This window comes from Furipterus horrens, unplaced genomic scaffold (assembly GCF_987537825.1).
Source record: "Furipterus horrens unplaced genomic scaffold, mFurHor1.1.pri manual_scaffold_5, whole genome shotgun sequence".
In the NCBI taxonomy this organism is placed as follows: Eukaryota; Metazoa; Chordata; class Mammalia; order Chiroptera; family Furipteridae; genus Furipterus; species Furipterus horrens.
Genome location: NW_028327175.1, coordinates 119,009,659 through 119,080,613, shown reverse-complemented (window position 1 = coordinate 119,080,613; position 70,955 = coordinate 119,009,659). Strand labels below are relative to the sequence as shown.

Sequence of the window (70,955 nt, the reverse complement as noted above, 5' to 3'; positions counted from 1 at the left end):
CACCTACTGCCAACTCTGGGGACATGAGAAGGGGAATACTAAAGCGATATGTCTCAGTGGGTGAGCTGTCTCGAGGCCTCCAGAGCTGCTGCCTCCGCTTGGAGGTCCTCCAGGCTTTGCTACTATTTCTGCCCCAGCTCTCCAGGACAATAGAGGGGAGCCCTGCCTTGGTAACTGTATCCCACCAGCCAAGACCCTGTGACACCAGCAAATGTGGAGTGAGGCAGTGAGCTGCATGCAGTGCGGGCCTTGGGCGCCTGCCTGGGCTCATTGCTGCCACAGCTCCTCTGGGTGGGCCAGTCAGTGAAGACCCAGACAGGGTAAGGGCTCTTGCAGGACCTTCCACAGTTGTGAGCAGGGGATGTGGGACCCTGAAGCCAGATGGTGTCCTCCTGGTGCCATCTTGGCTCTAGAGAGGGGCTGGTGGACACAGTGCTGCCAAGCGTCCTTGGGGAGGATGCAGGGACAGGTCAGGAAGACTGTGGGTGTAGGTGCCAGATGGCTGAGGGCGCCCCCACCTCTGGAATGCCCAGCTATCCTTGGAAGATGCATTTGAACCTGGAGAGTGATTTTTGTCCCCAGACTTTTTGCAGCCATGCAGTCTGGGGAGGATTTAATGAAGTCCTTTCTCTAGACCTGCCCTTGGTTGGTGGTTCTGGGAGCAGAATCCTGCTGGCTCTGAGCACAGGACCTGGGCAGGGAGAAACTGGGGGCCTGGGGCCCTCCCCCTTCCCAAGTAGAGGCTGATCCCTGGGGTCTCCACAGTGTCTATCCTCCTCCAGGGACTTACATCGGTAGTCCATGTGTATTGAGAACAATATGCCCCTGGGCAGACACCAGACTCAGGTTCTCGTTGGGTGTAATGGGCTTGGAGGGGACCACGACTCTCAGGGTGAGGTGAGCACCAAGGGTCCAGACAGTGCTTGGGGGTTCTGTGCGGGCTATGGGGATCCTGCTGCCTTGCACCCAGCCCGGGTCAGTGAGGAGGGCAGTGGTGGGCCGTACGTTCTGCACGACTGGGAACACAAGGCTTTCCTGAGCCCAGAGTCGCTGCCCCCACTGCTGTGTGGTGAGCGGGTCAGGCGGCCGCAGTAGCGCAGGACCACCTCCCAGGTGCTGGGAACAGCGGGAATGCATCCCCTCCCTCTCTGGAGGCTGGAGGACTGAGAGCAAGGTGTCTCAGGGTCTTGATTGCTCCATTCGAGGCTCCAGGGGGAGGGTCCTTTCTGTCTCTTCCAGCTACTGGAGGCTCTGTATCTCTAGGGTTGTAGCTGTATCACCCGTCTCTGCCTGTTGCCCCACAACATTTCCTGGTGTCTCTGTGTCTCCTCTTATATTAAGGATACCAGACATTGAGTTTAGGGCTGACCCTTATGCAGCATAACCTCTTCTTAACTAATTATTGCCGCAAAACTCTATTTCCAAAGGTTACATTCTGAGGTTTGAGTGGACGTGAATTTGGGGGGACACTACTCAACCCTCTACGACTGACCCACAGCCCCTTCCGGTGGAGCTGCTGCCTCCCTGAGGGGACCGAGACAGCAGGAAGCAGCAGGCTGCAGTGACACCCACCGGGAGAAGGAGAAGCGCAGTGGAGGGACGCCACGGGGTGGCTGGGGAAGGCCTCTAGGATGGACCAGTGAGCTGAGATCCAACTGGTGGGAGGAGCCGCCCTGCCAGGGGTTTTGGTCAGCGAGGCACGGGGCGCGCGCGGGGGGGGGGGGGGCCTGTCTGCATCACTCCTCGTTCCCAGTAGCTGGCCTGTGACAGGTTTGGGGAGGACTGAGACCCCTGCGGCCTGTGCAGCCAACCAGGAGGGACAGCAGTGGTGGGGCCTGTGACTCCCCGAGTGGGGGTGCGGTGGGGACGTTGGCTGGGGCCTGTCCCCTCTGGCCTGTGCATGAGCTCTGTACGAGGTGTCCACGTCCGTCTGACGGCGCAGTGAAAGGGCACGGTGGACGCGGCGCCCGAGGACGGCGGACGGACGCCAGGGTGGAGCCCAGCCCGGCGGCTTGCCCAGCGCCAGCCCCGCAGCTGCACGGGGCTACAATGGACTGAGGGGCATTGATGGGGACACAGTTGGTCCCTGAGAACTTGCTAATGGCGCTTCATATTTTTTTCATCTAGAAGAATTGTGTGAGTGTGAAAACCGAGTGGGGAGATGAGGCCACTTGATGAAGAGCCCGGAGCCCACCCCTTAAAGGAACAAGGCGTGATTTTTCCCCATTTTTTTCCATGTGGCTCAGACAGCTGGCTCCTTAAATATTAATCAGGGGTTATTGAGATGCAAATGCATGCCCACCATGAAAGGCCTGCAGCTGCAGGCTGGCGCTGATGCCCTCGAGGCCCAGGTGCATCTCCCAGCCAGAGCCAGCGCAAGGAGGTGACTTGTGGACGGCTCTCCCTGAGGACCAATGGAGTCGGTTTACCCCTTGACAAGAGAGAAGGAGAGAGGAGAGGCATCATCTTGTCTTGTTGATTTTGTCCACACAGCTTTCATGATTTTTAGCCTAGGAATATAAGGTGCGGGCGGCCTCCAGCTCTTCTCCATTGAGGGGGCTTTGTGAAGCTTGCTCATGTTGCTGGGTTCGAATGACTTTGGGAAATTACACTCACAGGAGAAACAAACGCCAGCCTGACAAGATGTCCTGGGAAGGGGCATCTGGGGCTTTCCAAGTCCCCTCCTGAGTCCCCACCTGGGCCACAGCAGGTTGGATTATGGCTTAAAAACTTAGGGAACAGAAAATATTTCTAAAGAATGAAAAAGGGAAGGTGGGGAGAGGTGGCAAAGCAAAGGAAAAATGCAGTCAGTCAGAACACAAAATAAGGTGGGTAAAATTAGGGTCACATCAAGGGTCACAATGGACACAGACCTTTTTGCTTACACTTTCTTAACACATGCCTGTAAAAGACAAATATCCAGCTCAATGCTCTATAATAAACACATAGGAAACTAAGTAGTATCTAACACTCCATAATGAAAACAGATTTTTGTTTTAAAATATTTTCATTGTGAATTAAAACACAGACAAAAAAGTCCACAAAATCTGTGAGCTCAGAAAATGTTCAGAAACTGAATATCAGTGTAACCACCACCAGGTGAAGAACTCAAGTCTTGTGGTCCCTTGTGTGTCCCCAACAGAACAATGACCTTGGTCTGTAATCCCATTGTCTGATCCTGCATGTCTGTGTTAGGTGATGAATGACATCATGTAACATGCACTTACATGAGTCTGAGTCTTGCCTTTTGCTCAGCAGCACACCTGGGATGTGCACCCCATTTTCCACAGGGTTGTAGATTGTTGATTCTCTTGGCTATAAGGTATTCCATTAAGTAAGCACACGAACATCATTTGTCTATCCTACTCTTATTTTTTTATCCTCACCTGAGGACATTTTTGCATTGCTTTTTAGAGAGAGAGGGAGAGAGGAAGGGAGAGAGACACTGATGCGCGGGAGAAGCATCAATTTGTTGCCTCCTGTATGCACCCGGACTGGGAATTGAACCTGCAACTAAAGTATGTGCCCTGACCGGGAATCGAACCCTCAACCTTTCAGCTACAGGAGGACACTCCAGCTGAGCCACACTGGCTGGGGATGTCTACCCTACTCTTGATGGACTTTGAGTTGTTTGCTGTTTTTGTCTCTTAGGAACAGGCTGCTGTGAAATTTAGCACATGCCTCCTGGGAACATCTGTCCCTGCTTGTATTGTGCACATACCAAGGGATGAGCTGCTGGGTCCTGGGCATTTACAGTTTCACTAGATGCTGCCAACTTAGACTTTGGCCAGCACTTCTACTGCCCTTTGCATAGTCAATACTGGCATTGCCAGTCTTACTTATTTAGCCTGGAGTAGTGGTAGTTCAGCGTTTTCCTTTTGTTTTCAAAATCAACTTGATTATGGTGCAAGTGGTGGGGGGCTGGTGTTGGTTTGTACCACTGCACAAGGCCCAATCATGCACATAATCTTCCTTCTCTGCTGAGTGATGACACTCTGGTAGCTTGCAATCAGACTCAGTGGGAGTGAGTACTCCCATCACAGAAACTATAAAAACACACTACAAATCAGGGCTTTATCCAGAGTCAGCTGAATTTACATAAAATAAAATGTACCTGTTTTAAGTGTACAGCTTGGTGGTTTTTGACAAATGTGCACGCCAAGGTACCTACCATGAGCTGGAGATACAGGGCATTTCTAGCTGCCCTCCTCAACTAGTTCCTTATTCTATGTCCCAGTCAGTTTCTCCCTAACCTGGCCTCAGGTAACCACTGACCTGTTTTCTGTCACCATAGTTGAGATGTTTCCCTCACTAGAGTTCTGTATAAATGGAATCACACGGTGTGTAGTCTTGTCTCTGGATTCATTAGCTAAGCATGTTTTTGAGGTTCAAGCATGTTGTTGTGTATGTGTCAATAATTTGATCTCTTTATGGCTAAAGATTAGTAACACAATGGGATCATCCACTCTCCTGCTGATGGACTTTTGGACTGTTCTGTTTTCTGGCTCTTATGAATAAATCTGCTAACATTACTTATAGGTTTCTGTGCTTTCATTTCTCTTGAGTAGATACTGAGGAGTGGAATGGGTAGGTCAAATAGTATTACATGTTTAATGTTTTTGAAACACCAAACTGTTTTCTAGCGTTTTATCTTTCTCTATTCTGACCAGTAGTGTATGAGGTTTCATCCTCCATTTTCTGAAAGTTTATATAGGATAATTTCTCCATTAAATCTTGGTTAGAATTCACCAATCAAGCTATGTTGGCCTGAAGCTTTCTTTGTGAAGTTTCAAATGAATTAAATTTACTTAATTGTTATGGAGCTATTTGGGTTTTCTCTTTCTTCATGAGTCAGTTTTGGTAACTTGTGTCTTTCATGAATTTTTTTTTTCCACTTCAACTAGGATGTCAAATCTATTAGAAGAGTTGTTTACAACAGCCTTTCAGTGTTGACAGGATCTGTAGTGATGTCCCCTCTTTCCTTCTTGATACTGGTAATTCATGTTTTCTCTCCTTTTTGCTGGATCATTGTAGCCAAAGGTTTACCCATTTTATTGATATATTCAAAGAACCAGATTGAGTTTCATTGACTTGATTTTCTAATGTGTTGGCCCTGAAAGGGTTCTAATTTTATGCAAAGGTCTTCATTGGGAGTCCCCATGTCATCAGGACAAGGTGCCTCTTCCCTTCAGCCTGGGGTGCACCATTCTGGCTTTCAGCTTCTTTTCTTTTCTTGCACTAGATTATTCCTTCTTTTGTGTTATTATCCCCTTTCTTTTTCTGAAATTGACCCTACCATTAAATTAACCATTTAAAAGTGAATAATCGTTGGCATTTAGTACATTACAGTGTTGTACAATCATCACCTCTCTCTAGTTTCAAAATCCTTCATTACCTCCAAAGAAGACCCTGTGCCCGTTAGCAGTCACTCCCCATTCTCCCCTCCCACCGGTCTCTGGCAACCACTAATCTTTCCATCTCTATGGATTTACCTATTCTAGATATTTCATGTAAATTGAATCACATAATTGGCGACATTTCAAGTCTAGCTTCTTCTATGGAGCATAATGTTTTCAAGGTATACCCATGTTGTAGCATGTGTCAGTACTTTATTCCTTTTTGCAGCTGAATAATATTCCATTGTATAGATAGATCACACTGTGTTTATCCATTTATCTGTTGGTGGACATCTGGATTGTTTTAAACTTTTGGTTATTATGAATAATGTTGCAGTGAACTAGTATCTGCCTGTGTACATTTTCCATTTTTTTATGTATACCTTGAAGTGGAATTGCTGGATCATATGGTAATTCTATGTTTAACTTCCTGAGGAACTGTTTTCCACAGTGGCTACACCATTTTGCATTCTCACCAAAGGTTCTAATTTCTCCATGTCCTTTCCAGAACTTGTTACTCTCTATTTAAAAAATTATAGCCATCCTGGTAGGTGTGAAGTGGTATCTCATTGTGGTTTTCATATGCATCTCCCTAAGGATACTGAGCATCTTTTCTTGTGCTTGTTGGCCATTTGTGTGTCTTCCTCAGAGAAATGTCTATTCAAGTCCTTTCGAACAGGAGTGTTTGTCTATTTGTTGCTTAGTTGTAAGAGTGCTTTATATATTGTGAACACCAGACTCTTATCAGATACAAAATTTGCAAATATTTTTTCCATTCTTTTGGTTGTCTTTTCACTTTATATGTTCTTGGGTGCACAAAGCTTTTAAGTTTTGATGAAGTCCAATTTTTCTTTTGTTGCTTCTGCCTTTGGTGTCATATCTAAGAATACATTGCTAAATCCAGGTCATGAGGATTACCTATGTTTTCTTCTATTAGCTTTTCTTTTAATAGTGTTAGCTCTTATGTTTAGGTCTTTCATCCATTTTGAATAAATTTGTTTTCTTTTTCTTTTATTGATTCTAGAAAGAGGGGAAGGGAGGGAGAAAAACATTGATGTGAGAAATATCTATCTGTTGCCTCTTTTAGAAAAAATAATTTATTTATTTATTTGTTTCTTTATTTTATTTTATTTTATTAGAGAGAGAGGAAAGGAGAAAGAGAGAGAAACATCAATGTGTGGTTGCCTCTCACTTGTGCCCCCAACTGGGGACCTGACGTGAAACCTAGTAATGTGTCCTGATTGGGAATCAAACCAGCGACACTTGGCTCGCAGGCCGACGCTCAATCCACTGAGCCACAGCAGCCAGGGCTATCTGTTGCCTCTTGCATGCACACTGACTGGGGACTGAACCTGCAACCCAGGCATGTGTCCTGACTGGGAATCAAACTCGTGACTTTTCAGTTTTGTGAGATGATGCCCAACTGAGTCACACTGGCTGGGGCTTGAACTATTTTTTTAAAGTATATATTTACTGATTAAGCTGTTACAGTTGTCCCAATTTCTTTTCCCTTGGCTCCACTCTCTCCAGTACCCCACTTCTCTCCAGCAATCCCATACCTGCTTCATTCATGTCCATGGGTTGTGCATATAAGTTCTTTTCCTGTATTATTCTTAACTTCTCCCTGTCTATTTTGTACCTACCAATCATGCCTCTTAACCCTTTGGGTGCCAACATTGCTGTGAGTGACACTGACAAATTTTCCCAGAAGTGCCAGCGTCGCTCCCAGCGACTCTTTTTCCAATGGCTATAAATGTAAATAATGATGGAATAACTTGCATTTTATGTTTTGTTCTCTTTTTTTGTACCTCACGTTATATATTGATATAATTTTTTCTCATGTTGATCCACATTTCAATTTATGCATGGCACTATACCATTTACCCCTCTTCCCCTCCCAGAGGATAATCCTCCAAATGATCCCCAGACCTATGATTCTGTTCCTATTCTGGCTGTTTGTTTAGTTCTTTTTTTTTTTTGATTCAGATGTTGATAGTTGCGAGTTTGTTGTCATTTTAATGTTCATAGCTCTGATCGTCTTTTTCTTAAATAAATTCCTTTAACATTTCATATAGTAAGGGCTTGGTGAGGATGAGCTCCTTTAGCTTCACCTTGTCTGGGAAGGACTGTATCTGCCCTTCCATTCTAAATGACAGCTTTGCTGGATAGAGTAATCTTGGTTGTAAGTCCTTGCTTTTCATCACTTTGAATACTTCTTTCCAGTCCCGTCTTGCCTGCAAAGTTTCTTTTGAGAAATCAGTTGATAGTCTTATAGGCATCGCTTTGTAGGTAACTCTTCTTTTCTCTTGCTGCTTTTAAGATTCTCTCTTTATCTTTAACCTTCAGCATTTTAATTGTGAAGTGTCTTAGTGTGGTCTTCTTTGGGTCTAGCTTGTTTGGGACTCTGTGCTTCCTGGACTTGTATGTCTATTTCCTTGATCAAATTTGGGAAGTTTTCCTTCATTATTTTCTCATGTAAGTTTTCAATTTTTTGCTCTTTCTCTTCTCCTCTGGCACCCCTATGGTTTGGATGTTGGTACAGTTAAAGTTGTCCCAGAGGTTCATAAGCCTCTCCTCATTTTTTCCAATTCTTGTTTCTTTGTGTATTGGTTGACTGTTTATTCTTTCCTTATGTTCCAAATCATTGATTTGGACCCTGGTTTCATTCCCTTTACTATTAATTTTGTGTGGATGTTCCTTCATTTCACTTAGCATAGCCTTCACTTCTTCCCTTCTGCATTTGCCGTACTCAAGCATATCTGTCAAGTCTGTGAGCATCTTTATCACCAGCTTTTTGAACTCTGCACCTGTTACGTGGCTATCTCCTTGTTGCTTAGTTCTTTCACTGGAAAACTGATCTGTTCTCTCTTTTGGGCCATACTTCTCTGTCTCCTCAACTTGACAGGTTCCTGTGTTTGCCTCTGTGTTTTAGGTAGAACTGTCGCACCTGTTACATTGTAAGGGGCGGAGCCTTAGGTATCTTGTTAGTATGGATGATCTGTTTCACCACGTTGTGGTGCTGTATGTGGGGGAGGGGTGTGAGAGGGAACAATGCTGCTTGCTCAGCAATTGTCCCTTTTTCAGGCAACTTCTCCCACTTCCCATATGGGACTGGTGTTCCTCTAGCTGTTGCTCTGGCCATGGTTCCAAGAGTGGGTGGGTTCATTTACATTCTAGGACTGTGGGGACCCTCTAAACAAGTGGACTATTCCTCTGCCCCAACCCCCACTGGTTTTCACAGTCAGACCAATGAGGATTTATTTTTCCTGGTGCTGGAACCGTGAGCCGTGCAGGCTGGTCTGGTGCTGGGAGCGCTCCCCAGGGGTCCCTCCCTACTTTTTAAAACGTGTGACTGTGCTTTCTGCTGGTCTGCCACTGCTGCTGCCGCCACCACCACAGCTCTTCCTCTCCACCCCTTCTACCTGTCTGGATGAGTATTTCTTCTTTATATCTTTGTTTGTTGGACTTCCATGCAGCTCCATTTTCTGGAACTTCTGGTTGTCTCCAGTTTTAAGGTAGTTGTATTCCTTCTTAGTTGTAGTGGGAGATGCAGTGTGCCTACCTATGCCTCCACCTTGGCTGGATTTTGAACTAATTTTTTAAATGTGGTGTGAGGTAAGGGCTCAACTGCATTCTTTAGTGTTTAGATCCATTTTCCCCAGGACCATTTATTAAAAAGACTCCTTTCCCCATTGACTCGTCTTGGCACTCTTGTCAAAAATCATTTGACCATATGTGTGAGAGTTTATTTCCAAGTGCTCTATTCTGTTCCATTGGTCTATATGTATCCTTATACCAGTACCACACTGTTTTGGTCACTGTAGATTTTGCTGTTTTTAAATCAGGAAGCGTGGGCCCTTTAACCTTTTATTCAAGATTGTTTTCATTATTTGGGGCCCTTGCAGATCCATATCAATTTGAAGACTGGCTCTTCCATATCTACAAAAAAAAGGCCATTGGAATTTTGATAAAGATTTTATTTACTTTGTAGATCATTTTGGGTAGTAGTGTCATCTTAATAGTATTAAGTTGTCCAACCCATGAACACAGGTGCCTTTCCATTTATTTAGGTCATCTTTAATTTCTTTTTGCAATGTTTTATAGTTTTTAGTGTATAAGTCTTTTGCTTCTTTGGTTAAGATTTATTCCTGGGTATTCTATTCTTTTGGATGCTATTGTGAATGGAATCGTTTCATTAGTTTCTTTTTCTGATTGTTCATGGTTAGTGTGTAGAAATACATCTGATTTTTGTGTGTTGATCTTGTACCCTGCAACTTTGCTGAATTAGTTTATTAACTACAGCAGTATTTTTGTGGATCACTGGAATTTTCTATACAGTCATGCATGACATAATGTTTCAGTCAACAACAGACCACATATACAACAGTGGTCTCAAAACTTTATAATGGGACTGAAAAATTCCTATCATCTAGTGATGTCATAGCACAATGCAGTCCTCAGTGGCGATGCCAGTGTAAACAAACCTAGGATGGCAGGCATATAGAAGTGTAGAATATACAATTATGTCAAGTACATAATAATAATGACTATGTTACTGATTATGTATTTGTTATACTATATATTTTATCATTATTTTAGTGCATTTTTTCAACTTAGAAAAGAAGTTGGCTGGAGAACAGTATGTTGTGTCACACAGTAGCAGCAGCCTCATACATCTTGTTTGCTGGTCTCTTGATTACATCATTTTCTCTTGAGCTGGATTTAATCTCTGGTTGTTTTGTATAGAAACATGCCGTACATCTTTGTAACCCAGGAGCAGTAGTTCTTGCTATGGAGTCTAGATGTGTAGTCAGCTATGCCATCTAGGTTTGTGTTCATGTAACAACAAAATTGCCTAATGACTCATTTCTCAGAAAGTATCCCCACTATTAAGCAGTACATGCCTGTATATAAGAGTCATCTGTGAACAGAGATATGTAGTTTTACTTCTGGTGGATAGCAGTGGTAAAAACAGGTATCCTTGTCTTGGTTTTGAGTATATGTTAGCTGTGGGTTTTTCATAATGCCTTTTGTTGTGTGAAAGGCTGTTGGATTTTGTCAAATGCTTTTTCCATGTCAATTGAGGTGGTCATGTCCCCTGCCCGCCTCTGCCCCCCACATTCTGTTAATGTGGTGTATTGCATCAATTGATTTTCCTATGTTGAACTGCTCTGACATTCCTAGGAAATTTCCACTTGGTCATGGTGTATGATCCTTCCAGTATGTTTAGATTTGTCTTGCTAGTCCTTTTGTTGAGGATTTTTTGTATCATCTGTATTCATAAAGGATGTTGGTGTGTTTGTCTGGATTTAACAGGATAATACAGGCCTCATAAGGATGTGCTAGGGAGTGTTTTTGGAAGAGTTTGAGAATGATTGGTGTTAATCCTTTAAATTCTTGGTAAAATTCAGTAATGAAGCCTTCTGGTCCAGTATTCTTCCCTGTTGGGAGATTACTGATTCAATCTCTTTATTTTTTACAGAAACTTTCAATTTTTTTTTTACTTCTTCCTTTTAGTAGTTTGTGTCTCTCTAGGAAGTTGCCCATTTCATCTCAGTTCTCTAATCTGTTTGCATATAACTGTTGATACTAATGTCCTTACTTTTTAAAATTTTGGTTATTTGCCCTTACTGGTGTGGCTCAGTTGGTTGGGCATCGTAACACAAAGCTAAAGGTTACCAGTTCGATTCCTGGTCAGGGCACATGCCCAGGTTACGGTCCTGGTCCCCCGTTAAGGTGCGTGTGAGAGGCAACTGATCAATGTTTCTCTCACACAATGATATTTCTGTCTCCCTTCCTCCCCCTTTCTCTAAAAGTAAATAAAATCTTTAAAAATTGTTATTTATATCTTCTCTGTTAGTTAAGCTAAAGGTCTGCCAATTTCATTGATTATCTTAGGAGTTTTAAAGGTTGATTTGCAAGTTCCACTTTACCTAGTGGCTTTGGAACTGAATTCCTGAGGATGAATGTCTCATCTGAGTGGGGCTGAGAGGAGCATGTGGTTGGCCCTAGCAAGTGCCAAAAATGCACTTAATCATCTTTGAGTGGAAAACCATCTCAGCAAATAAGACACCACAAGCCCCTTTGGACTGATGAAGGCTCACACACACCCTGCCTCATGTGCAATGTGAGCTGTGCCCCTTGCCCCTCACCTGGTTGCCAGGGCAAGAGGGGAGGCAGGCTGTGAGTCCTCCCTGCACCAGCCCTGGCTAAGCCTGCTGCTCTGGACGGGGCCAACAGCCAGGCCCAGTGGGTCATCCAAGCACAGCCACTGTCTGGTGGGTGGTGCCTTGGTGTCTGGAGTCCCGAGTCTCACATTCCTGGGACAAAGCAGTGGCACAGGTGGTTGAATACTGTCATATTCACCTGAGTTTGATGTACATTCAATTTCCAGCAGACGTGGTGCTTCCTGTCAGGTAGGGCAGAGAGATCTCCACTACAGGCACCTGTATCCCAGGTGGATGATTCGGGAGGAGAGAGGGAGGAAGAATGTGCCCCCATTCTCTCAGACTCAGCTGTCTGGAGGGAAGAGGAGCTAATGCCCCCTGCCTCATGTCCCAAAATACACCCTCCTTTCTAGAAGTTTCTTTAGGGCTGACAAAGAAACAACAGATTCTCATGAGGCTGGAGAGAGGGCAATGTCAGGCGGAGCAGATGAACAGTGTTTGGGCCTTTTTCTGTCAGGCAGATGGTTTATCCAGCAAACCTAATTGGGTGCCCCTTGGCACTGGGGGGCCAGGCCAAGACCCTGACCAGCCTAGAGCACAATCAGGAGCAGCCTGGAGTCCTGCAAGGGCAGGGTGAGGCAGCCCTGAGGGGTGTGGGCCCCCAAGGCCTGATCCACTGGTGGGTGTGAGGAATGGAGAGGACGCAGGGTGTGGCTGAGGTAAAGGGCAGTGACCCCAGGTTCACACCCAGGGAAGTGGGGCCGTGGGCAGGTCCTGAGTGGAGGAAGGATTCAGTCTGAATCCCTTCAATGGGAGGGAGTGGCCTCAGGAAAGGCTCCAGAGGCTGCTGACAGATTGCTGGGTGTGGGGAACACCTGGGCCTCTGGGAGAAGAAGAGGCTGTGGGAGAAATAGGTCTGATGGGTCCTTGTGTCAGAGGGGAGAGCCTCACTCCGGCCACTGTGCCCTCACAACCTGGACCTGGAGTGGCCTGTGATGCCCAGGTGAGTGGATGTTTGTCCTGTCCCAGGACGTGGGCTGTTTGGTTCCTGAGGGCTCCTGAGCTAAGGGACTTGCTATGACACTGTCACTGGCTCCAGCCCTGTCCCCCAGCCTAAACATCACCTGCTGTGCATGTCTTAGGGTGTCCTGGAGACTCTGGGGTGGAGATCCAGAGAGGAGTTCACAGTCAGTGATGCTGGGTCACAGGGGCCTTACCTGTCCAGCCCAGGGCGGCAGTGAGCCCAGAGTCAGGGTGAGAGGTTGGGGGAGCCATCATAGCTCCTGGTGGGGAGGCCACCTGAGGTTCTGGGCAGGGGGTGTGGAGTCCCCCCTGGAGCCAAGGTGCAGGGTCTCTTCAGGCCCTCTGGTGCTCCCACCCACTGGCAGAGCTCCCAAGACGGCCCCCCAGGAAGGGCTGCCCAGGCAGTGGCTGGTGGTTGGCTGCCGTGGGCAGACTTGCTGGCTCCAGGCTCCCTGTCTGAGGCCCTGTCTGTCCTGCTGCAGACACAGGGCGCCTGTTTCCCTGTGAGCAGGAACACGGCCTCTCTGTTGGCACCTGGGCCGTGCCACCCCCCCCCCCCAGGCGGGTGGGGAGGTCTGTTCCACACAGACTTGCACTTGTACCCACCTCATCACAGCCTCTTGGCCTGCACCTCTCTGGGGCCCTCACAGTATGGCCAGGTTCCCTGGATAGTCTGGGGTGGGGCGGGGGGAAGCTGTGTGTGGCACTTGCCAGGCTGCAGGAGAAGGGAGAGCTGCTGGCATACTCTGGCTGGCTGTCCCTGGTTGGGGCTGGATCCAACCCCCTCAGGATCCCTCTGCCTGGCCGACCAGGGTTAGGGCAGTGCCGTCGGGCGCTTGGCTGTCTGGCAGGACACTACCCCATTCACTTAAACTCATGTTAGGCAGTGAAGATTCTGGGCTGCGCCCAGTTCTCATTGCAGTGGGGCCCCAGGATTGCCAAGCAAAAAATAATTAATGCAGTTTAACTTCTGACAAGTGTGCCTCAGAATTACCACCATGGGGACCCCTGCCACCCCAGCATCCAGGCTGGGGCTGAGCACTCTGCTTTCCCCTCACCCAGCAGGTCAGGGAGCAGGAAGCTCCATGATTTGTGACGGGGAGACCTGGTCACAAAGGAGCACGAGGAGGCACTTTTCTCAGGGTCCAGTGGGGGCGGCCCACGCAAGGGGGGACAAATGGCTTTGTACTCTGGTCACTGGGGAGGAAAGCAGGGCCCAGGCCAGCCTGGAGGGGTGTGTGTGGGGTTTGCGGGGGTTCTGAAGAGGGGGTGTTGCATGAGGGGGTATTGAGAGCCTTGGGCCCTTGCGGTCTTTGTCCCTACCCCGGACATGGTGGGTGTGCTGCCACCCCAGCACACAGCGGGGGTGGGGTGGGGGGGGTGGGGAGCTGCCCAGGGCCAAGGGCCTGGCTGTGGACCCCAAGGGGACCCCTCGTCGCCAGCCAGGCTGTACTAATGGGAGGAACTGAGGCTTTGTATAATGGGTGCTGTGCTGGTGGTCCCAGGTCAACCAGAGCTCTCTCGGGACACCCTGGTCCCATCTGGGGTGCCTGGTGACAAGCGAGATGACCAGGGGTGTGGTGGGGCAGGGGGCTTTCTGAATTGCCTGGGGACCAATTGTGAGAGATGAGAAAACACAGATGGCCACCCAGGCTCCCGGTTTGCTTTTCTGGATGTTGGAGTACAGGCGCTGGCGCTGGGGTGCCAATGTCTTCCCACTTTATTACTCGGAGCACAGGGCCTGGGCCCCTCTATTCCAGTTCTGGGTATGGCCACTCCCGTGATCTAAAGTAGCTCTTCAGGTCCTGGAGGCGGAGTGGAGGGAAGTAGGAGCCGATCCTCTTCCGGATCCACCACTTGCCATCTGCAGCGTGCAGGCCCCCCGGGCGGCTGAACTTGTACCTGTAGTGCTCTCCTCTCACCCACCTGCAGGGAGGGCCGTGTCAGCCCGCAGCCCCGCCCACAGCTGCAGCCTCTGCCTGCTGAGACTCAGCTTCTCAGGGGGCCCCGGGGCTCAGGGCCCCAGGTTTACACTCCAGGAGGGCTGTGTGTCTGTGCAGGCACTTCTTGGTGGAGAGGGGGTAGTTGGGGAGAGGCTGCTCAGGGAAGCCAGAGGGGCCATGAGGCACCCCATCATAATCAGGCCCTGAATCAGGTGACGCGGGGGCAGGCAAGGCTCCAGAAAAGGAGACCCCATGGTGTCTAGCCTCAAGGAAGGCTGAGTGCTCAGTGGCCGGCTTCCAGAGCCCACCAGGATGGAAGGACAGGATTTGCTGCAGGAGGCCCAACCCATCTGCCTGTGTCCTTTCAGGTGAGTGGTGCTGGTGACGGGGGGTACCTGAGGACCTGGCCCCCAGAGCACAGTCTGCATTGGTGGGAATAGCCCTGAGAGGCAGCTGTGGCCATAGTTGGTGGGGGTCCCGTGGGGGAGAAGAACCTTACCTGGGGGGAGCCCTGTCCGCAAAGGGGTTCAGAGCCAGCAGGGACAGAGCCTCGGCGTCGTTGGCCAGGAGCTTGCCCGCCAGGTGGATGACCCACTCGTGCTGCTCGTAGGTCTGGGGGCAAGAAGAGGAGCAGTGTCTGGGTCTCTGCCCTGGGCTGGTGCTGGGTGCCTGCAGGTCGAGGCCACAAGCCAAGCCCTGCTGTGGGCAGGAACTGTGGGGAGGGTGTGGCCCCCAAGGCCCTCAGGAGAGGGTGGGCTCTCTGCTTGCTCCCTCCGGAGGGCCCTGCCTTGTCATTCCCCACCTCAGTCTGCTGTCCTGTGCGTGTCTGACTGCAGTGTGGTCAGAGGGCTGCCCTGGGTGGCCATGCCCCACTGCTTTGGTTTAGTTTCCCCTCCAGAGGGGCTGACCACTTCCACTCCCATCTCTCGGCTGGATGGATCGTTCATTCACATGCTGTGGCTCCCGCTCCACTCTCTGTCCTTGGGTAACTCGGATGCAGCAGGCACAGGCCCCAGCCATGCCAGCTCACCTCTTGGCTTTGTCACCTGGCAGCCCTGGGCTCTCAGGCAAGTGATGGCGCCTTCCTGAGGCTGTCACAATGGGCGAGATGGGTCAGCGGGAGATGCGGCACCTCCAGGCTCTCTCTGGCCCAAGCTAATGCTCCATGAATGTTGGCTGCCCTGGCATCGGCCGTGCCTGCCTTGTCATTTCTGGTAGAGGCACTTTGTGAGAGGCTGACTATATGCCTGGTCCTCATGCTCGGGTATCTGAGGGAGGCCACTGGGGAACCATGCCTGAGGGGAACCGCTGTTGTTCAGAGGCAGGGCCTGTGTGCAGTGGAGCGCAGGGAAAGACGTGGAAGAAAGCCTGGCCTTGGAACCCCCCACCCCCTCGCCATAGTGAGATGTCTGCCTGGGTCTAGGCTGCTCAAGGAGCAAGACCCAGCCCCTGGGAGAGTGGGAACCTGGGAGAGTGTTGCCTGTGTTACTGCCTGGCCCTGGATCTCAGGTGGCATGTCCTGGTTTGTTCCTCAGTAGCTGAGCAGTAAAGTGAGTTCTGTCTCAAGGGCTAGGGCCAGGAGCTGCTTCGCAATTGATGCCCCATTAGCCTGACCTTCTAGCCTCAAGGGCCCAGGTGTGTTGTGTGAGGCTGGTCAGAGCGAGGGCTGAATGAGCACCCATGGCTGAGCGTTGTGTAGGCTATAATGTTTCCAGAGTGCTCTGATCTCACCCCCCACCTGCCTCTCCCACCAGCCCTGTAGCAGGTATTTCTGGGGCCCCAGGTGTCCCTACTGAGGATGCCACAGCCTTGGAGGCGCTGGAGTGATTGGAGCCTGTGTCCACCATGAGCACCTGGATGTGTGCGTTTGGGGGGAATGGTGGGCAGGAGAAGGGGAGGGTCCTTACCTGGAACGCCGCAAACCACATGAGCCAGTCAAGACGGTGGTGGTAGGGGGAGATGAGGCATGGCCGTCTCCTCAGGTCACCTGGCTTGCACTTGAACTCATAGTCCTCCCACACGGTGTCCAGTGCGCTGGCGTTGGGGCTGGCGGTGCCCTGCAAGATGACCTCTGTTCGCTCCCTGGTGATGCTGTTGAGGAGATGAAGTCAGGGTGGGCTGGGCTCTGGGCAATCGCAGGCAGCAGCTGTGCCTCTCCACCTGGCTCCCCACCCTGATCAGACCAGGGCAAGACTGGAGCTATGGCTGTGGGTGGAGCAGGAGTGGGTGGGGGCTGGCTCCGGGGATGGGACCCAACCTGGACCAAGATTGCCCACCTGGCTGGTCAGGGCTGGGTCTCCCACGTGGTGAACAAGGAGAGACCACACCTGGGCCAGAGTCAGCCAAGATGGGAACCCCGGGAAATGTATACTACCTTCCAAACGCTCCGTATGTGTTGACGATTCTGAAGGGGTTGAAGGAGCTGTTCATGACCTGCTTGGGGCTCAGCAAGTTGAGGACCACAGGGATGCTGAGCCAGGCGACCAGGATGCCCAGTGCCAGGTAGGCCGCCTGTCGCACCATGCGGCCTGGGCCCAGAGGGAGCGAGACAGTTGCTAAGCTTCTGTCCTCCAGGCCCCGACCCTAACCACCACAGGGAGGAGCTGAGGCCACCCCCACCCCTCAGCTGGCCCCCAGACCCTGGTCTCCATCTGGCCCTCTGGGCTCACAGAAGCTGAGGACAGTGCCACTGGACCCCTGCCTGGGATTCTGGGAAGGGGCCTCTGCATACAACCTCCATTTTCCCCCAGCCAAGGACACCTTCTGAGGCTGATGTGGAAACTGAGTCATGACAACTGCCCTCATGGGGTGGGCCTGGTGGTCACTAAATAAGAATGGGCCAGCACCTCTAGGGACCAGCTATCCTGGGTCTGGGAATAAAGGCCTTGTGCTCATGTCCCCAGATGTCTACCCACCGTATGTCAGCATAGGCCGGGCCTCCCGGGCTTCCTCCTTCTGCATCTTTAGGACTTGGTCCTTGAGGCTGCCAGGCCCAGAGGGAAATAAGAACCCTATGGTGGCATCATCAAAGCAGGTGATGCTGGGAACAATGGTCAGCCAGTTCAGGAAGCTCAGGTTCCCGCTGACAATGAGGACCACCTGAGGGACAGAGCAGTTTCTCAGCCCTAGGCTGAGTGGAGACTGAGGACGGCGGCCCTGCCCGAAACTCGGGGCTTGGGGTGCTCGCACTGGTGCACCCTGGCTGCCCCCTCCAGCTGCCTGTGCTGCCCCTATTCTACCAGGACACAGCAACTCAGCAGCGACTCAGATGCCACATGCAGAAGTGCTGGGGCTGAGTGTTTCCTTTTCCTCCCCAGAAGCAAATGTGCTGTTTCCTGAGGGATCAGGGTGGCAGCTCCCCACCCCAGGCTGCATACCTGTCCTTCCTAGATGTCTGCCCCAAGGATGTGCCCTGAATGATCTTGAAGGCAGATTCTTCCCAAAGCTTCCCCACCTGCTGACCCCTTGATTCCAGCCAAGGCCACCCTGACCCGTGAGATAACAAATTTGTGTTGTTTGATGCTGTGGTGTGTTTGTGGCAGTTGTTATGGTGACTATTAATCAATATGGGCCCAGGTAGGACCCTGCAGCGTGTGCCCCCCGCCCCCCAGCAGAAGTGATAGGGTTCCGCTGCTCCCCCTACCATGGTCCGGGAAGATGGTGGTGTACTTGCCTGTTTGTCTGCTGTCCTGCCCTCCACACCCTAGTGACCATGTGTGTGGCTGTCCCCTAGGTCTGGACATCCACCAGGATGGGCACGGCAGGTCCCTGGCAGCCTGTGCGTACTGAGCTGCCCTTGGACGTGGCTTGGATGGAGCCCATCTTCTTGTACTTTCACAGCAGCCACAAGCACAGGGCCAGTCCAGGGCCATCTGCTGGGCAGCTGTCTGGGAGGCCGGTCACTGCCCCTCCTCAGAAGCCTTGAGCCGCCCCAGCTGCATCTGGTGTAGGGCCCGGGGTGTGGCTGGATGACATGAGGTCCAGGGGGCTCAAATGTGCCTGGTGAGTAACTGGCATCTCCCCTAAAATCCCACTGAAAATGGTGACCAGGGAGGTAAAGCTGCCCTTGTCTGGTGCTAACTTAGTAACCTGCAGAGGCTTTGCAATCAGAATTTCCCCCAAAGGGACTGAGGTGCTTGGCCATTAGAACTAAGATCACAAATGGCGGAGGTGCTAACAGCACAGGGCTCCCGCACACCTGGCCTGTCTCAGAGGACTGCATCCTGGAGCTGCCTCCCAGCCAGGACTTCTGGGAAGTTCCTTCTGGCAGGGCACATTTTGTAAATTGCCTTAGAGACTTGAGAATAACACCTGTGGCCTGATTATGAGCTGTCGGTGGGTGGCGGGAAACAGAGTTAATGGTCCTCACTTGAAGGGAGGGGAGACTTCTGGGTCATGGCCCATCCACGTGCCCCAGACAGAGGTCTCTAGTCTCCAAGCCCCCAGGGACCCACGGGGCCTGCCGAGCACAGAGCTTCCTCGGGGAGGACTCTGAACGACCACAGCGAATGACAGGCTGGGAGGTGGGGAGCCGTAGGCCCCACTGGCCTTTGTGTTAGGGTACAGCCTGGGACACCCCCCCCCCCCAAACCTCTGGAAAGCCCAGACTGCAAGGGCGGTGGCTCCTGTAAAAGCAGGTCTGGCTGGTGGCAGGAGGTCCTGGCCCACCAGGGACACCCCAGACCAGGCTGATGCCCCTGGAATATGAACTCACTGGGAACCAAAGAGTGCCCTGGAAATGCAGGGTAAGAGGACAGACAGCAGCGGCTGAAGGCAGAGGAGGAGTGACATGGCCAAAGTAAACATCCTCACAGTGGAAACAGTGCTGCAGGTGCCACAGGAACAGGAGGCAGAGGAATCAACATGATGTGGATATGGATGTCTTCACTCTTACTTTTTAAGTCAATTTTATCGATACAAGTGACAAAATGCACCCATTTTTAGCATAAACAGTTTAATGGCTTTTGACATGTTTACTTCTGTGTAAATCACCACAAAATCCAGAACTTCTACCTCCAGAAAGGTTCCTGGTGCCTGTGTGTGCCAACCCCTTGTCCCCCCACCCTAAAATCTCTGAACTGACTTCTGTCATGTTCCGTTATTCTGTCTGTTCCAGAACTTGGTTCCCCTGACTCAGCTTCAGGTTCTGAGACCTGCACTCCTGGCCTCAGGGCATCCCACACCCCACAGGGGGACATATGCGGGCATCCACCCTTCCTGTGGTGAGTGTCAGGTGCACCCAGGCCTTGACTACCATGAGTCAAGTTTACATGAATATTTATGCAGAGGTGTTGGCTATTTTGGGTCATGTGGCAGTCAGGACGCCCCCAGCCCTCCATCTGGGACTGTGAGCAGAAGCTTGCTGATCTTACTTGGTGTTCCCTCTCAGCAGTGACCTTGAGGGGTCTCTTCTTGTGCTTGCTGAACTTCCCATTTCTCTGAGAAGCACTTGTTGGAGTTTCTTCCCATTAAAAAACAAACAAACAACTGGCCGATCCCTTGGGTTGTAAGAGTCCTTTGTCTGGTATGCACATATTATGATTATTTTCTGTCAGCTGGTGGCCTGCCTCTTCATTTTTGTTATGGCATCTTTGAAAAGGTGAAATTCACTTTTTTGTGAGGCCCAAGTTATCAGTTTTTTTAAATCTAAGAACTCTTTGCCTATCCAAGGTCATAAAGATCTTTTTCTGAAAGGTTTATAGGCGGAGGTCTGATCCATTTGAGTTAGTTTTCCATGTGTCGTGTGAGGTGAGGTTCAGAATTCTTCTCTCCTTATGGAGACTCAGTATGAAGTCAGTCAGGCCGGCTCCCTCGCAGGCCCAGAAGCCAGCCCAGGAGGAGGGAAAGCTCTGAGGGTGAGTGGGGCTGAGCCTACAGGAGTCCCAAGTTCTGGGAAGAGCAGAAAGGTGGCCATGCCTTCCAGGAGTAGTACAGGAGCTGGAACAACTGGGAAGGATCCGGAGTCTGGGATGACTGGGCTATTGAAGGAATGGAGTCCAGGTGCTGCGAGGTGAGGGCGAGTGGGTCCGCAGTGACCATAGTTAAAGTGTTTACAGGGAAATGAGCTGCCTCAAGTCTAGGCCTCTGAAAAGAGGAAACAAGAGCCTGGAGCCAGAGGAGGAGATGAGTAGGCCAGAGACCCACACAAAGAATGAAGGAAAGACAGGCAGGAGCAGAACCAGAGAACCAGAGCACGGGCACCTGCCACGTGAGAAGAGTGGTCAGATGGACACACTTCAGAAGGGGCTTTGAGACAAAGATGGAACAAGAGCAAATAAACAGAACCCACAATGAAAATGGTAAAAATCACCACAGACATAAGAGGAATAAAAAAGAGAATTTCATGAAGTCCAACATGTAAACACATCTGCACAACTAACCAAGTGGACACGTTTCTGCAAGAAACGAGACTGTGACAAGCCCACAGTCGTTAAGCAGGCAGGGCCATTATCTCCCCATCCAGGTGACTGGACAGGTGTGCCTACGAGTCCCGGAGAGCAGACGGCAGGTCTGGTGCTGTTATGGCAGAAACATGTGGAGAGAGGGAGCAGCCAAGGAAGGAGGTGAGATGGCAGATGCAGGGATGAGGGGCTGCCCTACCTTCACCCAGAGCACGTCCTCCTTGGATGGCGGGCAGGGATATGTCGTCCCCATGTGGCCCATCCCCAGTCACCTCAGCTCTTCTCCAGGGCTGAGCAAAACTCAGCTGATGCCCCAGACCCTTACTTTCTGAATTTTAATTAAAACCGGTCTTGATGCAGCAGTCGGCAGGTCACAGACGCTGGCCTAATGAGGGTCTGCAAGAAGAGCCGGCCTTTTGATGGGTCATGTCAGTTTTATGGGTCACAACCGAGTTTTATGATGTGTGACATTAGAGATTGTGGATTCACGGCTCTCACTGGATTAATTTGGAAAACTAGTTTTCTTGGCCCTGAGCCCAAAAATAATTATCTCTTATTCTTCTCTATGATGTTAACAAATCCATGACAAAAATGGCCCAGCCTGTACCCGCTCTGGGCTGACAGTCTCTCTTGCCAGCTCCTCTTTGCCTGTTAGGGTCCCCACGCCTCAGGTCTCAGCCCTCAGGGCTGCTTTGGGCAGATGGGTTTCTTCCTGAAGTCTCTGGACCACCACTGGCTCCTGACAGCCTGGGCAAGGGATGCCTCTGCTGTGTGACTACTGCAGGATCTGCGGCGCTGACAGGCAGGGCGGTCAGGGCCCTATACCGCAGCTCCTCTTCCACCACGTGGGAGGGTGTGTGTCTGGTGACAGAGCCTTTTGGGCTGCCGTGGTGGGATGCCCAGCGTCCTGTGGCCACTCCAGCTCCAGCCTCTTTCACATTTCCTTTGTGGTTGGTCTGGGCTGAACTCGCCAAGGATGGGCAGGAGCATCCCTCTTACTTCTCCTCCTGCGGGTCCGACCTCTGGCTTTCATCTCCACAGACTTCTGTGCCCACTCAGCTCCTCAGTCTCTCAGCTGTGACCATGACTTGCAGGGACGATGTCATAGAAGCTCAGCTGCTCTGCTGTGCTCCTCCCTCTGGGATCTCGGCTGCTCACATTCTGGCTGCCCAGCAGCTCTGCACCTTCCGGTAAATGCCTCGCACTCTGTCTGGCTCAGCACTCTGTGCGGGGCTGCTGCATCCGGCGTTCCTCTCTCAGCGGCTTCGCCACGCAGCTAAGGCCTGCTGTGCGGTGGGGATCAGGACGAGGACAAGCCGCTGCCCTGCGGGGCTGCTGGCTGGGGCCGCAGGTGAGAAAGCACTGCTGATGCTTCACCACCCAGTTCACAGCTGAGACGGCTGCCGAAGCCAAGGAGACCCAGAGCACAGCAGCCCTCCCACTAAAAATGCTCCACTGTTGCCCCTCAGGGCTCCAGTGAAGATGCAGCAAGAGTGGGATGGAGGGAGGACAACCAGCTCCGGCCCACAGTCCCTGCAGACCTCAGAGAGGCATGTCCAGAAGTTCCCCACTGGCTTGGCCAGGACACTCTCCTCGTGCGCTGGGAGGGTGAACAGGGTGCAGGGTGTATGGGGAGCAACTCACCCCACTCAGCCTCACACCTGCCCCTCAGAGCAGGCCCTGCAGGAGGCTGATGGATACCGGGCAGCTGCCCTCTCCTCACCATTCTCCACCTGAAGAGCTCTCTTGCCCTGTAACACCCTGTCCTCTGCAGCTGCTGGCCTTTGGGAGAAGCACCAGCACCCACCTGTACCCCTGCAAGATTTGTCTGGGCCACACATTCATCCATCAATGCTCGTATCACCACCAGCAGACATGGTGGCCATGACCTGTGAGACTGAGCAGGTGGCCTGGTGGCTTACTGGGGATGCTGACCTGCTCAGAGCGCCCGCCTACATTGGCCTGCCTGCCCGACCTCTCCAGATCAGGCCAACCTGCACATGCACAGGGGCCCAGTCCCACCTTCTGGCCACTCATGGCTCCTCTGAGACCCCAGAAGGCCTGCTGCAGGGAGAGGTGTCCAGAGAAACCCAGGCCAAAGTGCCACTAATTTGAAAGAACCCTGATCAATAAATAGCATTTATTCATTTACACCCTCATGTAACAGGGAGCACAATATGAAAGAATGTAACAAGTGAAAAGCAGAATAGAAACTGCAGAAATACGAATTAGTGGTTTAGAAAATTGACTTGAGAAACACTGCCTGATTGTGGTGCAGAAATGGGAGAACGGAGGAGAGAAATGATGCAGATTCAGCGAAGTCAATGGCTTCATGATCAACCTCCCAGGAAAAGAATGCCAGAACTGAAATTCCTGAAGTGAAAGCAGCCCTGGGCCTCAGGGATCAAGGACGGATCCCAGCAGTGAGACGCAACCCACACGTGTTCCGGCAGTTTCTTGCTTCCAAGGATGAATTAGAAGTAAAAACAACATAAACATTTAGACTGAAAATATAAAAAGTGAGTAAAAAAGTAAAGGAGGAAAACAAGGGAAAAGGAGTCCAAGAAGTGTCAAGATAATCAGAATACAAGGTGCAGGGAGCAATGTGGCCAAGCTCTGGGAGAAGGACTCTCAGCCTGTTCTACATCTGCGCAGACGCGGGTTTCTGGTGAGGGCAAAGAAAGGGTTTTCACACATGACTGCCCACTCACCTCTTGTGACAGTCAGGCTAGGCATAGTGGGGGCGGGGGAGGGGCAGGGCACACATCTGGGCAGTCACGGGATTGCTTGGCAGCCATGGGAATGCTTAAAAGGACAACCAGGACACAGCCACTGAGTCTGGCTCCCAGCTGAGAACTGACCTGGACAGTGTGGCTCAGTGTCTGCCCCATTCCATCTTTAAGCACTCACTGCTGGGGACAAGGACTGACAGTCCCAGAGATATACCTGCTCCCAGCACCTCCATCCTGCCTGCTTCCCTGAAACCACTTGGGATTATGCTCCCAGGCATGCACTTCCTTCCACTGTGTGGAACAGAGCCGATCAGAAAAGGCCTCAGGGTGTCCCATAACTGCACAGAGGAGTGGCAGCTGTGCCACCAGCGCCACGCTCCTTGACCCCCAGAAGCAGGGCCCAAGTCCATGCCATCCTATTCTGTTTCCTCACTGTGACTTCACATTCCAGGGATGACAGTTTTGAAGGTTAAAACTCCACCAGAGATTTCTGCTTCAGGCCAAGAGGAAGGAAGTAGTACTGGAGCCTCTATTGCCAACACAAACAACTGGATACTGAACAAAACAGATGAAGCAACTGTTGTGTGACACATGGCTATGGGCCCGCAGGACTCTTGAGTCAAGAAAGAAGGGAAACAAACAGATCTGTGACGGCCTCCGCGCTGTGTGTGTGGAGGCATTTAGTGGACTCACAGGGAGGGAGCCCTGGGAGGGCAGACTTTAAGTTGGGCAGGTCAAGGGACTGGTGCTCGCCACACGGAAGGCAGCTGCAGGAATCTGTGTGAGTCCCCATGAGTCTCTGCCAACCACTGTGCTCACAGGCACACAGGAGGAGCCTCCTAAGACCGGGTAGGGAGCACTACAAGGAGGCCTGGCAGTAACTCCAACTCACACTGGTTGGGGAGACTTTCAAGCCCTGACAAAGCTGCGTGCAGACCCCTCATGGAAAGCCAGGCATGCAGCAGAGATCCCAGGGCCATCGTGGGCCTGAATGAGCCTGTATGAAGGCTATTTTAGATCCACTCAAGAGGATCTGAAGACAAGTGTTGAGATGATGAAGCATTTGTCCTGCTTGTAATTTCTTAGGCTTATTTGATCTGTGCATTTATAGTTTTCATCAAATTAGGAGGATTTTTGGACAGGACTTCTTAATTATTGTTTCTGCCGGCCTTCCCTTTCTGGGACATAAACCACATGTGCTTCAGACCAGAGCACATTGTCCCCAGGTCCCTGAGGGGCCGCTCAGCTCTGGCGCACTCTGCGCTTCACTCAGAGAGTTCTTACTCGGCCACTCATTTTTCTTTTTCTGTGTCAGTTTTGTCCAAAGCCTCTCCAGTAAATTCTTCCTTTCATATATTACCTTTTAAAATCTCGAATTACCTCTTGGTTCTTTACCGTTTTCCTGTTTCTCTTAGTTATGACCACGTTTGCTTTTAAATTCTTTACTTTATTGACAGTAGCTGTTGTGACATTCTCATCTACTTGCTCCAGATCACCTCCCGTTTCTGATCCTGTCTCTATGAGCCTATCGTTTTGTCCTAGCTATGGCTTGCGTGCTGCTCCTCACTGGCCCTTAACTGTTGATTGGATACTGGCCATTGTGTTGTGGTGTTGAATTCTCTTCTGACAAGTAATTGATATATATATAAAATGGAATATTACTCAGTCATAGAAAAGGATGAAATCTTACCATTGCATCAACATGGGTGGACCTAGAGGATATAAGTGATGTAAGTTAGACAGAGAAAGACAAACATTGTATGGTTTCACTACATGTGGAATCTAAAAAAAAAAAAAAAAAGAAAAAACAAAAGAGAAAAACAGACTCATAGATACAGAAAACAAATTGATGCTTGTCAGATGGGAGGGAGGTTTGGGGGACTGGGGGAAAAGCTGAAGGGACTAAAAAGTACAAACTGATAGTTACAAATAGTCACAGGGATGTGAAGTACAGCACAGGGAATACAGTCAATGATATTGTAATAACTACGTATGGAGCCCAGCTGGTACTAGACCTATCAGGGAAGCACTTCACAAATTATAAAAATGTCTAACCACTATGCTGTACACCTAAAATTAATATAAAATAATACTGAATGTCAATTGTAACTAAAAAACAGAACAAAACACAGGATGATCGGGGGGCACATGATTGATCTTCTTCCCTTTTAATTTTCCAAATTCGTTATTTTCCACTTGAAACAAGAAAAAGTGACATCAAGGGGATTCTTGGTGGCTGTGGTGGTCCGCTGGCCACCAGACATGTGAAGGCCACACCCCAGTGGTATGAACAATCGGCCCTGAGATGTTAACATGGCTCCTGCAGGTGTGTACTGCTGAGGCTCTAGGGGGCTTTCCCCCACTTTGATTTGGGACCCTGTCTCCTTGCTAGCTGTAACCCGAGACTTCCTGGGGGACAGATGGCCCAAGCCATCCCTGGTGATCCACAATTCCATCCACCCATGGTGAACAGGGTTTGGCGGTACCTATTGCTTGGTAGACCAGGGCCCTTTGAGTGACAGGCCCCCAGGGAAGGGGGTCCAACTGCTCAGCACAGGCAGGAATGGGACCCATGTGGGGTCTTCTTCAGCCTTTGAAAAGAGAATTGGAAAAGAACAACCAGCCACCCCATAGCCCACATAAACACCAGAGAGAGGTCCGTATCCCTGCGGCCCTGGTACTTCCAAGCCTGGCCCTGCCCGATACTGTGGTAGACACAAGCCCGGGCTACACAAAAGGACACAGCACTGCTGGGCCACATGAGAGGACACCCAGTAAAGCCTGGGCCCCATGAGCGAGGACACAGCACAGGCTGGCGGGAGTCAAGCCTTCTTCCTGAGGTTCTGGGTGGCATTGCTGCCCTTTTGGCACCATTATCTTGATGGGCAGTAGCTTTGAATCAATGCCTGGGGATGCCAGTCCTGCTTCCTGAAGAGGTCACGTGAGCCCAGCCTCAGCCCCTGCCTGGTGGCCTGGAGCTCTGGCTGCAGCCATGGGCACAGGAGCCATGTGCGGCCAGCCCCAGGGAGGGTTCATTTCTCAGTGAGCTGCAGGAGCCTCGGACCCACCTGATGCCTGATCCACACGACCATGGTCCAGAATGTTCTGGCGCCAACAGGATTCTCAAAGCCCGAGGGTTTCATCCGGGTGAGAACTCGGGAGCGCACTACGAAAGGTGTGGCCACGTGACCCTAAATGACCTCCTGGGATTCCTGTCTTACTGGGTCTGGGTGGGGCAGAACTTATTGGGTCATTCCTCTGTGAGCCCAGCTGGGTGGCCCTGACCTAGAGAACTAGGGTTTAAGAGGGCACAGTCTGGGGGATGAAATCCTGTTTCTAATAAAGCAGCAGAAACCATGGGGACATCACTTGGCCATGCTGGGAGTCCTTGTCAGACACACACTGGCTGTGTGTCCCCACACCTGGCCCACTCCCCTTTATCTTCCCTATCCATCTGGATGGCCATGTTTTTAATAAAAATGGGGTGTGGCGTCACGTGCATGGCCTCTGTGTGCTGAGGGGTCTGTGATCTTTTTTGGCATCGCTGCAGCATCTCCTCCAAGGGAAATGAATTGCTCACACCATGCATCTGTGTTAACACCGGCTGGTGGAGCCTTAATTGCACCCTCAGTGCATGACGCAGCCTGCAAGAGACACGAATGGGGCAGTGGCCCAAGACCTGTGCTGGGGCAGCTGGAGCAACAATGGGCAGGAAGATGAGCAATGAGCGCTGGACTCTCGAGCCCTAGAGATGCTGCAGCAGATGTTCTAGGATGATGCAACAGGATCCCGAAGAGGGAAGGATGGGTTTGTGGAACTCGATGCTGGGCTCTCAGCTTGCACAGCCTTGCAGAGGACACACGCTTACTTGAAGGAGGCTTTCTGCAGCCCGAGTCCAGGGACAGGTATCCCGTGACCCAATCTGGACAAGGAACTCAGGGCTGGTGGAGGCAGCTCTCTGTGCCCACAGCCATGAGGATGGCCCCACTCTAAGATGTCCCCAGGGCTCTGGCCAAAGTCACAGAGATTAGAAAGAGCAGGATATGGTGGGAGGTGAAGGAGAATCTGGTCTGGGATCCAAGATGAGTCTGCACTGACCAGGAGCCCATTGCCTGGCGAATGCCCATCCTATGCTAGGATGGGCTGTCTGTCCACTTCCATGGTGGAGGCCAACGACTGCCCCCTCCAGGGTCTTTCCCTCAGGCATGGTATTAGTGCAGGGGTCTGAGGCTGGGGTGGTGCGCCTCTCCAGGGAGACAATGGCCTTGCAGAATCCCCTGGAACAGCTGTATAAACTCAATGTGGGAGGAGGTAAGGTGCTCACATCCTCATTCCTTTCCCAAGAGAATGAACGGAAACAAACAGAACTAGAGACACCTCTTGGGGTCTCAGGCACAGAGACAGGAGCTTGGTCCCTATCATGGCACCTTGCAAACCATAGGGCACACCTAATGCGAGCCACTGACCAAAGTGACTGACATGCCCAGCTCGGTGCCACAGCCTGGCGGAGAGCTGAACACCTGAGTCTGTGCCCTGTGGCCCCCCTGAAACCTCAGACACTATACTGCCTGCCAGGGCGCTGGACATGTTGCAGCTGGGCCAGCTGGCTATTCATCCTCTCTGCTCTGGACAGCTGAGGCCTGACCCCTGAGGGGGTGACAGACCAGGCCTCGGAGAAGAACCACAGCTCTGGGGTTCTCCTGCTTTGTCCTGGGCATGGTGTGGGGCTATAGAGGACAATGCTGGGGACATGCCTAGACAGGGGCTCCCAGGACCTTTGGGGATGGAAGGCAAATATGTGGGCTGGTCTTCCAGAATAATGCTCAGAGCCGCAGGTTGGCATTAAGGCCCATCGAAGTCTAGCTCTGGCCTCCCGTCCAGTGTTTCTGTGCTACCACCATCCACCACTGTTTGCCCAGGCAGCAGATCCCAGAAATGGGTCGAGACCTATCATTTGGCCTGCGGCTGTTGGGAGCCATCTACACCTGAGCCCTGAGGCCACCCCTGACCCCTCCCCGCCTGGGTGTCAGGTGCTTGGCTGGGACATGATTCAGACCTGCTGCCAGGCCAAGTCCAGATAGATGGTCCTTGTCCTGACGCACCATGGGACTTGAGCCAAGTGCACTGGGAACAGTCAAGGGCATTTTGGGGCCACTGGTTCAGTGGTCAATGTACGGATTTTTCTGGATCTGATTTTCCACATGCAGTAGTAATCAAACTTCCTTCAATTATTATTTTTAGTTACTATGACAACCTGCTTTTCATTAGTGCTTGTCAAAGCTGGCTTCAGATTACTCAAACAGAAAGCCAGTGAGTGTAGCCCGACTGGTGCTTGGAGGGTCCCCAAAGGTCCTGTTGAATGTGTCCCACTGATTCACTGCAGCAAAAGCAGTGACTTGTTAATGCCCTGCAGCCCCAAGAGTGGGTCTTGGTTACCTTGGTGGCCATGAAGTCAAAGCAGACCTCATTCCTCCTGAGGCTGGGTGCCGGGCAGGATCCTCTGAGTTCCCTCAGGAACCAGACCTGTGTTCTCCATTGGGAGGGGAAGGCAGGAGCCACTGCCTGTGCATCCTCAGACAACAGGGGAAGGCCCAGCATAAGGTGGTGCCTATGCTGGTGGATGCTCAAGCTTCTACCTGGAGCTTTCTCCCATTGGCTTGAGACCACAGGGCCATGTGGCCTAATGGAGTGTGGAGTGGGCATAGTACAAAATTCCCCTGGCTTCTAGCAAGGGGTGCTGGCTAGCCAGGGCTCTGGATAGTTTATGGATAGACTGTGGTATATCCAAACAATGGAATATCATTCAGCAATGAAAAGGAAAGAGCTGTCAAACCACAAAAAGACAAGAGGAACCTCAAATGCATACTACTACATAAACAAGCCAACCTGAAAAGCTAGATCCTGAATGATTTCTAACTATATGACACTCTAGAAAAGGCAAAACTAAGGAGACAGTAAATAGATCAGTGGTTGCTAGGGGTTTGGTGGGGCAGGGGGAGGAATGAATCTAGAGAGCACAGAGGATTTTTAGGGCAGTGGCATGACTCTCCGTATGATACTAAATGGTGGGTACATGACATTGTACATCTGTCCAAACCTACAGAAAGTAAACACTCAGAGTGAATGGTAGACTAAACTATGAACCTCAGTTAATAAAGTATCAATGTTGGCTCATCAGTTATTATAAACATATCACAAGATGTTTATGATGGAGAGGGGGTTAGGGGAATCCTTTATACTCTGCTCAGTTTTATATAAATCTACAACTGTTCTGAAAATAGTTTATTAATTAAAAAACAAAACAACAGAGTTAAAATACTGGGGCAGTGATAGCTGGTGAGTGGGTAGGGACAGGGACGGTTTTTAAAGCATTCTAAGGCTTTAGGGCCATCACAGGGCAAAGATGGGGATTAAAGTTAGACTTTTGGTTAGTTAACTAGCATGTACTCACTGGAAAGAAATAGAGTGCATAACTTACTGATTAGGAGAGGAAAATAATGGAATGAGAAAAACATCAAAAGAAGGCTAACAGGGACAAAAATAAAAAACAGGCATGTAGAAATAAAGACAGCAGTTGGGAGGTATAGACTTATACGTAAAAGAGAATGAACGTCAGCCTCAGTTTGAAAAGAATCCTGATCTGTGCCGCTAGCAGAGACACATAGGACAAAAGGCACGGGCTGAAAAGAGAAGGTCACAAATCCAGACACTACAAATATAAGATAATATTTTGACTTTTTTGACTAATAAATTTGAAAACAGATGAAATGGACAAATTCCCAGGAAGATGTTTGCCACTAAAGCTGCCTTCAGAGAAAATAGAAACCCTGCATGTGTGACAGCCACCAAAGGCATCCACCAGGGGTCACAGACACCCCAGAGGCCAGGTGCTCACGCAGCAGCACCGTCTCTGTCCCCATGAACTCACTCAGGGAGGGGCTCGCCCTCGATGGGCTTGGTGGGAGGGACAGTAAAACCCGGGCAGAACAGGGTAAGGCCGGCGGTGCCTGATGGAAAATTACAGACGATTCTCATTCACCGACAGCCACGCAAAATCTAAAACAAAATATTAGCAAATCATACCCAGTAATATATTAATATACACATCATGACCAAGTTGAGTTTATCTTAGGAAGGTAAAATTGGTTCAACATTAGCAATATTAATGCAATTTACCACATTAACAGATTAAAGGGGGAGAAAAGTGACCTCCTCACAACTGGTGGATGAAAACAAACAAGTAATTTTTTAAAATTCAACATCCATTCATGACTAAAAGTACCCAAAACAAAAATGACAAAACAAAACTTCCTAGTAAACTAGAAATAGAAGGGAACTTGATAAAGGCAGCCACAACGCCTGCAGTCACGTTCCCGGGAGCATCCTCTGGAGTCAGGGGAGGCCCCAGTCCTCTGCCTGTTGCCCCTGTGAGCCGGCAGGCACACCGACGCCAGACAACAAAGGGAAGAAACCAGGAGCACGACTAGCGAAGTCATAAGGGCACTGCCATCATGGCATGTAGGTTATACTTGATAAAAACGAACAATAAGCAGGACACAGACATTTAAAGTGCCAACGGTGGTTTTCTTGGGAACTGACAAGTGATGCTCATATTCACGGGGGTCTGCAGTGACTCACCTGGAACAGGATCTGTAAGGCGCCATGAAGGATGCACATCTGCCGTCCGAGGAAGATGAAGAAGGGTACCACAAGCTCTAGGAAGTGGTTGCTAAGTGTCTCGAAGCGGTGGACCCACCACGGGGAGCGGTGCAGGAAGTAGGCCATGGGGTTGGGCACCGGCTGCGTCTGTGGGACAGGAGGAGACATGTAAGCTGTGCCCTAAGCCCCACCTCACAGGGGGCCCCAGCCTGCATGCACTGCCCCTGTGTGGCCCACTGGCTGGTTTGGGATGGCAAGGGGGCTTTTTGGGGGAAGGGAGGTCTGAAACCGTCCGGTTTTTGGGAAAAGCATGGGGGAGGCTGGTGCCATGGCCATTCACATAGCCAAGATATGAATCACCAGGACAGGGATGATGGGGTGCTTGTCAGAGGCACCCTCCCTGTACCTGTTTTCCTGTAATTCTTATGCAGACCCACTCAGGGGCCCCAAAGGTCCTGGTTACACGGAAACTCAGATGCTGGGGGAGAGCCTGTGGTCAGAGCCCAAACAGCACTGGGCACTGGAGAGCCCCATGTGGAGGACAAGGAGCTGGGGGAGGGGGTGGAACTGTGGGAGCCTGTCTCAGGCACTCACATGAGAGTGACTCATACTTTAAGGACAATGAAGGCTGGGGGAACAGGGTCCCGGCCCCGAGTGTGTGTTCCTGGGAACACATGTGTTCGGGTGCGTGGGTGCAAAGCATCCCAGGAGACCTGAGTGTTGATTCAGCCGCGGTGCTGGCCACCCCAGGACCCACCTAATAGGCCCTGCACCTCTGACCACAAGGCCATGTGCTCCCCCAGCCCCCCATTCTGTAGATGAGGCTGGGAGTGGGGCTGGGTATGTTCCTACCCATGACGCTCTGAACATGCCTTGAACTGGGCTCGCTGTCCCATCAAGGAGGCCCCAGTGTGACACTCAGCTGCTGGTGAAGGACATGGGTCTCACTGTGCACAGGGACCCCTCCATGCTGACAGGACGCCAGGCACTGGTGGCTCTAGATCCAGGTGGACCTGCCATACCACCTCTAACATGAACTAGCTCCCTTTCCTTTACATTGAGTCCTAAAGGGTGTGGAGGCCTACTGTGCCCATCTCCCTCCTGGGGACTTACGTTCTCCTTGTACACACGTGTGCGCACACCACAGACACAAAGGCTGTGTGGGCAACAGCCATTATCAGGGCAAGGCTGAGCCAGAGATACAAGTGGGTAACAGCTGCTGTGCCAGCATGGCTCCTTGACCTTGTCACACATGGTTTGGATCCCAGAAGAAGAGCCTCTTGCAGAAGCCCCTGGAGTGCTGACCCCAGGCCCTGTGACATGCCGCCCCGGCCACACCGTGTCTCCCCTACCTGCTCCTTCATCACATGGACCCCAGGCCCAGCCTCCCACACTGGGCGTTGTTGCTGCCCAGCCACTAAGTCTGCCCAGGGCATGCTTCTTCTCAGAGTTGCTGTGGACACAAGGAAGTAAGTGCCTGTCCTGCTGGTGGCCTATTGTGTGATGGGCACACAAGGTGACTGCCAAATTCGAGGAGACACTGGTCAAAGCGCAGCAACCTGGGTGCCCTGAAGGGTGTGGGTCTTCTTGCCTGACATTCAGGGTGGTAAAAAGGCACAAAAATGGCAGAGCTCCTGGCTGACTGACCACCCCTCGGTTCAGAGGCCAGACGGCAGTGGGGGGAGGGTCGCTGACTCATCTGGGGAAGTGTTTTCCTAACTTTTCCTTTCATTTGGACACAATTTCTGAGGGAGAAAAGTTACAAGAATAGTGAAGAAAAATCCCTGAACCCTTCAAATGTTTCCATGTTACCACCCGCTTCCTCCTACTCTTGTCCCAGGTGTGTCTCCTGCACCATTTGAGAGTCAACTGAAATATGACACCTGGCACCCTAGGGACTTCAGTGTGAATTCCCCAAAAGGAGGGTGTTCTCTCCCGTGCATGGAGGCAATCACAACTCAGGACTTAGGCCAGTTGCCTGAATAAAGCCTTTTAAATAAAAGGAAATCCCAGGCTACGCATTGCCTTTAGCTACCATGTCCCCCTGGTCCTGAGCGTTAGGGCACTGACATTTTGGAGCACACGCTCGTTTGTAGGACATGCCTCAGTGTGGGTGTGTCTGATGTTCCTCATGGTGGGCTGGGGCACCCACTTGTGGCAGGAAGGCCCCGGAGATGACCGGTGCCCTTTCTTGGGGCCCAGGGTGTCACTGTGTCTTAGCATAGGCGGTATTCACCTGGATCTCCTGGTTAAGGGATGTCGGGCAGGGTCCTCCCCTGCAAAGCTACTGTTTTCCTTTGCAGTTTGAGGCTATGAAAATAACCTCACACCCACATGTCCCACTTTTGGGACCCCATGATGCCTCTTACTGGAGTCAATCATTCCAATGGCCTTTGAACAGTGAGTTCTGGGTCCATTATTCCTTGTGCATGGCGTTCCACTGTAAGGGGAAGCTGTTCTGCCTCTCTGTGTATTTATTCTTGCCAGTGTGGCTGTGTGGGTTATAATCATGAATCATGTGTTTTGACGGCACATACCACTTTCTGAACATTCCCCTAATTTCTGGCACTAAATATGCTCCAGGGTCACCTGAATCCTTGCTTGCCCAGCCCTGGGCACAGCTGTCTCTCCCAGTAACTGGGTCCCTCTGATTGAGGCCGGACTCAGCCTGGCCTGAGCATCACTCTCTCTGGAATGCTCAGCAGGCAGAGCGGGGAACCAGACATGTGACCACGTCTCACCTGCCCCTCCATCCATGCCAACCTAGCTCATCAACCTCTGCATTTAACTGTATTCTGAGTGGTTTCTGAAGCTTTGGGGAACACACAGCAAGCTTCTCCTGGTCTTTGCCCCAGGGACTCCCAGCAACTAACGCTTATTCCCACTTGTGAATGTGGAGGGAGGGTAAGATGGAGAAGCAGGCCCTTTCCTAGAAGGACATACAGGGCTGTCGGTTCAGGGAGACGCAGGAGTGGTGGGCAAGCAGGACTGTCAGGGGTGTTTCTGCTCATAGGCCTATGCTTCCTGACCGAAGATTTGCCATGTGCCAGGTAATGCCTGAGGAGAGTGAAACCCCCATGGTGCCAAAGTTGCAGAGATTCTGGGGGTTAATGGCAATTTCATTCAACAACAGAAAAAGGCATCAAAATCAGCTCCAAATGTTTCAGCTTTTTAAAAAAACTAGCAGAGTTGCCCTGGCCAGTGTGGTTCTGTTGGTTGGAGCGTTGTCCTGAAACTGAAGGGTTGCGGGTTTGATTCCTAGTCGGGGCACATACCTAGGTTGTAAGAGTGGTCCCCGGACCAGATGTATATGATCCCTGGTCTGGGCATGTGGGATTCCCCAGTCGGGGAGCGTACGGGAGGCAACCAATCGATGCTGCTTTCTCATATCAGTGTTTCTCTCTCTCCCTTCCTCTCTCTCCCTCTAAAAAGCAATGAAAAAATGTCCTCAGGTGAAGATAAAAAATTTTTATAAATAAAATAAAATAAAAACAGCAGAGCTCTCTGGATACAGTATGTGTGTATGTGTGTGCGTGTGTGTATACACGGGTGTGAGTATGCAAGCCCACCTGCAAGGTGCCTGTGGCCCCTGGACAGGAATGTGCACCAGGCACCTAGCACCTGGGCGGGAGCTCTGTCGATGGGGCCAGAGCAACTGCAAAGTGAGTGTGCTTGTTTTGCAGGCTGGGGGCAGGCCTTCCTTTCAAGAGCCCATCAGGAGAGGGGACTCTGTAACATAGACTTGTTTTCCCCTGGTAGCACCAGGAAGAATGCCCAAACAGGCAAATGGTGACAGGACAACGACTACTTGTTCCACTCAAGTCAGGATGAGCCCCGCCCCCAGTTACATTTTAGGCTCCCACCTCAGATAGTGGCTTGGCCATGGATCAACTCTTTGCGCATGCAGGTAAGGGCAGCAGGCTGCCTGGCCCTGCTTTTGGCAGAGGGACAGTGGATCCTGCATACTTTTCTGTTGGTAAAAGGCCCTGCTTTTACCGACAGTCCCAGCTAGCCAAGAAAAGCAAGTTTTGACAATATGGCATGTCCTGCCCAAGGTGAAGGGAGGCTGAAACGGGAGCTCCTTGCCCACCCTGGCTGCCCCGCCCACAGCCACCAGACATGTTGAGAAGGGGAACGCCCAGGGCCCTCTGTCCCCCCACTCTACCCCATAAGCAAAGGCGGGCACTGTTAAAGCAGGCAGGATGGTATGACAATGCATTTATGGCTATGTTAGCATTATCACTGACTCCGGACTGAGCTGGTCCTGATCAACTTATCTGAGCAGAGTGGACACCCCGAATTCCACCTGTGGCCAGTCCAGGTCTCAAGCAGCACAGATTTGGGTCTGAGGACCTTCTCTTCTCAATCCCCAGGCCCCTTGTTGAAAAGGGCACCATGTTCATAGGCTAGAGAGGCTGAATTTTATAAATCCAGTTCAGGACTGGCCTGAGGGCAGGCAACACCCACCTGAGGGCAGAGAGCTTCACTGGCTTGCAGATGGAAAACACAACAAGGATGTGGGGGGTCTGGGGCCGACAGTGGCCCCAGCTGCCAGCAGGCAGGGAACCAGACTTTGAGCAGAGACGTCCCTGACAATCCTGCTTGCTTCCTCAGTCCTGGAGACGCCCAGGGGGACAGCCATAGAGAGGTTGAGGCCTGGGTGCCATCCAACTCAGTGCTGGACCCAGAGGTGCTGGGCCAGATGTGCACTGGGCCTGAGGTTTCTGCTATGCCTAGGCCCCCAACCCTGGCACCCAGGTGTGGCTGATATTCGGGTGAGCTAGAAGGCAAAGGCCCTGTCGTAGAGGTGGCAGGCACACAGGCAGGGCTCCCTGGGCACCTGCTCAGGGACAAGTGAGCACAGTGCACATCCCTTGGGCCCCTGGATGCAGCCTCCCTGTTCCCTGTCACCTGGCTCTGACTGTCCTCAGGATCCTCTGGATAAGATGGCCCTGTGTCCCTTGCCCTTTGGAGGAAGCTGACCGAGGTGGACCAATGAGCATGAAGGACTCTGCACCAGTTGTGCAGAAAGGCCTGTGGAGCCGTATCTGAAAAGCTACGCGGAGAGGACCTGTGTTGGGGCCTCCTCGCTCTCAGTTTCTAGCCAGGGACAGGATGCTGGTGTGACAACAAATGAGAGAGAGAAGCATCTACGAGGAGACTAAGCCAACGACATGGGGAGAGAACGTGTTTCTATGTGACCTCCAGGGCAGTCATGTCTGAGCATCCTGAAGCACTGTCCCTTCTTCAGCAGGCACAAAGCTTCTGCATCCTGCAGGGGTTTCTCAAGGAGCCCGTGTGGAAGTTCCAAGTGTGCCTCCCCGATGGGCAGCCCCTGCTAACTTGTACAGTGTGCATAAAAATGAGAAGAATAAACAGAGTTTGTTTGTTGCTTGCTTGGAGCTGGGGAAGGAAGCCAGACCCTTTACTGAGTGTTGCTGGAGGGGAGGCGTCTGCATGTTCCTTGTCTTTGGAGGGAATAGCAGCAGAGAGGTGGGGTGCCGGCTGCAGAGATCAGGCTTAATGACATCCCCTAAGTGTTTCCAAAAGAAATAAACAGCCTGAGTCCAAAAAGAGTAAATCACTGAGTGGTGCCCACAGACAGAACCTGATGCAGGCTGAGTGGCTGCTGCATGTTCTCACAGCCACTGCGGCCACCTCCAGACAGTGCCCCTTACTTTCCATTAAGGTTCAACGGCCCATCTTGTCCCTTAGGAGCAGGGCACCGGGAGCAGGGCCTCCCCAGTTGGGGCTTCAGCGTTTTTCATTTCCTAAACATAAATGCATGTTTCTCTGGTTGGCGCCAATTTCTAGGAACCACATCATAGGGACAGGGGACATTCCCCAGGCTCTATGAGTCATTCTGCATCCTCATCGGAGCCAAGCTTCTCAGGATGGGCAGAGCCTGGGGCAGGGGACTGCAGACAATGGGTGACCCCCCTGCCACAGTGCAGCCCCGTGCCGCCTGTGGGTCAGTGCCTTGTCAGCGGGAGCCTGTACAGAGGATTTGGATGCTGGCTAAGGGGACACATGTCAGGTTTGAAAAGGGAAGGCCCTGACCCACACTGAATGAGCTGCGACAGCTGTTGCAAGTTCATGTTACTTCAGACTTGCAGGACGTTTCTTAGCTCCCACTGGCAAGGTGCTGTGAAGGAGTGAACACGCTCCATGGAAACACTGACCCAGCAATGCAGGGGCACAGTGGGGGCGGCTGGAAGACCAGTCACTTCCCACTCCCACGGAGGTATGGAGCCAATTCTGCAGGTGGGAGCCCCAAGGTAAGTCCTGTGCCCTCAGCCCACGCGGGGCGTCACTGCACCGTGTCGTCGGCAGCCGTCCGTCTCGAGAGACGATGGTGTAGCTTCTTAAGAGTCCATCTGCACCGCCGAGAATGGCTGTGCAGTCCGACTCGGGAGTGACATGGTATCTGTCTCCTCCCGTGTTGAATCGACATCTTGCGATGACGCTGAAGCTACAGAGCCTGGGCAGGGTAATATGGAGGGTCTGCTGTTGCCCATGCAGCAGACCCCCCCTCTCTTCGCAGCTGAAGGGTCCAAGGGAAAGACGGAGTCAATACAGCTTGGCTTCAGGTGCGCCGCAGGAGTTGCCGGTGTTGACTACAACGCCAAACCGCCTTAGGGACTCCGGCTCCGGATTTTCTGTTGGGGTTTACTCCCTTAGCCTTTCCCCTGAAGAGGTATGCCGCAAGGCAGCGGAGGTTTTTTGGAGTCAGAGTTTTCCTTCTCTGATGTGCCCTGACTGGAAGATCGAACCAGCGACACTTAGCTCGCAGGCCGACGCTCAATCCACTGAGCTAAACCAGCCAGGGCACTGCACCGTGTAAACAAGAACAAATACGGTGACTGTGACATTAATGGTCCCTGATAACATGGGACCATTGAAAGGAAGGCTCTATTTTCTGAGGGCCCCGTTCCCTGGGATACACCCCATTTCAGCTTCTCCTGTGGATTTATGACGTGCCGGGAGAGGGGTGTGTGCCGGGTGGGGCCTGCTCTGTGTGCTGATCCCTAAAGGCATTGAACCCCGCCAGGAGGGTCTCAAGGCCTCCCTTCTCCTGCAAATCCAGGACAGTTTTATTTCTGTTTGCACTGAGCTGGAAAAGAACACCATGTTGTAAAATTTGGTTGTAAACCGGGGAAGTGGCGACTAGAGTATCGCACCCCATAAAGAATGGGAAGGAGTGCCCAGTGCTGCCCGTGATGGCTGCCGGGCCACGTGCACTCCATGGCTGTATGCCGAGCGTGGTCCGGCCCAGACGCAACAACCCAGACCCTTGCAACGTTTTACAAGAGGCGCTCCTAAAAAGAGAGTTTTAAATAAGGAAAACATGATGAAAATATGGAGAGTGATGAGAACTGTTTAGGGATTTAGAAGGTAACAAATCTTCGGGGAGAACAATGTTACTTCCTGTCAGGGGACAAGTACTCCCCTCTGACACCCGCCCTCCCGTCCTTCAGCGAGAAGTCCAAGAAGCACAGAAACAGGTTTTCAGCCAGTTTCCCATTTAAGGAGCTATAAACTTTGTGTTTGGGGATTTAATGAGAAAGGGAACGCACGTGATTCTTGTCTGAAGAATGAATTTCTTAAAATCTCAAGCTCTGCTCGTTCCATTTTAACAGAAAACCCTGGGGGTCTTGCCCTTTGCAGAGTGGGAAGACGAGGTTTTCAGGGTGGGGCACCGCTTTGTACACTGCAAGCACTGGTGTATGTCCTGACGACACAGAGGTGTCTGTGTTGGCAGCTTCCAGACGGGAGGGGAAGGGGAAATACCATACACCTATCACGAGAGAGTCTTAGGATAAAGAGGTAAGACCTGCTATGGGTTCTCACTGGCAGCCGGTAGCTGGCCTCTTGGGGCTGATGGCTCCTCCCCAGAGGCCACAACCAACGTCCTCATGGCGCTCACTTTGTGAACATGAACCTCCCTCTGGCTACTTCCCACCTCCCACCCAGGTGACTGGGAATGAGATAAAGACAAACGAGTTATAAATGTGGGAATAAACAATAGTACACAAAGGCCCAGGACAAGTGAAACACTGTGAAGGAAAGTGGACAACACGCCGTGAGGATCATTCCTTATGGCGGCTCCCCAAGAGCTGCCGTCCACATGTCCCCACGGACACAGCCCACCTGACTCAGGGGAGACCCTAGATCGCAACGAGATGACAGTGGAGCAGCATCCTTAAAGCACAAACTAAACCTGTTAACCTAGCACTTTAGACCTGTCAAAAGTCTCTTTCAAAACCAGAGGGGAAAGAGAGACTATTTCAGACAAAAAAGCTGAAAGGACTCCTTCGCACTGGAGGAAGCTGTCAGGTGAAAAAATATCTGGGTCCATACCCAGGGCAAAGAAACCCAGGAATGGTGAGCATGTGGATAAATGTGTAAGGTTATCTTTCCAATTTAATGGAATGTCTTTAAAAGGGTAATTTGACTGTTTAAACAAAAATAACAAAGTGGTATATGGTTTGTGCAAAAGTAAACATAAGACAACACTAGCACAGAGGCCAGGAAGGAAAAGTGGGATAATGTCACTGTCAAGTTCTTTTACCACTTATGAATTAAGTAGAGTTATCACTTGAAGGTAAGCTGTGATGAATGGACGATTTATACTATAAACCCAAGACTTCTGGTCAAGATGGAGGCTCACGTAGACATTCTTTGCCTCCCTGTGCAACCATAAGAAGGATCACAAGTTACTTCAAAACAAAAAACACCCAGAACTGCCAGACAATCAAACTGTATGGAAGTCCGACAACGAAGGATTTAAAGAAGCCATATTCATCTAGATGTGTAGGAGGGGTGGAGACAGGGAGCCAGGGCAGAGAGGATGTAGTGTGGCGGCAGCAAGGCAGTGGTGGTGAGGTGGTGGCAGCAGCTGGTTGAATAGGCAATCCCACATTCATGTGTGGTGGATAAAATATGGGAGTGAGCAATTCTAGTGCCAGGCCAGACCATGCAGCCCACGGTTCCAGTTCCAGGAAAATAAAGCCTCATGACTTATAGCTGTAGAAACCAGTGGGGGTTGGGGTGGTGGAAGAAACTGCGGGTCTCTCAGGAGAGCTGTTTAAAGGGCTCACACAATCTTAGAATGTACGCAAATCCACCAACTCCAGGAACCAGCACGAGGGCAACAGCTAGAAGGGAGCCAGTTGCATATGAAAAGTGGGCGAAGTGACTGTAAACAGGGCAAGCACCAAGCAAGTCTCCAGCAACCAGGCAGTGGCACTGTCCTCTCTCTGACCCCTCCCGCACATATGGAGCCACAAAGCGGTGAAGCGGGTTGCCCTGCCCTGGTGCATACATAAAGCTCTGTCCCATACAACTTAACAGGTATGCTAAGATAGGGAGTCAAAGCAGCTCTACTTATACACAGGAACAAACACCCGACAATTGAGGAGACAAAGAAATATGGCCCAAATGAAAGAACAGAACAAAGCCTCAGAAAAAGAAATAATGAAATGGAGATAGCCAACCTATGAGATGCAGAGTTCAAAACACTAGTGATAAGGATGCTCAGAGAACTAATTCAGTGCAGCAAAAGCATAAGGGAAGAAATGGAGGCTACGCTAAGTGAAATAAAGAAAAATCCACAAGGAACTAACAGTGAAGGAAAGGAATCTGGGGTTCAAAACAATGATTTGCAATGTAAGGGAGAAATGAACAGCCAACCAGTACAGAATAAAGAAACAAGAATTCAAAAAAAAAAAATGAGGAGAGAATAAGAAGACTCTGGGACATCTCCAAAAGTGCCAACATCCTAATCACAGGGGTGCCAGAAAGAGAAGAGGAAGAGCAAGAAATTGAAAACATTACTTATTTGGAAAAATAATAAAAGAAAACTTCCCTAATTTGGTGAAGGAAATAGATATACAAGTCCAGGAAGCACAGAGACCCAAACAAGCTAGACTCAAAGAGGACCACACCAAAACACAGTATAATTAAAATTCCAAAGGTTAAAGATAGAGAGAGAATCTGAAAAGCAGCAAGAGAAAAGCAGAGAGTTACCTACAAAGGAGTTCCCATAAGACCATCAGCTGACTTCTCCAAAGAAACTTTGCAGGCAAGAAGGGACTGGCAAGAAGTATTCAATGTGATGAAAAGCAAGGACCTACAACCAAGACTACTCTATCCAGCAAAGCTATCATTTAGAATGGAAGGGCAGATAAAGTGCTTCCAGACAAGGTAAAGCTAAAGGAGTTCATCATCACCAAGCCATTATTATATAAAATGTTAAAGGGACTTATTTAAGAAAAAGAAGATCAACACTATGAACATTAAAATGACAACAAACTCACAACTATCAACAACTGAACCTAAAAAATAAAAAACAAAAACAAACCAAGTAACTATAACAGGAACAGAATCATAGATATGGAGATCATATGGAGGATTATCAGTGGGGAGGGGGAAAGGGGAGAATGGGGGGAAAGGTACAGGGATCAAGAAGCATAACTGGTAGGAATAAAATAGACAGGGGGGTGTTAAGAATAATAAAGGAAATACAGAAGCCAAAGAACTTATATGCATGGCCCATGGACATGAATTAAGTGGGGGGATTGCTGGAGGGAAGGGAGGTGCTGGGCAGAGGCAAGTGAAGGGAGAAAATTGGGACAACTGTAATAGCATAATCAATAAAGTATACTAAAAGAAAGATCTATACTATAAATCTTAAAATAACCACAAAGATAAAACAACAAAGAGTTACAGCTAATAAGCCAAGAAGAGAAATAAAAAGGAATCATAAAAAAAAATTCAACTCATTTAAAAGAAGCCTAAAAAGATGAAAAAAATAAAAATAAAAGGACTGAAACTTAACATATCAAAATCACATTCAATGCAAATGGTCTAAATACACAATTAAAAAGCAGAATTTGTCAGACTGAATAAAACATAAGACCCAACTATATGCTGCCCATAAGAGACACACTTCAAGTATGAAGACACATGTAGGTTAAAAGTTAAAGTCTGGAAAAATGCATACCAGGAAGATACTAGTCAAAAGACAACTAGAGTCATTATATTAATATCAGACAAAGACACTTCAGAGCAAATAATATCAGGAATAAAGTTCATTTCATAATGCTAAAGGGACTCTTTCATCAGGAGGTCACAACACTCAAACATTTATGTAACTATAATAGAGCTGCAGAACACACAGAGCAAAAACGGATGCAACCGCAAGTAGATAAAGACAAATCCACAATTCCAGTCAAGAGACTGTTTTTTTTTGCTTAAAAAAAAAAAATCTTTTAAGGCAACCCAGGCCTGTGCCCTGACTGGGAATTGAACTGGCGACCCTTTGGTTCACAGGCTGGTGCTCAATCCACTGAGCCACACCATCCAGGGCTCCAGTGGAAGATTTTAATTCCCTCCCTCTTGATACTTGATAGGACAAATAGACAAGAAAAAAAAAAAAAAAAAAGTAAGGACACAGAAGACTTGAAAAACACTACCAACCAACTTGAATTAGTGAACATTATAGAACACAGAATACACATTCCTTTTTAGGCGCAAATGGAACATGCACTAAGATAGATCATATTCTGGGCCACAAAATAAAGAAGTCTGAATAAATTTTAAAAGATTCAAGTTACATACTGTATATTCTCTGACAATAAAGGAATTAAATTAGACACCAATAACAGAAAGATGGCTGGAAAATTCTCACATTTGGAAACTCAGTTGCACACTCTAACTGGCCTTCATGGAGTTTACATTCCAGTGTATAGTATGTCATTTAATTCACACGACAGCCTTGGAGTTGTTACCAATTTAAAGTTGGGAAAACAGAACTGTAACGGTTAGGTAACTTTCTCAGGATCACACAAGCTGGAGTGGGTGCCCTGAGAGGGCAGGCAGCACGGTCTGTGTAAAGACATTTGAACCTGGGTTCAAGTTTGGACGCCACCATTTCGGAGCTCTCTGCTATAACAGCAATAGACGCTGACCCTGAGGCTGTACCCTTACCTTTCACAGTCTTGGCTGTGGTCTGGGGGGCTGGTCCTTCTGGGGGCTCCCAGAACACGGGCCCCACCAAAACAGTCACCATGCAAGTCCTGATATTCCTTAGGCCCAGCACCAAACCCCCTCTCCAGTCCCCAATACACACATAAAACACACTCTTCTTACAAAATCAATAAAACTGCCAGTGGACAAAGCAAATACTATGCCGCAACTCCCAACCTACTGGAGGTAACTCAGTCACAGCTTCTATCAAGTTAACATTTACAGCTTTCACGGGAATGTCAACCTTGATTCCAATTATTTCCAGACTGGTGGACCCCTGTATCTAAGAGTGCTTGGTGACCCCCATCCAATTATGGTACAAAACAGCTGGTAGCCAGGGTCCCTGGTGGCAATTAAAAGTAGGAGCCACTGGTCCGAGGCACAAACAGAAGCCACCCGTGCTGGGAGTGGGTCTGGAATGCAGGAGGAAGAAGCTCTGCTGTGCTTGTGCACGGGGTTGGCAGGGCTCAGGGCTGTGAAACACGCTGGTCACGGGGGGCTGGGCTGGACCAGTGTTCGCAGGTAGATTACTGCAGCGCACCCAGAAGCTTAGCCAGCATTTAGTGAGCAGACTTCCTTGACAATGCCCATTACCAGGAGGGCAACTGGCTGTCTGGGAGGTGGGGAGGCCCTGGAAAGGGGTTGGAGGCTTCCCTTGGCGCTGCTGTCCTGAGTAGCAGGGCATGTGCATGGGGCTCAGCCCTACTTGGTCACCCCCAGGAACACCCTGGCGTAGCTGCCAAGGTGTCTGGCACCTGGGAAGGAGTGCCTGGCCTGGGTTCTGGGGTCCATGTGCTGAGAATGATCACAGCTCGCAGAGGGATGTACAGTGTCCAGAAACAGGTGGCCACAGCACCCCTGTTGTGAGTTGAGAGATACTGGAATGAGGGACCATTTCCACCTTGACATGTGAGGACGTGTCCTAGACAGGCAGTGACCTTCCTGATCTCAAGAAAAAGAGGAAAAGCTTCTCCTAGAAATGCCAGAAGGAGCTGCCTTCACACTCATATCATGAGAGAGCAGTCAGAAGTGTGTCTTAAGCACCTTGCACATGATCAGCTGACCCTGAAGGGAGTGCAACATGGCAATGCCTCCCATGGACCGCCTCATGTGCATTTGGAGGAGTGGCAGGCAGGGCGCATACCTACTGAAAACCTTCCTGTCAAGTTGCACACGAAGTTTCTGCTCCAACAGCAAGGCTCTGGGATGAGTCCTGGAGGTGCCCTGTGAGTCAATTGTTCCTACTGTGGGCTTGAAACTCTAGCTTAAAAACTCAACTGACATGACACAAAGGCCTCTTTTATGTGCTGTGAGGCTGTGGGACTTTACAAATAATAGGAGTGGAAAGTGATTTATGTCCCTGGATTAAAGGTCAGCTCTACATGCCGGACTCTGGAGTAAAACAACAGTGTAAACTTGTTTGAACTCATTCATGTGCCCCTGTGGGTAGAGGAGAAACAGAGAAAAGTCTGCTCAAGCACAGAGGGGCTCCAAAGGGGCTGCAGGCAGGACTCACTGTGGGCAGAGGGACCCAGGGAGGGGCTAGGACACCTCTGATAGCTTAGTAACCATCCTTCTTAGCAGTGAATCACTGAGTTGTGGGGTGAAGGCTGTTTAATGTCAGTGATATGTCCAATTCAAAGGAATTTAAGGAATAAGTTTATGTAATCAAAGTATACCAAAGTTCAAAAGTTCAAATCTGATTACTCTTTATTGTGGACACTGAAAAAAGAAGATACCTACTAAGAAGGGCTCATGGTGCCTAACTGGGCTCAAGCATAAACAAAACAAAACAAAACAAAACAAAACAGAGCCCAGCAGCCATTTCTGCACAGTGGGCCTCTCACAGAAACTGCACCTCAGGGAGAAGCCTGCACTGAACTGCCTGCCTGCACTGTGTTTCTGTCATCTGAGCCAGACCTCATAAAGGAGTCCCTGCAATCCTATTTCAACCAATAGGACTGAAGCTTTCCCCATCCAAGTGGAGCTGCGCAGTTCCAACCAACCAGAGCAGCTCTATTCTGACCAATCAGGTCAGTGCCTTCAAAGGCAATCAACCTTCAAAGGGTTGGAGTCCTTATTCGCATGAGGACAAACCAATCAGGGATCAGGGCCGGGGACTTCTGTCCATATAAGCCAGCTCCCCACTGGGTCGAGGAGCACACTTTCACTTTCCACCCAAGACTGAAGCTTGTGTTTCACTGCCTGAGCTGAAATTGCAAGATGTCTCAGCAGAGCAGCAGAGGCCAGAGCAGAGAGGAGCAGACCAGTGCAGAGCAGAGTACAGCAGTGAGTAGTAGAGCTATTTAGTCGAAGACGGGCCTGGTCCCTGGGTTGCCTCAAGCCACGCTGTTTTCTCAGCTTTGCTGTATCACATTGAACAAAGTTTCCTTCTTTACCACATCCTCAACTGGGGATTCCTGTTGGCACTGACTTGGTACCAACGTCCATAGGTTGGCAGTATAAAGTAGAGTGGTCCACTTTACTTTAATGCAAGGTTGCCGTTAAGAGCATTTTCTTAAGTGTTTCAAGTGGAAAGCTGCATATTTTAAAGGTAATTGGACAAAACATAAAACTGTCTCAGGTAAGCTGTATTTATTTATTTATTTCCTTCAGTGTTTGACAGCCGAGGTGCACCTGTGGGCATTTCTTGTGGATGGCTTCACTGAGCATTGGAGCAGAGCCCGTCAATTTGTGGATGGAGGCTTTCAGAATGTTACCCTGCCTTGGATGTGCCAGTGACACTGGCTTTGTGTGGTTGCAGGTACGGCCATCACCAAACCTGCAGAAACTCTGCTCAGTGGTGGAGCAACACGCAGAGGCTGCCTGCCTTTTCTCTTGGTGTGACTGATGATTTGTGCTCGAAGACGTGTACTCAGTGTTGCTTCTGATTTGACTGACTGCACTCACCAGCAACCACCTCTTAGTTATGAGCAGATGGAAAGGCAAGGGGTTGCGTGGGCACGTGGGCCATTCAGGCCAAGGCTGTGTATGGGCTCCTGGACCTGTGTGGTGAATCGGTATGGCGATGCTGCTCATGTCACTCTCTGTGCTGCTGAAAGACATCATGCGGGTGTGTCACCAGGCTCCTGACAAGTTCTCTAGGTCTCTAGACACAAGGGGTAGGGACAGTGTATCTCTGGCCCTGACGCCTTATCTAGAGGGTGAGGATGTAGAAAGACAGCACAAGAACCTCGGGCCTCACGCAGCAATCACATCACAAGGACATGAGCTGTGCCCAAGAGGCAGGAGGGCAGGGGGTTGATGCATCTTCCACCAGACTTCCACTCACTGGGTGAGTGGAGCTCAGTTACCATTTCCGCGCACTCTCGGGGTCAGGATGCTTGGGAGAATTTGCACAACGCTAAGCACCTAGACATGCCAGGGCTCCAGGGCTCAGCTCTGTGACCTCCTGAAGTGCATCCTTAGTAATAGCCAAGTTTAAGGTGAAATATAAGCAACGACAAGAGGGGAGAGAAGCCTGAACTCCTGTCTCACTGGGAGCCCCTTCCTGCTGCCCAGGCTGCTCCTAACACCCTCACCAGCTTGGCTGCCTCCCACAGTGGGTCCCTTCCATGAGGCCTCCACCAGTGGAGCCATGACAGTGAATGAGGCACCCTCTCTCATCCCACAGGCCCCACCATTACCTGGAGCCCCTGCTGCTGCTGGCCATGGACTGGAGGAGCCCAGGTCAGAGAGGCTAGGCCATGTGGCCCACCCATCCTTGCCCCAGGGACACAGACCACTCAAAGGGATGAATCAAACAGTCTGCAGTCAGCAAACAGCGCGGCCAGGTCCCTAATTAGACCTTAGTCAGTGCCCTCAGTCCAATCCAGCTTACAAAGTGGGTGTTGAAGGAAGATTATGCTGAGGAAAGACTTCTGCGGCTACAGAGAGTTAGAGGCTTTCATCGTCCTAAGGGCCTGACATGAATGCTGCGCCCACATTCTTTGTGACAGTAGCACTGAGCAACCAGGACCTCAGAACACCACTCCGCTCAGCCCAGGAGCCAGTGTGATTGTTGGCCATCACATTCCCGGTTCTCAATGAGCCATGGCTTGGACTGTCCTAAAACGTCGACTCCAAGTGGCCCTGCCCTCACCCCCCCCACCCCCCAAATATCACAGCCTGCTGGCTGTCCCCAAGCCAGCGCTTGGTAGCCACATTTCTGCTGCCTCCCCAAATTCCCACCAGGCCTGTGAGAACGAACAGTCCAGCCCTAGTGTATGCCAACTCCATGCCCTCCTGGGGACACTCATGCAGCCCTGCTCTCCACTCCCCAAGGCTCCTTCCATTGTCCTAACACAGGAGTCCCGAAGCTGCCTCCACCCTGGCCAGAGGTCCACATGCACAGCGAGCATGGGCATTTGCACCCTGGAGACTGATAGGCACGGCCTGTTCACCATGCTCCGATGCCCTTCGGGAGGACACACATGGTCTTCACACACTGGGTCAGTGTTGCCAGGGTGGCAGAGGGGGCAGCCAGGCATGCCCAGGACAGAGCAGATGGCCCTTGGCCAAGACCATAGGGCCCTACGCTCCTTCCTGCCAAGTGGGGAACATTTCCTCTCTGGCACTTTTTGAAAGGCCAGCTCTAGGACCAAGGGTGGGCCACAGGGTCCTTGGGTAGGGGGGGAAGACATTCTGAGGAACGTTAGGTGAGACGTGGGGTGATCTCCAGACCTGAAGGTAAAGCCTGACCTCTTAAATGCAGCACACAGAGAATAGCTCCATCTTGGGCTTCTTAACAGATAACATAGCCTGGAATGCTCACGGTCCCAGCAGTAAGGGGCCGTTACCCCGGGACCCAGAGGCAACACCCAGGACTGAACACACTTGGGACTGAAAGCTGCAAAAGGTGTAAGATTGTCTGCAAGGCGCCTTTCAGAAGAAGAGCAGATAAAAACCACTTTCCTGTATCTGAGCCATAAGCAATGAGCAAGGAACATGGAAAAAGCATCCTATGCGACGGGCGGTGCTCTAGGCCTGTCAAGGCTTCTGCTGCCAATAGGAGCGACATGAGGCCAACATGAGAATGGGTACCCGACAGGCATGCACTCTGTATGTGATGAGCCAACATTACTGAGAAGACAAATGACATTTCAATGCCAAATGCTCTCAGATTAATTCCTAAAAAAAAAAAAAAAAAAAAAAAAAAAAAATCCCAGCCCCCAGGAACAGGCCAGCAGTCTGCAGAGGCAGGAATGTCTAGAGGGGCTCAGCCCGGGGCCTGGGTCCTGTGGTGCGTGGAGCACACTCCAAACCCCAGGCCGAGCTGGGGAGGGGGCTTTGGGGGTCTGAACACGGTAGAACTGGAGCCTGCCCTCCAGGAAGCTGAGACATGCCTGTACCCACACCCACCGAGGCTGGGGGCTGGGGCTGTGCACAGGGCCGAAAGGGCCAGCTCAAACTCTAGGAGGAAGGGTGCTCAGCCTGACATTCAGGGCCTGGGCAGGACCGTGGACAGCAGCACAGGGATGTGGTGCCCATAGCCAGAAAGAGCCAGACCCACACCAAGGGTGGCCGGAGGCCCTGTTCTGCAGCCTCCGTAGGTGGGACACTGCCTCTCAGAGAACGAAGCAGGACGGGGCACCCAAACGGGCTGAAGTCTGCATCTCCACGTCGCTGCATCACCGCTACTCACCTCATAGTGGAAGTCCATGCAGGTGAGGTCTTGCCAGCACTGGTCCCCCCGGACCTTGATCAGGCCCTGCCAAGGCAAGGAGGAGAGGAAGCAATGTGAATCAAGTCCCCAGAATGACAAGGATCCCTAGGGACAGGGGAAGCGCTGCTTGGGGGAGAACCTGCGCTAAAAAGAACTTTGAGGGAGCAACAACTTTTATCTTACACCTGAAGTGACATAAAGGGTAAGATTTAAAGAAAGCTTCACAAAGGCTTTAATGATGAAAAGTCAGCAAATGCTACAGGGAAAAAGAAACACTGGTTTCCTTCTGCACTTTCTTTATAGCTCAGTTTTTAGACTGTGAGCATCAGCACAGTAATGCAATTGAAAGGCGTTAAAAACGGACAAATTTGCAAAGTTACATGCACACAACCTTACTCACACTTTGAGAGACACCAAGGAGGCTGTGAAAGGGACAATGTTGCAATTGCTATGATGACACACTATTCAGCAGCTCACATGGGCTGGACGAATACATCCAACCATCTCCTTGAATGGTCACTACTGTTTCACAGTACTCAGGAAATCCCCAGTGCTCAGGCCCAAGAGCACCTCCAGAGAGCTGTTTTGCTGCCTGGTCCAGGAGAGGGGACTCTGTTGAACAGCCTGTGGGCAAGCTTTTGGGTGCTGGCTAGTCACCCATCGCAGTCGGCTCCCCTGCAACCCTGCACAGCTTCCAGGATGCCATGCAATGTCCATATCATGGCTGGTCTGCACAGTCAACTCACATGCCTGTCCCCCCAACCCCCACAACAACCCTCTCTCTCCACATGATTCCTTCATAAGTCAGAAATCAACTGTTCCCCTACCAGGAATAAAAATATTGCTTGGGATGCAGAGTCAGATCCAATTTCTGTCTCTTATGTAATAGTTGGATTAAAAAGTGAGAAAGCAGCTGCACCAATAAAGAAAATCCTATGCCTGGCTGGTGTGGCTCAGTGGACTGAGTGCTAGCCTGTGAACCAAAGGGTTGCCGGTTTGATTCCCAATCAGGGCACATGCTTGGATTGCAGGCCAGTCCTCAGCTAGGGGCATGTGAGAGAAAACCACACATTGATGTTTCTCTCCCTCTCTTTCTCCCTCCTTTCCCCTCTCTAAAAATAAATAAAACCTTAAGGGAAAAGAAGACACAGCCCTGGAATGCCACTCAAGCTTTCTCTTGTGATAGTGGTTTCTGAAGCTATGACTACCTCAGTTTCACCCATGCGTCCATGTATGCACGCGCCCAGGCTGTCCAGGGTAGTATTCCTCATTAAAGTCAATTGATCATAAACTTTAATTATGTCTGTGAAACACCCAGCTGCAGCACTGAGATTGAAGTTTGATTGAATAACTGGGGGCAGGGGATGAGACCGGCTGGCACATAAAACTGACCTTTACCCATGGGAAAGACTTTGGGGCATCTGAGGGGTCTGAGCCAGAAACCAGAGTATGAGTTGAGGGGTCCTCTGGTGGCCATGCAGCCAGCCAAGCAGAATGACGATTTGGATGTGGGACATGTCCAATTCCAGACACGTCTGAAATATGGAGCCCACATGATGGACAGAGGGATGGGAGCAGGTAAGGGGTGGGGAGCAGCCAAGACCTCTGACCTGGACCCCTGGTGGATGGTAAGGACTCAGGGACACCCAAAGGACCAGGGAAGAGAAATGTGGAGGAACTTGGGGAGGTCACATGGCTTCCACAGTAAGACTTAATGATAGAGCACAGTGCACATGGGCTGGACTGAGAAAAACATGTATGTACCTAACAGTGGTTTACAAATGCACCCTAAAGGAACTGCAGTACTCAATCTTCTGAGTACCATTAAGGCCCAAACGCTATTCTGAAATTGGTTCTGGAGAAGCTACTTCCTGCTTCAGCAGCCACCTTGCTGGGGTCTCACACCTCAGTGGGGCCCACCTGGCCTTTAACTGCACCTGCTGCTTCCAACATTGCGGAGCTGTGACACCAATGTGAAGCTGTGCTCCAAGTATAAAGACTTTCTGAATGAATCACTTTGAACAGTGGAGCAGCACATCATTCTGGGAACTAGACAACTTCTAGTCTGAATTTGGCCATATACAGTCATGTTTGTATGAAAACAAAGCTTCGCAACATCAGAAGTGTCCTGATGACCCAGATCTCAACGAGCCCATCCTGCCTATGGAAGAACTGCTGGTTTCTGATGAAAACGCACCCCTCATTCTGCAGAAAACCTCAGCCATGAGGTCACATGAGGCTCCCTCATGAGCACGGCTCCACTCCCTGCATCCCTTTAGAATCTCAGAGTGGTACTCTTTGGAGATTCAAACCAGGAGAAGAAGAAGAAAAAAAACAAAATAATTAAAATGTCATTCAAACTCTTAAGCTGATATAAGACACTTAAAAATCTGAGACATTCTTTCAGGAACGGAGGATAATTATATTCCTCCCCATCTACTGATTTCTCCCTACAATGCAGATGTCACATTTTCCACAGATTTTTTTTCTTCCAGAGTAAGTGTCAAAGGAACAAAGACTTCTTTGAGACTTTTTCAGCCCAAAATTAATTCTGGGAAAAAAACGAAAAAAACCCTGCACAGATAAGTCACTAACAAGCAGACCCAAAGAGAGCTGAGTGACCCACAGCTGTCCATACAACCCCTGCTCTCTGCTTGAGAACAGGAATGCCAGGATGCTGCAACATTCCAGGGTGACTGAGGAAGCGCCGGGCCTTACAGGCAGTGGGTGGGAAGCAGGAGCATAAAGGCAGGAGCCTGTGGGATTCAGATGGGCTCCTCTCTGGAGCTCAAGGGTGTGAGAACACTCATCTTAAACACTCCCATTTGGAAATGGTAAATTTCAAGGCCTCACAGCACAGAACATCCATTTCTGTAAAGCTGCACAAGTCCCTTCACACCTGATAGGGGGCAGGATGCTTTGCAGGCCTGCAGTGAGGTGAGGGTTAACAGCACATGAATGCCAGGGAGGCGCTCCCTTTCCTCAGGAGCACCTCCACCCCCACTCAGGGCTGTGCCTGAAGTGCCTCATTTTGAACATACACCTGTTCTCTCACCAGAGTCTGCCTGCTCCTTTTCCACGAAGGAGATGCTGTGTGGACCCCGGAGCCCTGAGCACCAACGAGCGGTTCACAGTGTAGAGGGACAGGCCATGGCTCCCAGGAGCAGGCATGGTGTCTGGGATGCCACTCAGGGGTGATCGGGAGGTTAGTCCAGTGGGGGCCAAGGCACCCTGGGTTCTGCCCTGACCCAAGGAGTATTCCGCTTCTCTGAGCTGGGCCCACACGGCTCCATGTGCACCTTTAACAGGTGAGAGTATGCAATGTGCTCTGTGAGGGGGACCTCATGTCTTAGGGCATGTGGTGACTGCTGCATCTTAGCACCCCGTATGTTATGTTAGCAATCACAACGACTAACCTGTCTCCACATTTGAAGGGCCCCAGCCAACTCAGTGTCACCAGCTGGCCTCATTTCTTCTCTGGTGTCACTTTGATGGTGTCAGTACGTTCTGACCCCAAGGTACAATAAAATAAAAATGGACCATTTCAACTCACAAATGGCAAGCATTATGTGTATACAGTAAGTACAGTCAGTTACAGGACATCCCTTGGACCTAAACGTGGTTGGGGAGATAAATCACTAAAATCACATTTCGTGGAGTTTTATTTTGCCCTCTCTCAAATCCTAGAGCTCCTCTGAAAATCGCCATTGTGACACCTGCCTGAAGCGGGGCTGCACAGAGTGGGTGGAAGGAATTATTACAGGTCCTTGGAAGCATTCAGGACTCAATGACTTTTTAGATTACCAGGGACGGCTGTCTTCCTCCTGCGGGTGATTCTGGGACAAGTGGCTGGAAAGAGGCACAAAGAGGGTGCTGAGCAGCCAAGCCCGGGAGCCCGTGTGAGTGGGGGTGGGAGGGGGTTAGGGAGCTGCAGCTGGGGGCCATAGGTCAGAGCATTGCAGACATCGTTTCCCAGCAATTCCCATGCTGCCCCCGGGCTGGAGTCCGAGGTCTGGTCTCCCAAGTGCTCCCGCAGGAAGGAAGAAAGCCCCTTTCTTCAGCTCTGCCCATACTAATGCAATAAAATAAATTGGGATAATTGCTTTCCTTGGGGAGTGGAGATCTAAGGGCCGGTCAGGCTGGTCAAGGAAGTGACAATGACATCTGCTTGATTTGGGTCTTTGTGGGGCATGCTGCATTCCGACACTTATTTCATTACATGCAATACGATTTTACTGGAGGTAATATGATTCCAAGAAAGAGCTCCTGACTTTTCAAACTCTCATTTCTCCTTTAGTGACTTAGCTCCTTCTTTTCTTCACTAACCTTTACAGTGCCCCTGGGACTGGAACATCTCTGGGACACATACAAGTGGGGCATGCTAACAAGCAAACAGCTCTTATGATCATTCTGGGTTACCCATTCCAAGCCGTCCCCAGGACTCCATGGAGAAGAGCAGAGATCCAGTGCAGACTTGTTGAGCTTCCTGGTTAAAGCCTCACCTCAGCTGGAAAACTTCCTTCCCATCAGATGGGTGCTCGAATGGCAGTGGGAGATGCGGAACTGATGGGCAGCCTGAGACCCAGTTGTGGCCTGGACGCCGCAGTGGCAAGCAGCTATGCCCGGACGCAGACACAGATGACCCTGCACTCACTGTTAGTCTGCCAGCAGGTATCAGAGCCTCCCCTAGTCCCAGCAAAAACCTGCGCAGGGCTGACTCCTGACTGCGTCCCAAACGTGACTCCTGTCCAAGAGAATGTTAGTGGTCTGCACAACTGTCCTTCTCTCCAGTGCTGGGGTGTCCAAGGGTTGGGGTGATCACAAGGCTCTCCCAACATTAGCACTACCAACTGCCTCATTATCCCCAAGGTGTGGGGAGTTTATGGGGCCGCACCACACAGAGATGGTTAAATGTGAAACAAACTCATGCTAGCCTCTTACGTCTGAGGGCTGAGCTTCAATCTACATAAAAGAAAACACACAAATCTTTACATACTCAGTTCAATGTGTTCTGGCAACTGTATATAATCAGATATCTAGTATCTTAAGTAAGATACAGATTTCCACCCCATAGAATGTTCTTTGGGACTCCTTTCCAGGTAATTCCACGCCCTACTTGCCAGAAAGCTCTTCGGGCAGGCCCAGCTCTGCCTGCTCTGGGATCCCACACAGACTGACTCAGGGCAAGGTGCTCTTGCTCTGGGTTGGGACAGGTCATGCTGAGCATGCTTTATGGTTCATCTGTGTTGCTACATCAGGCGCTGTTTCCTTCTACAGCTGAGTGCGGTCTGTAGTGTGAATGCATCACAATTTGACCATCCCGCTGGCGGACATTTGGTTGTTTCCTGGGTCTGGCACTTATGAATGGGGCTGCCGTGGATGTGTGTGGCCTTTGTGTGGACAAAGGTTTTCATTTCTCGCAGGCAAATTCCCAGTAGTGGAAGGCTGGCTCACAGAGCAGGCTCAAGTGTCACTTTGTAGGAGACTGCCAATTGTTTTTTAATACGATTGCACCATGTCACACCCCATTAGTGATGAACCCCACTAGGAATTCCAGTCCCCTGCATACTCACCAGCATGGGGTGCTGACAGTGTTTTAAATTTGACCCTTCCGGGTTCAGTGCTGTCCCAGAGCTTTTCATGTACACGTCTCCATTCTTGTATCTTCATTTGTGAAGTACGTTTAGGTCCTATGTTATTATTGTGATCTGTATGTTCAGGATGTTAATTTTTGGTTGGACTTATGCACTGCTAATATTTTTCCCAGTCTCTGACTTGCTTATTCATTTTCTTAATTGTGTCTTTTGAAAAATTTTAACATCAATGAAGTACAATTTATCAATATTTTTTTCTTAAGTGGTTAGTGCTTTTTTGTGCGTCCTGTCGAAGTAATTTTTGTCTACCTCAAAGTAACTATCTATGTTATTTTTGAAAAATATTATGATTCTGGTTATTATGTTTGTAAAAAAAAACTTTCCCCCACTGTTTTGATTTAGTGCCTTGGTTGAAAATCAATCGACTGCATCTGTATAAATGTGTTTCTGGGAGATATTTTTATGTTTTCTTCTAAGAACTTTATGGTTTTGCTTTTACATTTAGGTACATGATGTATCTCAAATTAGAGTTTGGAATAGATGAAATTGCAGTCTAAGCTCATTTTATTTTTCTATACAGATATCCAATGATTCTAGCACTATTTATAAAAAAATGACTTTCCTTTATCCACTGATTCAATACCTTAGTTTAATATCAATTGACAGTAGAAGTTGGGTCTGTTTCTGGACTCTCTTCTCTTTGCTTATCTGTTTTTCAAGCTTAGATCAATATCATACTTCAGTTTTAAATTAAGCTATAAAATCAGGGAGTGTAAGTCCTCCAACTTTGTTCTTCTTTTCCAAGATTCTCTGTATTTCCATGTAAACTTTAGAACTGGCAATGTCAACTTCTTCAAAAAAGCCCCCTGTGAGTTTGATAGGAACTGCCTTGAGTCTATACATACATTTGGGTAAAATAGACATCTTAATAATATTGAGTTTTCTGACCCACAAACATGATACACTCTTCATTTATGTAGGTCTTTTATATTCCTATCAGCAATGTTTTGCTGTTTAAATGTACATGTCTTAGACCTCCTTAATCAGATATATTATGAGGTATTTGGGGGCTTTGATGCAACTGTAGACTGTATTCTCTAATGAAAATAGTATACGAAGTAGTTATTTTTCCATTGACCTTGTGAAATTCATGTGCTCATTTTGGTATTTGCTTTTTATATTCCCCTGGATTTTTACAAACATAATATATATCTAAGAATAACAGTCTCATCTCTTCTTCTTGTCTTTATTACATGGAGACTTCCAGTACGGTGTTGAAGAGCAGAATAAGGAACAGACATCTGGGCCTGGTTTCTAACCATACGCAACAAAGCTTCATCCTCTCACGGTGAAGACCCAGTGGGAGCTGAGGTTTTGCAGATGCTTTTGTCAGGTTGAGGAAGTTCTGTCTAAGACTGACATGAGTGGGTGCTGAATTGTATCCTGTGCCTTTTTTCTGCATTTGAGATGATGAAATGGTTCTTCATCTGATTCTGTTACTATAGTGAATTGCATTAATTGAGTTTCAAATGTTAAAACCATCTCATATTCCTGAGTGAGAGAAACCATACTTTTTTTTATTGCCGATTTGATTTGCTGATATTTTGCAGAGGGTTTCTGTCTCTTTGCTCATGAGGGATATTAGTCTCTATTTTTCTTTTTCTGATGTCCTCACCAGATTTTGGTATCACTGTTACACTGGTCACATAAAACAATTTGGAAAGTGTTCCCTCCTCTGCTATTTTCCAAAAGAATTTGTGTAGGATTGCTATTATTTCCTCCTTAAACATTTGATAGATTTCACTGGTAAAGCCATCTGGCCCTATACTTTTCTTTCTGGAATGTTTTTTGATTACAAATTCAATTTATTTAACAGGTATGGAGACATTTAGATTTCCTGTTTCCTTTTGTCTCAGTTTTGGTAAGCTGCATTTGTCCATTTCATCTAAATTGTTGAACTTATTGGCCCAAAGCTTTCATAATATCCCAGGTGACTCTTTACGGCAGGATCTCGGACGCAATTACCAATTATTCGAGGAAAGTGTTTTCTCATGGAGCCCTTCAATCATAGTCTGGCTGCAGCTCCCGTCTCTGCTGAATTCTGACCTGAAAACTATAGTTCCTCTGGGCCAGTATTTTCTGCATTTCAGATATGGCTTTTTTTTTTTTGTTTCTTTTTTTCTGTGTTAACAAGACAGTAGGACAGTTTGCACGCAAGGAGCTTCAGAAGGCCCCACTGTGGGTGCTGCAGCCGGGTGTGAGCACAGAGCTGAGCAGCACAGGTGTTTAGCAGTCAAGCCCCTGCCGATTAATGACTATGGACTTGAAGTTGCCCTCATGGAAAATATACTGGCGTCTTGTCACTATTTTCTGCAGCCTGTAGGTTACCTGGGTGTCACCGAAATGCAGGGACAGAAACGCTAACCCTCACACTGGCTTCTGAGAGGCATTAGAGGCTCTTGCTCATTCCCAAATCACCAGGTCCTGACTCTTGGTTCCTCCTTTTATGTTGTGCAGACAAAAACAGATTCTGTGGAAAGTAACTTCACAGGATGATCTGACCATAAATTCTTAACTGGGCAGGTCATAATGGGTAGTCAAGTCCCAGGCATATAACTTTTTTTAGTAAAAGGTTTACCTTTGCCTTAAGCAAGCCCTGTCCATTGTTTCTGTACATCTAGGTTAACACACCTTTGAAGTAAATATAACCACCCTCAAAAGAGCACATAGTCTTGTTCACTATCCCGTAATCTAATACTGCCTTACTTTCTCCCACCCTCATGCAATCTTCCTGAATTTCAAATGCATAAAAGAGCCTCTGAAACTGTCAGCCTCTGGAGCATTTGAGATCCTGCTCCCTGGCATAGGCTGTCAGCTTGGCTCTAATAAACTTATAGAAATTCAGGTTTAAATGTTTCTTATGTCAACAGTTGTATCCCTTCACTTAATTCATATAAAAACGATCTGCTCCAGCATAGCAAATACGCACCTTGAATGAAAAACTGCTAACTTTAGCTGTGATTTTGCTCAATAAGAATTGAGGGTACTAGATCCTTAACTTTTAAAATATAAAGCAATAATAAAAATAACAATATCAGGAAGACTTCAGTACAAGATGTTGGAAGAACTGCAGAGAATGTGCAGGAAAATGAAAGCCATGCTAACACACTAAGTGCAAGTAGAAGTAGCTGTGTCAAAGAGCTGTATCCCCACAAATGGGATTCATCATCAGTCAGGATGACATCTACTCTGCTTATTCTACCAACTCTGAAGAGTGTTTGGGCATCATACTTTTTCACTTGCCATTAACCAAGTTTGCACTTTCTCTGCGAGGCAGTGCTTATGCCAAAGCAGGTTCCTACAGGAAGAGGGAGATGGCAGCAAAGAGCCCTGCATATCTGCTGCTGCCACACCTCACAGCCCAATGCACACCCCCAGAAGGAAGCCAGGCAGAAGGGGCAGAGAGCTGGAAAGAGGGAGGTGCAGAAGAACTGGGCTTTTAGTTTCTCAATTCTTGGGGCGGAGCAAACCGAAACCACGTGGTCTCCCTTTGGTACTGTCCAGGTCTGAGAATTCCCAGCAACAAGGGCACTGGCTCAATTCCCAGAATTTTAGCAATTGAGAGCTCTAAACCTTCAGAGCACACAGTTCATCAGCCTACCACAGCATGACATAATCAAGGGCAGCTTCAGCTCCAGAAGCACCATGTGGAAAATCCATTGTCTGCTCCTGCATGAGAAGTGCATGGGGTTCAGAAGCAAAGGGCTCTGGGCTTCTGTGACAGGTTTTTGACGTGCTCTGGGGTAAAAACTTAGGCTGGTATGGACTTAGACACACACAGACAAAAATTGAGATTAAGAAAAAAGTGAAAACTTTTTAAAAGCATAAAGGCAACCTATTGCTTTAAATATAGTGATTGAGATATCCATGCCATTTCCCATGTCTACACGTGAAAGAGATTCTCTACTCTAACAAGACTGAAATCTATGTGTTTAGAGCAGAAAATTGACCCTAGAATCAGAGAAATGTTCCAGAGCCCTCCCCTGAAAAACTAGTGTGTGTTGGCCCCATTTCAGTGGAAAGGCATGAGTATGTGTCCTGAGCAGACTTCTGTCTTTGTTCTGAGGATGGAAACTGAATGGGGTCACCTGGGCCCACAGAGCCACTGTGCGCCGCCATCCCAGCAGCTTGAGGTAGAAGGACAGAGAGACAGGAGCTGCTCCACCTTCTCATGTGAGGAATGTGTTGACTCCATGCTGCTCACAGCCTGGCTTCAGGATGCAAATTCATGAAGCGCCAACTAAGGCTGGCCTGGAACTGCACAGATGGAGCTGAGGGAGGCACTTCCAATGCTGCTTGAACTCCAGCTCCAATCCACTCATGTCAACAGTGGGGGACCACCTTGCCTCCACCAGGACCGTGTGGTGAGAGTTTGGAGCTTTCATGTCACCTGTACATTAGCGGGCACCAAAAACTAGAAAAATGGGACAGGACACCCCATTTCATACAGCCCAGGCCCACAGCTGGCACAGGGAGACTGTTTCAGGCTGCAGCCTCTGGCCAGGCGGGTGTTCTTTCCAGGCCTTGAAGGCACGTGGATTTTATTTGGCCCTCAAGGGAGTGACAGTGAGAAAAATCTGGCTCTAGAAGGGGTCTGTTGCTCCCCAGTCCTGCCCACTAAGAGATGTCTCTGCTCTGTGGGTAATCTTCCCTGAAGCCCCCTGCTGCTGACATCTTGTTAAGATTTCAAAAATAATTTGTCCTGCCCTGAACAGTGTGGCTGAGGAGCTTTGTGGATGCGCATGCTTGTGGGACCCTCACCCCATCAGCACACAGGATTTTTTCATCACCCTGCAAGTTCTTACATGCCCTCGCCACCCCCACACCCCAGTCAGTCCCCACCCTGAATCCTAGAGGCAATCACTTCCCTGGCTCTCCCGGCTCTAGAACTTCTCATGTGGTGCACAATCTTTGTCTTCTCTCATTCAGCATGATACTTGTGAGGTCATTCAGGTCTGTCACACAGCAAAAAGTATTTGTTTCTCTTCATTACTGAGTGGTTTCCATTGGGGGGGGCGGTTAGCATGGGGTGTCCACCTATCCTTTTGTAGATGGACTGTAGTTGGTTTCCAGTGCTTGGTGCATGTGGGTAATGCTGCTGCCATTGTGTGTGCAAAAGATCTTTTGAGCACACGTTTTTCATTTCTCTTGGGTAAATACTGAGGAGTACAAATACTGGGTGGTAGAGTTAGAGTAAGGTTAATTTTGTAACTATCTGCCGAACTGTTTCCCCCAAACCTTGGTACTATTTTACACACCCACAGGAAGGCAATGCAGCATGGACTTAATTCAGCAAATTCATGCTGAAGCTCTGACCACCACCACCCCCGCCCTCATGTGGCTGTAATTGGACTAAGCAATTAAGGTTAGGTGAAGTCATAAGGGTGGGGACCTGATCCAGCAGGATTTGTACACATTAGAAGAGACACCAGAGCTTCTGCCTACACCAGCTGAGGACACAGCAAGAGGGTGGCCATCTGCAGTCCAGGAAGAGTCCTAACCAGGACCAGAATTAACCAGAATATTGATCTTGGACTTCCAGCCTCCAGAAGTATGACAAAATGAATGTTCAGATCTCCCAGTCTGTAGTATTTTGTTAGAGTAACCTCAGCAAATAAGACACTTTCCAATACTTGCTTTTGTCAGCCTTTAAATTTTAGCTAGTTCTTATGGGCACGCAATGGTATCTCACTGTAGACTTATTAGCATCTCCCTAACAGCCGAGCAATTTTTCAAGGGCTTATAACAGCCATCTGTATGTCTTCCTTTGTGAAGTGTTGAATTGTCTTTATTATTGAGTTTTTTTTTTTTTTGGTTCTTTATGCATCCCAGGTATAAGTTTTTAGTCAGATATAATGGTATTGTGAATATTTTCTACCAATCTGTGACTTGCCATTATCAACGGTGTCTTTTGAAGAACAGATTTTAATTTTAATGAAGTCCAATTTATTCATCTTTTTTTATGGTTAATATTCTCACACTGTGTTGTAAGAAATTTTTGCCTATCCCAAGACTGCAAAAATATTCTTTTATGCTATCTTCAAGAAATGTTATATGAAACAGTTTTATATTTACAGTTCATCTCAAACTAATTTTGTGTCTGGTGTGATGGAAGGGTTCACCCCTGTGTAGATTAGATATCCAGGGATCCCAGAACAATTTGTTGAAAAGACTTTTCTTTCCCAGTTAAATTTATTTTATGCCCTGTCCAAATATAATTTGACTGTGATTTCAATGTGGGACTATTTCTGGACCATCTAACCTACTTCACTCATAAGTTACCTTCCTGTGCCTACACCACATTGTCTCAGTGACTCTGTCTTCTGGAAAGTCTTGAACAAGTAGTGTTACTCCTACAACTTCACTCTCATTTGTCGGGGTCCCCCTGGGAAAGTATTGAGACTTGGAGCCCCACGCAGGCCAGGCAAAGGAAACAAAGCCTGTAAGACCTGATCAGAAAACCGGGAAAGCTGGGTGCATACATGTCTCGATGCTAATAGCCAGAGGGCCCTGGTAGGACTCGGGCCATGAGAAAATGCTTTATGTCCTTTGAAGCTTGCCCTGTTCTTTTACCTCACTTGATTGCTTTATCGTACCAGCAGCAGAGGTTTTAACTTTAACTCAGAATGAACTTACCCTCCCTGTTTTATGGCCTTCTGAAGTCTTCATGTTCAACATACCGACCTGAGGGAGATCTCAATTTTCCTTCAATTGTTACCCGTGAACAATATCTGTTTTCTGTGATCAGCACTGTTTAACATTGGTTGATGAGCTTTACCAGCATGCTATATGCCCTTACGCTCACTGCACTCAATAAAAGACCTTGGAGGAAGGCAATCGAGGCATTTGTCTCTCAGACATTTGCCGGCCTTCTCTTCCCTAGCACAAGCTGCCCGGGGAGTCTCCATTTCATCCGTGACACCAGGGGATCTTGGCAGGCCGGGGATCCCCAACACTTATTAAAAATTGTTCTGGCTATTCTAGGTCTTTGGCAGTCCATCAATTTCTAAGAAGAAAATCCTTCTAGGATTATGTTTGGGGTTGCATAAAATCTGTAGATCAATTTGGGGACAATTGACAGTTGAGCAATATTGAGTCTTTTGATTCACAAACATGGTCTATCTGTCTAAGTCTCTTTAATCTCTCTTAGCAATGTTTGGTAGCCTTCAGGGTACAAGTGTTATACTTCTGTTAAATTTCCTAAGTAGCCCTGACTGGTGTGACTCAGTGGGTTGGGCATAGTCCCACAAACCAAAAGGTTACTGGTGCCTGGGTTGCAGGCCAGGTCCCTGGTTAGAGGCATGCAAGAGGCAACCAATCAATGTTTCTCTCACACATTGATGTTTCTCTCCTTCTCTTTCTCCCTCCCTTCCCTTCGCTCTAAAAATAAATTAAAAAATTTCCTAAGTAGTTTATTATGGTTTGGGGTGTTATTGCTAATGCTATATTTTATAATTTCATTTTCCAAAATTTTGCTAGCATATATTATTTTGCATACTGGCCATGAATCTTGTACTCTGGTTAAATTCACTCACTGATTATAAGGACCCTTATGTTCGTCTACATACATGACCTTTTCATCTGTGAATATGGATTATTTTAGTTCTTCCATTCTAATTATCAGGGCTTTTATTATTTTTTCTTGTTTTGTTGCACAAGCTAAGATCTTCAATACACTGTCAAATAGATGTGATGAGAGTGGACAACCCTGCCTTGTTCCCAATCTTATGGGGAGAACATCCAGTCTTTCACCATTAAGTACAATATTAGCTGTAGGTAGTTTATATACTAATCTTTTATCAGGTTGAGGATGTTTCTTTCCATTCCTAGTTTGCTGAGATTTCTTAAAAAATTATTTAATTTTGTCTAATATTTTTCCTACATTGAGATGATCATATTATTTTTTTACTTTTTCTCCCTTGATCTTGTATTTGGTGAATTACGTCAATTCATTCATGTCCAGCCCACCTTCTGTTCTGGGGAAAATCCCATGTTGTCTTGATGCATTATGCTTTTCATGTACTGCTGGATTCATCTGCTAATCATTCCTTAAGAATTTCATGTCTGTGCTCTTGAAGAGTTTGCTCTGTAATTTCCTTTTCTTGGCATGTCCTTTTCTTTGCCAGCCTCAGAAAAATGAGTTGGGAAGAGTTCCCTCTCCTCTGCTTTCTTAATGAGTATATATAGGATTCGTCTCTCGAGATGGACGGCTGCCGACGATATATAGGATTCATATAGTTTCATCCTCAAATATTTTATAGAACTCATCGGGAAAGGCTTCTGGGCCTGGAGTTTTCTCAGTGGGAAAGTGTTTGTGGTTTGTCTGTGTTTATGATTTCAGTTTACAGAACTACTCAGATTCCCGTCCCCTCCTCTGTCAGTGCGGGCAATCTATGTCTTTAAGGAACTTAACCATGGCCTTGAATTACCTGCTCTATGTGCACAAAGCTGTTTGTATTATTTTTCTTTAACTTCTTATTTTGAAAAATTGTTAGACTTCAGAAAAGCTGGAAAAATAGTCTGGAGTTCCTGTACACCTGTTGCTATTAATTCAACACTATTGTACTACCAACGTTACTTGGATTTCACCAGCTTTCCCATTAATGTCCTTTTTGTACCAGGGACAATCCAGGGTGCCTCATTACTGCTATGTTCCCCGAGTCTGACAATTTGTCAGTTTTTAATTGCATCCCATGACTTTGATAGCTGAAAATTCTGGTCAGTGAGACTTCTGGTCAAGATGGCAGCACAGATAAACACAGCTCGCCTCTTTGCACAACCCCATCAAAATTACAACTAAAATATAGAACAACCACCACTCAGAACCATCAGAAATCGAGTTGAATGGAAGTCTGACAACTACAGAATTAAAGAAACCACATCCATGCAGACTGGTAGGAGGGGCAAGAGATGCAGAATGGGCTGGTTCCACATCCACGTGTGGTGGATAGAAATTCAGGAGGGATATCACAGGAGTGATGAATCCCAGCCCCACACAACGCCCCTCCAGCCCAGGGTACCAGTGCCAGGAAGATAAGTCCCCATTACTTCTGGTTACAAAACCAGCAGGGATCAAGTTGGTGGAAGAAACTTCTGGAGTCCCAAGCAGTTCCCCCCCTTAAAGAACCTGTCAGAACATGGTGGCAGCGGGACTGCCTGCCCAGACTTTTGACATATTCAAATGAACCATATGCAAATTAACCAGGTCCTAGCCCCTCCCATAGGAAATGAAAATGGACTTCGCTTGTTTCCATAAGAAATGTTGATGGACCTACCATGATATATTGACTGGCCTGGTGGGGGAAAAAGAGGGAGATATAATTAAGTTGTCAAATGTGTTGATGGGTAAACTCACCCTAACCAAAATGTACGTTCAGAAAAGTGTGGAGTCGGTGCCTGCAAACACACTGGCAGGCAGTTCCTACAGGCTATTGTGGGTGACTGGAAGTCTCCACTCCCTCTCCCTGTCGCCCTTTCTCCTTTGCCCCCTTCCTCCCCTTCCTCCTTCCCCCCTCTCCTCTCTTCTCTTCCCCCTTTCTCCCTTTTTCTGTTGCTTTGCTCCTATAGGCCCTGGAGTTGCTCTGGGAATTTTCTCTTACCTCTAACTGGTTTTTTTCCCTCTGTTCCTTCAATAAACCTGGTATAAAACCTTGGACTGTTCTCTGAATGATTTCTCGGAGCAAAGGCAGTGAGATAGAACCCACTCACAGAGCTAAACTCACTCCCTCTGAGCTCCAGCACCAGGGTAGCAACTTGAAAGGCACCAGTGGCATACAGGGAGGAACTGAAGTGCCTGGTATCAAGGCGGGAGCTGGGGGACAGCATTCTCTCAGACAGAAAAGTGGGCAGAGGCCACTGTCCCTTTTCTGAGTCCTCCCCACACAGAACCACAGAGCCAGCAGGTAGGTGCCACGTCTGAGACTCCATCAACCTGGCTAACACTGTTGGCCCTGCCTTGGAGATCCAGAGATTCCCTCCCATCCAACTTGCGCGCCCACCCAAACTGTTAATGGTGATTTTTCCATATGAATGGCTGGTCTTGGCTCATGCTTCACAGCTTCCTAAATCCTATCAAACGAGCAACAGCTGGCCTCAGCAAGCCCCTAGCCTCTACACCTCTTGCTAAGTGGCCCCAGACCCGGCACTAGCAGCAGCCAGACTAGACTCAGAGCTAGGCTTCACCTGGGAATCTCCAAGCCCAGCATAAGTAGCAGCCACCTGGCCCTGGGCAGAATACAGGTGGGGGCTGACCTTGGCCTGCACCACCCAGGAATCTCCAGGGCCAGTGCACACTCAGTGGACAGCTATAGACCACATCAGAGCACCACCACCTTGCCTCTGTACAGCTGATCCTCCACGGAAGGTGGAGGTCAGTGGTCAATGGTCGCAGTCAGTCCCTGCAGCTGACTGGTCTGGGTAAGTCTCTCCTATTGACCTGCCGACAGCAATCAAGTCTCAGCTACAAGGGGAGGGTGTACTCAGCCCACATGAAGAGCACACCTTGAGTACCCAGCTTGGTTGATAGGGGGGCAGTGACATTGGACCCTCCAGGGCACCTACTACATTAGGCAACACCACCAAGACAGGGAGTCATAGCAGCTCTACCTAATACATAGAAACAAATACAGGGAGCCTGTGAAAATGAAGAGACAAAGAAACATGCCCCAGATGAAAGAAAAGATCAAAACTCCAGAAAAAGAACTAAACAAAATGGAGATAAGCAGTCTATCAGATGCAAAGTTCAAAACACCTTGTTATAAGGATGCTCAAGGAACTTAGTGAGGACCTCAACAGCATAAAAAAGATCCAGCTAGAAACAAAGGATACATTAATTGAAATAAAGAACAATTTACAATGAAACAACAGTAGAGTGGATGAAGCTGAGAATCAAAGCAATGATTTGGAACATAAGGAAGCAAAAACAACCAATCAGAGCAACAAGAAGAAAAAAGAAGACAAAAAACAAGGATAGTGTAAGCAGTGTCTGGGAAAACTTCAAGTTTTCCAATATTCGCATCATAGGGGTTCCAGAAGAAGAAAAAGAGCAAGAAATTGGAAATCTATTTGAAAAATAATGAAAGAAAACTTCCCCTATTTGGTGAAGGACATAATCATGCAAGTTCAGGAAGCATGAGAGTCCCAAACAAGATGGATGCAAAGAGGCCCACTCCAAGACACATCATCACTGAAATGCCAAGGTTAAAGATAAAGGATCTTAAAAGCAGCAAGAGAAAAGCAGTTGGTTATCTACGGGGGAGTTCCCATAAAACTGTCAGCTGATTTCTCAAAAGAAACTTTGCTGGCTAGAAGGGACTGGCAAGACATATTCAAGGTCATGAAAAGAAAGGACCTGTAGCCAAGATTGCTCTACCCAGCAAAGAGATCATTTAGAATTGAAGAGCTTCCCAGATAAGAAAAAAACTAAAGGAGTTCAACATCACCAAACCATTATTATGAAATATTAAAGGGACTTATTTAAGAGAAAGAAGATCAAAACAAAAAATGGCAATAAATACATATCAACAACTGAATCTAAAAAAATAAACTAAGCGAACAAGAAGGACAGAGTCAGAATCATGGATATGGAGAGCATTTTGGTGGTTGCTAGATGGGAGGAGGTTGTGGGGGAATGGGTGAAGAGATGAGGGGATTAAGAAGTGCAAATAGGCAGTTACAGAATAGCCAGGGGGATGTAAAGTATTCTATAGTAAATGGAGTAGCCAAAGAACTTATACACATAACCCCTGGAGTTAAACAATGGTGGGGGGATTGCACGAGGGAGTGGGGTTTGCTGGGTGGAGGGGGACAAAGGGGGAAAAATTGGGACAACTGTAATAGCATAATCAATTTAAAAAATGCAAGAAAAATTCTGGTCAGTAATTTTGAAGAATATTCCTCTGTTGGGTTTTGTCTTATGTTTTCTCATGATTAGATTGGCACAATGCAGTTTTATAAGACATAAGCAACATAAGTGATGCTGTCCTTGGAGCTCCTTCTGGCACAGATTCCTTTTCTCTGTACCCTGCTTTGGAATTCCAGCAGGATAATGAGGTGAGAAAAGCCCCACTACCTTCCATCATCCTCCATTCCTAACAGTCGGTAAGGTCTCCCTGCTCTGCTTGATCCCCTGCCCCCCCAGTAGTTGAGGGGCTCACCTCATGTGTTTCCTTCCGGACCCCAAACCCACACTGTCTGTTGGCTAACATGAAAATAGCTGCATCATGTAGTGTGTCCAGCTGTTTACAGAGAGCAGGGTAGCCTGGACAACCTCTCCACCAATACTCCCTTACTCCCCCACTCACACCCCCCAACATTTCAGGGGGTCATAAGGGCTGAGTACATAGAAGCCCTAAGGACAAGAGCTGCGCAGACCCCACCTCAGGCTCCCTGAAAGTGAGCAGACGTTCTGTGGGCACAGAGGCCATGTGGTTTCCTTTCTTCCTGCTCAGCGTTTTACCTGCACAGCTTCAGGGTTCCCTCTGAGACTGAGCTCCATAAGAGCCCATCTGTCCTTTGAACCACTGCCAGATGATAAAACCCACAGCAATTTCTGAGTGCTCAGAATAGTTATGCTCTAAGCTGCTTCTGTGACCCCAGTTCTGACCCAGGAGCAGAAGATCAGGGGCTGAACAGGGGGCTTCGTCCACACGCATCTCAGTGTCACCAGGTCACAGAGGAGTGGACATTTTGCTGCTGGCACTCTTTTTTGTCAAGTCAACTCTACTTCCTGCTTTCCACGGAAGGAAGATTAATAATATCGAACATACAGACTAAATCAAGTAATTATACCTTTTAGTGCACCTGATAATTTCTTACCCAGCTGGTGCTAACAGTCAATCAAAATGCCATAAAAGGTATTTTAGAATGTGCTAATGATCCACTGCACTCTGTCAGGCACGGTGGGGATTTGTTCAGCTCCTGGCATCACAAACCTTGCACAAAACAGCTTGACAGTTCCGCCACCCAGAGCTTTCACACCTGGGCTGCCCCGCCCCTGGGGGCCCCTCGCTTCACGTGTCCCACTTAACAAAGCTGCCATTCCATGTGGTGCCCAATAAAGTCCTTTGAAACATTTCATACATCTTTATGCTTTTTAAAGCCAGCTAAGGAGAGAATCCAGAATCAACTTGTAGATGGACAAGAAACCACAGACAACTAATAATTTCAATGTTTCATTAAAATGAACCATTACATGGGAAAATAAACTTAAAGAAAGCATCACATCTGGACTGTGTGGAATCCAGATACATAATTACTCCAACATGGCATCTTCCAATATCTGTAGCTACTCACAACCACCCATGTTGAGAACCTTACCAACCATGTCTGCTCCAAACGGGGTGCTCTCCAGGCTTCTACACATCTCTGTCTGCCCCCCTGGCTGGCGCTGCCACAGCCCTTAGGGCATAGCTCACCACCCACGCAAGTGGACATGACCAGTCACACCAGGTGGAGCAGTCCCTGTGCATCCAGATGCTTCCAATGCGCCTGAGGCCCCCGACACAATTACCCAACCCCCAGACAGCCATCATGTTGTGGGGAAGCTATCAAAAGGGGAATGTGAAGCAATGTGAGTAGGCTCCTGACAGTAACAGAAAGAACTGGGAGGTGTGTGCTTTTAGGACTCCAGTCCCGTTCAATGACCAGCACGTCATCCCTCCACAAAGCTGATGTCCACCAGTGCTGGTTAAGAGCTAGTACTGCTCAATCCCTGCGTATGAAAGTTGGACAGTGAAGAAGGCTGAGAGGAAAAGACTGATTCATTTGAACTATGGTGCTGGAGGAGAGCTTTAGATACCCTGGACTAGAAGAAAGATGAACAGGTGGCTCCTAGAGCAAACTAAGCCTGAAACCTTCCTGGAGGCAGAAATAGCACAACTAAAGCTGTCCTACTTCAGGCACATGACAGGCAGGTTCTTTGGAAAAGACAATAATGCTGGGAAAAATCGAAGGCAGAAGGGAAGGAAAAAAGCCAAATATGAGTAGACTGACTCCACAGAAGTGGCCATGGGCATGAGTATATAGGAACTGAGCAGGGCTGTTGAGGACAGCACATTGTGGATGTCCCTCATTCAGAGGGTCACCAGGAGTGTGAGTTGACTACAGGGCGTGTAACCAGAACAATGGCTGGCCAGGTTTCCAGGGAATGAGGGGATCACATTAACGACAGCCAGAGGGAGGTGTAGAAGTGCCGTGCTGACCGGAGGGCAACGGGAGTGCACGCTCATAGACAAAAATACATGCGCAAACTGAACATTTGATGAGAAATAGGACAGCCACATTATTTTATAACCTCGTCACAAAATACTTACTAATTACACTGTGGAAAAAAGTGACTCTGTGAGAGGATCAGCTGGGCCTGCCACTGGACGCTGCCCCCAGAAGGAGAGGGTGGGGCCTCCTGCCAGGGGCGCAGGGCCTCAGGCTGGTTGGGGGCACATCAGACGGCTGTACTGCTGGGTCACGGAGCAGGGGAGACAGGGCCGTCTGGACTAGAGGGGACATAGTGAAATGGTCCCTGTGGACGGAGCAGCTTGTTCTCAGGCAGGTCAGGGTCAAGTTCTCTGCCCTATCCCCCAACAGTTCTACAAGTTTGTGATTGTCCCGCAAAGAAAAACTTAAAATAAACAGATACTTAGCATATCTGTAAGACAAGGTTTCCAATGGAAAAGAATTTAGTATTTATAATGTTTTAATAAAAAATTAAGATCTTATTTACAAAGGGTAGGAAGTAGAAGAGAGTGAAAAAGAAGGGAAAACTGCCAAATTCTCTGTCTATAGTTGAAAGTCAGAAGGAACCATGTCACTCCTGATTTTAAGGCTCAGAAATGTTTCTGAAAAACTTTAAAGCAACTACTCATGAAATTAAAAGCAGGACATGCACTTTTAAAGGCTCCGCAGAAGGCAGAAGCTGAGGAACCCTAGCTTCCAGGGCTGAGCAAGAGCGCATAAGAGGAAGAGAGCACAGGCGAACAGCACCGGCTGAGCACAGCGCAGACCACACAGCTGCCACCGATGGGCCACAGAGGAGTAAAGGGAACAGCTGAACACACCCCCAAACCCAATGAGCATGGCATCCGAAAGAAAAGACTAACAGGCAGGGAGAGAGAAGGAAGCCAGTGTGGTTTTCTCTGGTTGAGAATTACAGGTGGCATGCTGCTGCTCTTTACTGAAATAAAGTGATATGAAATGTTTCAGACATTCCAGAGACCACCAGGAAGGCTGGTGAGAAAGAAGCACTAAGAGGCTCTACCCCAGGAGTCTCTGTATGAAACAGGCCGAGTCGTGGTTGTTCCCCACAGAAAATGGTCCTATAAAGGACCAGGGAAGCCAACAGTTTCCAGGGCTCAAAAACAGCCCACTGGACATCACAGAAAGAGGCAGAGCAGGCCCAGCCAACCCCGCCTGGCCAACGTGAGGACAGGAAGGTGAGTGACTTGTTTTTAATATATTTCCCCCAAAATATTACAAATAAAAGTTGTACTTACTGCTCCGAGCATGATTCTGAAAATCAGCCACCGAAAGCCCCACAGAACAATCTGGGACATAGGCGTCTCTCTGGGCAGTCGAGACAGAGTCCAAAGAGGGCACAGGAAAATACCCAGGAACCCTGTTTCCAGAAGCTGGGACTCCCATCCTAAATGGTGATAGTAAGAGAACAAAGGGCCATGTTAACTACAGCTGGACATCGTCTACAGAAACAGTCTCACCAGACACAGGACAGATGGAGTGGCTGAGGAGGGTGTTTCAGCCCACGGTCAAGGTGCACCTCAGGGGCAGCTGTGGGAATGTGTCCCAGCACCCAAGCCCAGCTCTCTGTACGCAGATCACTGCCTCCTGTCCTTCTCAGGGCACTACAAACGTCACACGGCCTCCTGCGGAGCAAACACTGCCACTGGGCGCTGCAAAGGCATCTTCCATTCAATAGGCTGGCATTTGAAATCATGGCTTTACGCGTTCTTCCCTGAGGAGCATTCACCAGGATGGACACTGTGCATCAAGGAGGCCAGAGAGTCACATGAGAAGTTCTGGATGCAAAGCTGACTCTGGCCCCTGTCTGCCCCAGGTGAGGGAGGAAGTCACAGGAAGACATGGGAAAGGTACAGGTGAAATAGCCCCTATCTGCCCAGGGAAGGAAGAAAGCCAGGGAGAGTGACAGGTTTAGGTTACAAGATCCCCATGTAAGGAAGGAAGCCAAGGGGAGATGCAGGACAGTAACAGATGACATGGTACGTCTGCCCCAAGTGAGGGAGTAAGTTGCAGGGAAACATGAGACAGGTACAGG

General features: G+C 49.0%; 1 protein-coding gene and 1 long non-coding RNA gene across 3 annotated transcripts; one reads left to right on the top strand and one right to left on the bottom strand.

The window, feature by feature from the left end:
• The first annotated feature begins 12,373 nt into the window (after positions 1-12,373).
• Positions 12,374-25,408, top strand: LOC150009518 (uncharacterized). The gene is made up of 4 exons (XR_016511179.1): positions 12,374-12,566; positions 20,993-21,092; positions 21,972-22,120; positions 22,705-25,408. It is a non-coding gene; the product is annotated as an uncharacterized LOC150009518 (long non-coding RNA).
• LOC150009517 (lipase maturation factor 1-like) lies at positions 14,284-70,341 on the bottom strand. 2 transcript variants are annotated; one of them, XM_090277334.1, is made up of 9 exons: positions 70,159-70,340; positions 48,996-49,061; positions 34,597-34,745; positions 31,301-31,468; positions 17,445-17,628; positions 16,904-17,057; positions 16,437-16,620; positions 15,029-15,141; positions 14,284-14,512 (listed from the first exon to the last, which is right to left on the bottom strand). In XM_090277334.1, exons 4-9 carry the CDS (start codon positions 31,445-31,447, stop codon positions 14,338-14,340), a joined length of 957 nt encoding a protein of 318 aa, XP_090133460.1. In that variant the 5' UTR covers positions 31,448-31,468; positions 34,597-34,745; positions 48,996-49,061; positions 70,159-70,340; the 3' UTR covers positions 14,284-14,337. The 2 variants fall into 2 exon arrangements, with proteins under 2 accessions (XP_090133460.1, XP_090133459.1); XM_090277333.1 differs by lacking the exon at positions 34,597-34,745 and having other exon boundaries at positions 70,159-70,341.
• Positions 70,342-70,955: the final 614 nt, after the last annotated feature.

Bases quoted from the DNA above. Each gene is read 5' to 3' on its own strand.
- LOC150009517 (XM_090277333.1), bottom strand. From the start codon at position 70,218: ATGTCCCAGATTGTTCTGTGGGGCTTTCGGTGGCTGATTTTCAGAATC. The intron at 49,062-70,158 runs GTAAGTACAACT...TTGCCTTGGCAG, and splicing joins TCAGAATCATGCTCGGAGCA to GGCCTGATCAAGGTCCGGGG. The intron at 16,621-16,903 runs GTAGTATACATT...TCTCCTCAACAG, and splicing joins ACATACGGAGCGTTTGGAAG to CATCACCAGGGAGCGAACAG.